Source organism: Capsicum annuum, chromosome 2 (genome assembly GCF_002878395.1).
Source record: "Capsicum annuum cultivar UCD-10X-F1 chromosome 2, UCD10Xv1.1, whole genome shotgun sequence".
NCBI classification, from domain to species: domain Eukaryota; kingdom Viridiplantae; phylum Streptophyta; class Magnoliopsida; order Solanales; family Solanaceae; genus Capsicum; species Capsicum annuum.
Window position 1 is genome coordinate 69,094,397 of NC_061112.1, and position 72,089 is coordinate 69,166,485.

General features: G+C 33.4%; 4 protein-coding genes across 12 annotated transcripts; all 4 read left to right on the forward strand.

Moving 5' to 3' along the window:
• Positions 1-17,161: 17,161 nt before the first annotated feature.
• On the forward strand, positions 17,162-27,003 carry LOC107857546 (serine/arginine-rich splicing factor SR45a). Of its 3 annotated transcripts, XR_001670885.2 has the most exons (4): positions 17,189-17,319; positions 24,078-24,197; positions 26,444-26,506; positions 26,596-27,003. XR_001670885.2 is itself a non-coding variant. In XM_016702342.2 (3 exons), the coding sequence occupies exons 1-3, from the start codon at positions 25,766-25,768 to the stop codon at positions 26,776-26,778; spliced, it is 330 nt and encodes a 109-aa protein (XP_016557828.1). In that variant the 5' UTR covers positions 24,210-25,765; the 3' UTR covers positions 26,779-27,003. The 3 variants fall into 3 exon arrangements, 1 of the variants encoding a protein (XP_016557828.1); XR_001670883.2 differs by lacking the exon at positions 24,078-24,197 and having other exon boundaries at positions 17,162-17,319; XM_016702342.2 differs by lacking the exons at positions 17,189-17,319; positions 24,078-24,197 and adding an exon at positions 24,210-25,849.
• A 3,014-nt stretch (positions 27,004-30,017) lies between these two features.
• LOC107857544 (protein SOSEKI 3) lies at positions 30,018-33,268 on the forward strand. 7 transcript variants are annotated; one of them, XR_001670881.2, is made up of 4 exons: positions 30,018-30,334; positions 30,441-30,472; positions 30,546-31,285; positions 32,846-33,268. XR_001670881.2 is itself a non-coding variant. In XM_047406323.1 (3 exons), the coding sequence occupies exons 2-3, from the start codon at positions 30,882-30,884 to the stop codon at positions 32,859-32,861; spliced, it is 420 nt and encodes a 139-aa protein (XP_047262279.1). In that variant the 5' UTR covers positions 30,018-30,334; positions 30,546-30,881; the 3' UTR covers positions 32,862-33,268. The 7 variants fall into 7 exon arrangements, 6 of the variants coding, with proteins under 6 accessions (XP_047262279.1, XP_047262280.1, XP_047262276.1 ...); XM_047406323.1 differs by lacking the exon at positions 30,441-30,472; XM_047406324.1 differs by lacking the exon at positions 30,441-30,472 and having other exon boundaries at positions 32,855-33,268.
• Positions 33,269-38,792: 5,524 nt separating this feature from the next.
• LOC107857543 (ankyrin repeat domain-containing protein, chloroplastic) lies at positions 38,793-43,951 on the forward strand. Its single transcript, XM_016702337.2, has 7 exons — positions 38,793-39,626; positions 42,007-42,083; positions 42,302-42,400; positions 42,572-42,670; positions 43,018-43,116; positions 43,221-43,319; positions 43,522-43,951. The coding sequence occupies exons 1-7, from the start codon at positions 38,870-38,872 to the stop codon at positions 43,618-43,620; spliced, it is 1,329 nt and encodes a 442-aa protein (XP_016557823.1). The 5' UTR covers positions 38,793-38,869; the 3' UTR covers positions 43,621-43,951.
• Positions 43,952-70,521: 26,570 nt separating this feature from the next.
• Positions 70,522-71,389, forward strand: LOC107860833 (copper transport protein CCH). Its single transcript, XM_016706320.2, has 3 exons — positions 70,522-70,775; positions 70,884-70,959; positions 71,049-71,389. The coding sequence occupies exons 1-3, from the start codon at positions 70,767-70,769 to the stop codon at positions 71,183-71,185; spliced, it is 222 nt and encodes a 73-aa protein (XP_016561806.1). The 5' UTR covers positions 70,522-70,766; the 3' UTR covers positions 71,186-71,389.
• Positions 71,390-72,089: the final 700 nt, after the last annotated feature.

A 72,089-nucleotide genomic window follows, 5' to 3' on the forward strand; every position in this document is an offset into this window, starting at 1 on the left:
TTCCTATTTTTAACTTCAATGAACCTGTTTTGGCCTTGGTCCTCCTTGGACACTGTGCACCTCAACAAGGCAAATTGCCTAAGTTGAGGGTGGCAATTATAGGGGTGTGTAAATAATTGTGGGTATGAAGAAGGGTTGTAAATAGAAAATCAAGTAGGGTTGGGTATGGTAGAAAAGTTAAAAAGAAGAAAAAAAAAAGGATAAAAGACCACACCGAGCCTAAATTAGTAGAAAAAGAATAAAATGGGAGAAATAAGGGTGGATTGAAAGAAAAGGTTCAAAAGTAAGTGGACCCCAAAGTAATTATAGTGCTAAGAAGACTTAGTCGCTAAAAAGTCCCGAATATATCCTACCATCCCCAAGCCTATGTTACAAGCCGAACAAATCCCTATAGTTATCCTAACGCGACTTTCCATAAACTAAGGCAAAGAAAATAAGGGCAAGCCTATGACATTCTGTGCACATGGTAGAACTTTATTGTGAATGAGAACATCTTTGACTATCCCGGGATTATCATGTTTGATCTAGCTAATAGAATGGGACTTCATTGATTGTGAGGGTACATGAGTCGTGCTGTTAGATTACTTATTTGTCTGGGTAGTGTACTTGTATATGATAGTTGTTCATCGCTAATGTAATGTCATCACTTGATTCCTGTCTGTCACATTGTTGTACCTAATTAATACACAGTTGAGTTAGAGGAAGTAAAAAAAAATAGGAGGGGAGCAATATGTTTTGAGAATGAATTTATAAGTCGCCTGTCGAAAGTATCTTAGGAACTTTGATATGGGGTGTATTTATGTATTCTAGTGTTACTATTCTAGCTTAATTAGCCTTGTTTTGAGGATAATTTGTGTGCTTTATGTGTTAATATGATATAAGTAAGAAAACAAGTGTTCAAGGAAGTGATTACAATGTTCAACATGTTTTCCAAACGAGTTTGGACTTAATTGAGTCATTTAGAGTTCACCCCAAAAAACTAGTTTTACTAGCTTGAGCTAGGTGTGTGTCAAGTTGGTTTCATTGGATTCTAATGTGTTTAATGAATTCTATATGGTTTAAAAGTGTATTTGAAAGATGGAACATCATTCGTTAACGATGATACACCATGATATATTAGAGGTCCAGAGACCATGATCATGCAATTAACTCTACGAATCAACAACCAAGATAAGCAAGTTAACGAATGACGTTCAAGGACATAGTATGATTGTTCAAAGTTCTTTAACCCTGGGTTTTTCTCCATTTATTGTCTCAAGTACTCTATTTTACGCACTGTTACTTATACTTTAGTTACAAATCCCAAACTTTATTTGGTTACTTTCGCATCAAGTGAATCTTTATAGTTGAACTAGAATTGAATTGTTGTTGAAACAAATCCCTGTGGGATTGATACTTGGCTTTCATTAGGACACTTTACTACTTGATAATACCATGTACACTTTCCAGTGCACTTGGGCGCTATCATGTTTTTGGCACCGATGCTAGGGACTTGCAATTGGATACTATTTATTTTTAGTTTTACGTTTTAGATTTCTTTGGTGTTTTTACACTTGGTCTTGGTTTTGTATTTGCAGGAAACAGATTTCAAAGTAGTAAGATGGCAAGGGACCAGGACTTAGTTAAACCAAGCATCAAACCTAAGCAACTTTTCCATTAACATAGGAGAGAAGCGAACCTACTCCCCCAAATTCCGCAAATCCAAGAAGACCAAGAGAATCCTACTATCATGGCTAATGAACAAGAAGCCCATAAGACAGCTAGAAAAATAGAAATCCCACTTCCAACTAATTTGACCTCCCTATTTTAGAAGCCGGCAGCTGGAGGCAATTTTGATCTTAAACTGAATATGGTACAGCTTCTGATCAGCAGTGGACAGTTTACAAGGCTTTCATCCGAAGATTCACAGGTCCACTTGTAGAATTTTTGGGAAAATAGTGATACATTCATTCCCATGGGTGTGAATGTAGATTATGTGAGGATGAATTTGTTCCTCTTTTCACTGATTGGGGAAGAAAAAAAGTGATTGAATGCAGAATCGGCAAACTCAATCACCTCATGGGATGACATGGCTAGAAAATTCTTTATTTGGTTTTTCCCATCTAGTAAGACTACAAGAATTTGTAGTGAGATAGTGTGTTTCAAATAGAATCCAAACGAGAATTGATATCATGCTTGGGAGCGGTTCAAGGTTCTTCTTTGGGACTGTCCACACCATCAACAGTCCAACGAGGCACTTGCTCATACTTTTGTTGAGGCTCTTAACCACAAAACAAAAATATTGTTAGATTCAACTGCAGGTGGTCAAGATCTTAAGATGACATATGATGAGATGTACACTTTATTGAACCACATAGCTCAAGGGAACCCAGAATGCATTCAGACTCGAGGAGTGCCACGAAAAGAATTGCAGGTGTATTGGAGGTGGACCAATTCACAGTGTTATAAACTCAGGTTTTTGCATTACAAAATTTGATAATCACTCAGTTCAGCAACATAAAGTTAGGAGTAGCACAACCTATAGCCAAAGTCAATACAATCTAATAAGTTGTAGGTTAGTGTAAAATTTACGGTAATAGCGGCCATGCAACTATTAAGCGTGCTTCAAATCTAAAATCGATAATATATGTGGGCAATGTTCAAAGGCCAAATTATGGTAATGCCTACAACATAAAGTGGTAAAGTCAGCCTTGGAACGCTTAACAACAGCAAATTCAGCAACTATAGCTCAACCAAATCAGTCAACTAGCAACTTGGAAGATATGATGAAGCAGGTTCTATCTAATCAAGCACAGTTGGCTGCAGACATAAAAAATCAGCAGGCAGCCTAGACAACCATAGAATTGCAGTTGTGGCAGTTACAATAAGCATTAAATATCAGGCCTCAAGGTAGTTTGCCCGAAGATACTGAAAATCCAAAACAAGTTATGGCAATTACCTTGAGGAGTGGTAAAGAGCTTTAAGAAGAACCTCTAAAGGTAACAAAGGAGGTAAATGCAGATTTGGCTCCCAAATAGGTAAATGACAAAGTTGCTAAAAAATCGAGGAAGTCTGAGTACTCAAAAGAAAAAGTTGTTGAACAAGTGAAGAAGATGTTGCCACTTCCCTTCCCTTAAAGGCAAATAAAAGCAAAGGAGTATGTTATGTTTAAGAAGTTTTTTGACACGTTCAAAGAGCTTCACATTAACTTATCTTTGTTAGAAGTTTTGTAGGGTATGCCTAAGTATGCGAAGTACTTGAGGGATGAGGTTGCGAATAAGGTAAAATCACAGGATATGGATACGGTAGCACTTACTGAAGAGTGTAGTATTGTAATGATACAAAAGATATCAAAAAAGCTTAAAGATCCTAGGAAGTTTAGTCTCCCTATCCAGATTGGCAATAGCGAGGTGGTTCAGGCAGTTAGTGATTTAGGGGTAAGTATCAACTTGATGCCCCTATTTCTGTTCAATACATTGGGTTTAGGTGAGCCCAAACCATGCATTATGCATCTACAGCTGGCAGACGGGTTCATTGCCTATCCAGAAGAAATCATTGAGGATGTCTTTATAAATTTTGGTAAATTTGTTCTCCTACTGACTTTATTGTTTTAGACTTTCAAGAAGATAAACAGACACCAATCATCTTGGGACGTCTATTTTTAGCAATCGGAGGAGCATTGATTGATGTTAGAGAAGGCACGCTTATAATGAGGTTGGAGGATGAAGAGGTAGTATTTAAAGTTTACAAAGTGCTCAACATAATATCCCAGTATAAAGAATTGTGTATGATCAATGTTTTTGAATGGGACAAGTGTGGGGTGGCTAGTCCACCAAAGGCCTCTTCTGACACCATCATTGAGCAGCCAAAGCCTCCAATACCGCAATTTGACTTGATGCTAATTGATGATCCTTAAAAGGCTAAACTTGAAAAATCGATTACCTTTGAGAGTTCACACCCAAGTAGGATGAAAAAAATAAGAAGATGGAGACCAAGTATGAAAAAAAAGAGGAAAGAGAATGACGGAGTCATTAGTTAGATCGTGTCGCGACACTAAATCGGGCGTTGTTTGGGAGGCAACCAAAGTTAAGTAGGTATGTTTTCTTTTTAGTTTTTAGTTTTTTTTACTTCACGTAGTTTTTATTTTTGATTGAGTCACAAGTTGATGGAAAGCCTGAGTACCGAAAACCTGAGTTAAGGAGCATGGCAAAAACTGAGTGTGGGGTCCTACAAACCCTTTTTATATGCAAAAGATGCTACTAGCTAGGCCTAGAGGCCTTATGAAGTATCTCTAACTCTTACTTTAAAGTTCACTTTGGGTACAAAGTAGTTTTTCCCAATTTTTTACTCAATTTTAAAAAAATTAGGTGACATATTTTAGTTGGTGTTATTTTTTATTGCATGGTGCAAGTGGTTTGATCGTATAAGCATATTGATTGACGTAAAGTACTACTTTAGGGACTCTTAGGCTCATGTTTGTGACTCTTGTACTTGTTGGCTTAAATTCGAATTCATTTTTATTGTTTGGTTGGGAGTCTATGATGATCCTATTGAGTTAAGCATGTTCCATGTGCGTGTAAGATATTTGTATATTCCTTGTTGCATGTGATGTCTAAAACTTACCTGGTTTGTGTGCAAAGCAAAATAAAGAAGAAAAAGGTGAATTTGATGCCCCAAGGTAATAGTTATTGGTGTTGATAATTGATGTGTGGTAGTAGGATGTGATATAAATTGAGCTAGAAATATTACCATGGTTGTGAAAAAGAAAAAGAAAAAAATTAATTCATGTGGTAATAAACAATACTTCCACCATATGTTTGTGAAAATACTTAAAAGAGATGGGGCAAAATAAAAGATATGGGTAGATAAAAATGGTGTAAATTAGTTGTTGGAGATTGGTTCTAAATGTATAATGTAGTGTATTAAAGCGCTTAGAGAGGTTAGTCAGTATTCGAAAATAGTTTCTACCCGTCCCTTAGCCTACATTAAAACCCAAAAAAGTCATAATTGATCTTAAGATCATCATTCTGATATTAGTGGAGCACTACACTAAGGGAAAGCCTATGGTTCATTATGTGTAACTTGTTAACTCCTTGTGAGAGTGAGAGTAATTTGATTCTTGTACCATTATGCTACAAAATGCATTTATGTGAGTGATTATGGGTAACTCTCTTGTTGTAAGGGAACATGTTTGATGAATGTGGGTGATTTGTTTGAAGTCCTTTATTGAGCAATAAGCATGAGTTTTCCAACTAGGTGAGTCCATTCTTGCGGCTAGGATGTTTTGGAGTAGTGTTCATGAGCTATCAATTTTGTAAATAACGTGATTTATATTAAAACTTACATTCCGTGTAGTCATTGTAATATTAGCTTGAGTGTATTTCATGTCATAGAAGTGTGGATTCTCCTCAATTTATGATGCTTAGAGTTGAGAGTTGTTCGAGGACGAACACGGATTTAAGTGTAGGGTGGTGATGTTGGGTGTATTTATTCATGCTAGTGTTACTATTCTAGCTTATTTAGCCTTGTTTTGAGGATAACTCGTGTGCTTTATGTGTTAATATGATATAATCAAGCATCCAAGTTTTCAAGTACGTATTACAATGTTCAACGTGTTTTCCAAACAAGTTTGGACGTAATTGAATCATTTAGAGTTCAATCCGGAAAACTAGTGTTACTAGCTTAAGCTAGGTGTGTGTCTAGTTGGTTTCGTTGGATTCTATTGTGTTTAATCAATTCCATATGTCTTAAAAGTGTATTTATATGTGTAACAACTTGTTGGGAATGTGTAAAGTTCAATGGGATTAAGTCTAGGGTCGGAACAATAAGTGAAGATCATTGCAAATTAGCCTTATCTTAGCTCTTGTTTTAATTTATCGTTGAGAATATTGTATTGTTATGGTCTCTAATATGTAGTTTGTGATATTGTAGGAAGCTTTTTGATCTTAATATAGTGATATATTGATGATATAAAGGCTAAAAATCCATGAGAAATAGACCACGATACAAGGGATGAAAGATGGGACGATAGAGACATAACAAAATTTTGGGCGCAACTTCCAGTGTGTGGACTCGATGAGCGTGCGTTGAACCCTCCAGTTCAGTGCTCCACTACCTTGTAAAATATTAGGAGATGCAATTCTAGTATGTGCGTCCGATGAGCATGCGTCGCACCCTCCATTTCAGTTCATTAATGCATGCGATGCATACTGCATTTCACCGCTTCAATATTGACAAGTTCCACATATACACGGTTTGGAATATACTAAAAATAGAATATATTGTGTTGCTAATGTGGTTAGGTTTATTAGAATATGAGAATATTTTGGATTACGTGCCATTATTTAATCCTAGAAGAATTAGGATAAGGTTAGGTAGTAGGCACTATAAATATATATTACATTACACGGTTTTAGAGAATCTTGTTGTTTACGTCGTGGAGTGTTGTTGTGGAGATGCTGCTACTTGTCGGTTATTTTTTCATTCTTTAGTTAGATTTTAATTACTGTATTCATAACATGTATTTAATTATTTGGATCATGATTATGAATATTATCGGCTAAAAACCCTCGTTCCAGGGTTAAAGCCAAGAATATGACTACTATTGCTTTTGATTAATTTCGTTGGATTTTCTTATCATTATTGGTTGTTTGTTTATCCTTGTTTTAATTATTTTGAGGATTAATCACCCTTAGAATATGTCAATTGTTGACCTTTTGATCTCAAGAGAGGGAATAAGGAGATGGAATGTGGGAATAAACAAAGTATGGTTTGTGTTCTTTTATAAAATAAGGAATTCAAATTAGTGTCTAGGATAGGGATGCATTTATATGCGTTACTTGATTCAAACGTAGGATGATGGAATAATTAACTTAATTAGATTATTACATCCCCGTTCAACAATGTAATTGTAATGTCCATATTAGATAAATGATTGGAGGTCGGGAGACCATGATCATGCAATTAACTTTACGAATCAACAACCAACATAAGCAAGTTAATGAATAACGTTCAATGACATAGTATGATTGCTCAAAGTGCTTTAACCCTGGGTTTTACTCCATTGATTGTCTCAAGTACTCTATTTTACTCATTGTTACTTTTACTTTAGTTACAAATCCCAAACTCTTTTTAGTTACAATCTCATCAAGTGAATTTTAATAGTTGAACTAGAATTGAATCGTTGTTGAAACAAGTCCCCGTGGGATCGATACTTGGCTTTCACTAGGCCACTTTACTACTTGATAAGACCACGTACACTTGCGTGTGCGCTTGAGCACTGTCAATCTTCATGGTTAAGCATGGTTTGTGTTTTTGCCTGAGGACATGCAAATGTTCTAAGTTGAGCGTGTTGATATGCCATGATTTCATGGCACATTCAATGCTTAAAAAGGTGAAATTATGCACTGAATTAGGTCGTTTCTTTGGATATAGTGTGAGTTTTGTATGTATTATAGGTAAATTAGGTCAAAAATGGTGTTTGACTAAAGAAAGGAGAAAAAGTTCAGGCTACGAGTCATCAAGTCACCTTACTTCTCGTATCCAGACTCATGAGGATAACAGTAGTAAGATCTGAGCTAAAGGAGTTAAGTATAAACTAACCTCAACTGGTAAAGAGTGACTATGAGTCGTGATGTGCAATTGTAATATGAACAGAGACCAAAGTTGACTAAAGGAGCTAAGTAAAGACTGACCACGACTCGTATGGAGTGACTACGAGTCGCGGGGTAAAGTCGTACTAAGAACAGTGTGTAAATTCCTGAGGATTGATGCTTCAGTGGTGACGAGTGAAGACCATGAGTTGTACTGACTAACCATGACCCGCGATGAGGAATAGTAGCGATAACAAACTCAAGAGTCCTGAAGATGAAAAGTTATTAAAGTGACTATGATTAGAAGCATACGACTCATAAGGTGTCCCTGTACTTCGTAACCACTGAAGCCAAAAGAGAGTTATGACAGAAGGAAACGAGTCAAAACCAGTCCTAACGACTCATCGCTAGAAGCATAACCACTGCTAACATAGTTTTCCTATTTTTTAAAAATTAGGTTTCCTTTGTTATTTTAAGATACTATAAATACCATTGGCTTATGCTTTTATTATGTTACGTACTTTTGATATATTTTTGCATACTTTGACTTCTTGATACTCAATATTTTTGTTCTTGGGTTTTTGGTTTCGTAATCAATTGAAGATTTTAGATTTTATTCTCATCATTCTTGTGCAATTCATTCTATGTCTTCTTCATTGATTGTGAGGGAATTAACAACGTAGGAGAAGTGGAAGATTCATCCAGATTGCTGCAATTGCATGTATTGTAATCTTCTTTGTATTAATTATCTTCTGAGCTACTGCAGAAGCTTGGGAATTGTATATATTCAGTATCATCCTCACAAAAGAGTTTGATATTGGGAAAAGGGGATTACGATAGTGATTCAATGCTATTAACCCTCATCTAAACAACTTGATATCCATAAGGTGGTAGTTGTACTGAGGTCAAAGACAAAGGATATTAAGGCGACGTCCTGAGACTCAAAAGGTGAAGGGTGAGATTTATCAATGTATACAAAAGAGGGTTAATAATACATAACTTGTCCGACTTTGCATGCTCAGTAGTGGAATAGGTGAATTAAACACGAGAATCTTACGGAGATAAAAGCCATGGAAAACACAGTCCTAGTGTTCATCTTCTATTGTTTACAACTTAAAGCACTCGAGTTCGGTGACATGTTACTATGACTTTCAAATCCTCCATTTACTTTTCCACACTGCCCATGATTTCATCAAGTTCAAGATATAACTCCATGCATTCCTTGTGGCTTCGACCCCAACTTGGTTTGGGTTACTATATTTGACATGGACCGCAGCATACTTCTTTGGATATTAGTTTTGGATGGCATCACACGTTAATCACTAAAATCCACCAATCCACACATCATGATCTACCCTTAAACATTAATCCATACCACACCAGATTTTGACCCAAACTATACAACTCTAAGGTTTTCATTTTGATACTAGGAACAAGTTTAGTAGGGTACTTAACCTCTAATTAATGCTATAGCATCACAACACTATCAACACATCACTACTCATAGTAGTTTATTCGATCCTACAACATACCTCAACCTCTCAAAGGGCAACAACAACCAAGTATTATTATGTACCAATATGAGGGATATGAATATACATAAACACATCTAATAACTTTACTCCCTTAATTGACCCTACAATTAATGATCATCAACCATAGCTAGGCTAACTTATTTCAATACTTTATCAACTCAACTACACCATATTCAAGGGGTAATATCTACCTATAATTATTTATATACACAAAAAGTTTATGCAGTATCAATTCTTAATCAGCAAACTACAAGGTTAGTCTCGTAATCCTTTCTCCTCATTAGGCATATGAATATTTTTTAATTACCACTTTATACACATCCTTAAAACTTAACACATTATATTCATTCATAGTCACCATGGGTCTGTAAAACCTGTCAATTTACATTTAAGACATCAATGTCCTTACCCTCATAAGGTCATTCAAGTTACTTAACCAAATAAGCTACATACTAACTAATTGCCCGACTAAGGTTCGGATTCCCAAAGTTAAGTAAAATCATCATTATCATCTCCCCTTTTATATTATGTAAAACAACCAATTTTATGTCCCTAGTCAATTGACCTTGTATAGTGATATGAATAATGCAACCTACCTCAAGTTCAAGTCACCAAAGTTGTGAAAAGAAACAAAGTTTATCTTAGTTTAACCAACTACTCATAAAGGTCTCACTAGCAAGTTAACTCATTAGCTAGGTTATTCACACAAGAATGATCTGATAACACTTTAGGCGCATATAGTTAGAATCTCTCACTTTTACTCTTAAGAGTCACACTTGTTGGTCTTGGTCATTTAATTTATCCCCGAGAGATACATTTATTGATCGGAGTCTTAATTCACCTTTTCGGTATGCATTTTCTAAGTAGTTGTGATTGGGTTTGACACCCATAAAAGTTTTTTGATGATGAACTGGAGCAAAAATATAATTCATATTTGGAACTTCACTTTAGAACCCTCCTAGAAAATGGGACTTTATTTTTTTTGAAAATGGAATCTTTCTTTATCATAATTTTTGTTTGGGATAGTTTTGTTCTAGTTTTGATTTTGATTTCAGGAGCCCACTCAGAGTGGGGTGATAAAATTGCAAGTCGAGAGCCCTCCCAAAAAATTAGAGTTGTGAAATGGAAAGTCAGGAGCCCGCCTGGAGAACTGGGGTGAAGAAATTGCAAGTTAAGAGCCCATCCAAAAAATAGGGTGATAAAATTGCAAGTTAGGAGCCCGCCCAAAGAATTGGGTGATGAAATTACAAGTCGGGAGTCCACCTGGAGATCAGGGTGATAAAATTGCAAGTCGGGAGCCTGCCCAAAGAATACGGTGATGAAATTAAAAGTCGGGAGCATTCCTGGAGAACAAGGTGAGGAAATTGCAAGTTGGGATCCCTCACGGAGAATAGGGTGATGAAATTGCAAGTTGGGAAGCCCGTTCAGAGAACAAGGTAATGAGATTGTAAGTCGGGAGCCCGCCCGGAAAACAGGGTGATGAAATTGAAAGTCAAGATCCCGCCTGGAGAACAAAGTGGGGAGATAACAAGTCGAAAGCCCGTCTGAATAATAGGGTGATGAAATTGCAAACTAAGAGCCCACCTGGTGAACAGTGTGAGGAAATTACAAATCGGGAGCCCACCCGGAGAACAGAGTGATCAAATTGCAAGTCGAAAAGTCCGCCCGAAGAATAAGGTGATGAGATTGTAAGTAAGGAGCCCATTCGGAGAATAGGGTGATGATATCGAAAGTCAAGAGCCCGCCTGGAGAACAGGGTAAAGAAAGTATAAGTTTGGAGCCCGTCCGGAGAACAGGGTGAAAAAATTATAAGTCGGGCGCCCACCTGGAGAACAGGGTGAAGAAATTAAAAGTTAATAGGGTGAAGAAATTTTAAGTCAAGAGCCCACCTGGAGAGAAGGGTGAAGAAATTAAAAGTCAACAAGGTGAAGAAATTGCATGTCAGGAGAAATAGGGTGAAGATTTTCAAGTTCAAGTTCAAACTCAGAAGTACCATTTGCAGAACATGTTCAATTTTTGAGTTCATCTTCAATACCAAATTTTGCATGAGTAAAGAATTCACTTTCAAGATTCAACCCAAAGAAAAGAATATATTGTATCACTTGAAAAAGCATTGAAGACTCAAGACAAATATCAACAGATGTTGCATAGATAGGACTCTTGTTATTTTATTTATCTTTTTAACTTGTAAATTTTATTTTTGATGTAATGATAGAGCCACAGATCGGTATCTCAATAGGACCTCACTCGACTCTTCAACTCGATATAGTCCCTCTCCTTTTCAACTTGGGAACTATATATGACCTGATTCTCGCATAACCTGGGATAGGTGAGATGCCCAAAAGAAAGATTCGGGTGTACTCTGTTTTTCTTTTTCTTCCTTTTGAATAATGGTTGGGTTAAAAAAATCGTTGTCTACTTCTTTGTCTGCAAACACTTTGTCTTCAAAGACAAAGAGGGGTATGATATAGACCCATAATTTTGCCCCTCCCTAAAAGTCAAATAAGCTCAACTCACTTACCTTATCATGCACCCCACCCATGTGATAATTTCCCCACAAAAAAACAAAAGAAACAACAATAATCACCTCCCCTATCCAAAAATAACAAATTGACAACAAAAAAACTACCTCCCCCATTAAAATTTGATATCTTACCCCTACCCCCACCCCCTATCCACGTGCCCTACCCCTACCGCTTTCTCATTTCCTCTTTTAACAATAAACACTTGCACCTCACATAATATATACACACACCCAGCAACACATTTAAGGACTCCTTCATTTTTTAACATTAACAACACACACTCACAGAATTAGTTAGGAAATAGAGAGATAACAGAAATAGTGAGGGGGACACGGAAGATAATTGAAAGCAAAAAAAGAGATTTGAGAAGAGAGTAACATGAGAGAGAGAGAGAATACGCGAGAAAAAGATCGAGAGTGAGAAAAATAGAGAGAAAGAGTAGATTAAAATTAGGAGAAAAACATGAAGCCCTGATGCCATTACTATTCTGGTGGATTCTTGCCAAAAAACATCGTTAGCAGCCCAAAAATCACCAAAATTCGATCAATTTCCGTCGGAACTCATCAAAAACTCCAAAATCCGATCAAAATCAACACCTCATTTTAGTTTCTGGTTAAATTCATCGAAAATGACTGAAAATCCAACTCCGATCAAATCCCATCGACCATGAAGGGAAATGATGTCGAAAAATAGTACTATCATCATTAAAAGGATCAAAACATCGACTTCTATTTTAGTCGTCGTTGAGCATTAAGTGGTCAGGTTTTAGGTCATCAGATTAGAGTTGAGGTTTTTCAGGTTTGAGGTTATCGGGTTAGAGTCAAGATTTTTCGAATCTGTGAAGCAACTTCAGTCAAACAATTTAACGGATGAAAATAAAATTAATGTCCAATTCTTCAACTCTAATTCTTTTCATTTTAGATTAATGTGGTGTGTTAATGTCATGATTTATGTGGCTTGTATGTGGTTGATGATGTGATTTTGATAAGTTGGTTGAGCAATTCTAATTGGCATGGCTTGTTGTTTGATTTTGTATGAAATTTGATTAATTATGTTGGTTGGGAATGAATTTGGGGGCGAGAATTAAAAATTTAATAAAGGTGAATATTGGTAATTTAATCCATTGATGTTGATTTAATTCGGCATAAACATTGATGTTGTTGAATGTGATAGTATCATGATAGGTCGAAATTGATAGGCAAATCTTAGGTTGTGGGTAGGCAAGCCTCAAGATTCTATGTTATCGAAGCTGAAGCTACGGTCTAACGATCACATTTTCCATCAAATGTATTTATTCATTGGGAGATGCCCCAAGGTCACATGTATATATTCATCGGGGAATGCCCCGCGACACTCTGTATTCAGAAGATCGACCCTGATCAAGGCCTAATGCATCAGGTAAAGCGTTGCGTAGGATAGTTAGAATAGGTTAGGTTTTCGTTTTAGCATTTTTTATTTTGGTCCTTATTAAATTGGACTGGCACTATTTTTGGTTTTGACTATTTGGTTGTTTGTTTTCTTGTTGTGTATTTTATTGGTTTATGCAATTCATAGTCTCATACTAGCTTATATACTCCACGAAGTGATCGTGGTCGAACCACGAGACCGAGGGATGCCTAACACCTTTTCCTAGATCAACAAAATTTCTTATCGAAATTTCCATTCGTGGACCGATTTATAGAGTCAAAAGTCATTTTGAAAAAGAATTTTCAAAGGTGACTTGGCTCACCAGATTTATTTCAAGTGGCGACTCTGAGTTTGATTGTAGAAATCCTTCTCGAAATATCTATATATATATATATGGAGAAAAAATATTCTTCAATTTATTTTGGGGAAAAGGTATCATTTCCACCCCATACTATACAAGAAAAGTGTAAGCTACACCTAAATTATATAAGTGACCTATTACACACCTTAACTATATAAAAGTGATATTATTACTTCCCTGCAACCCTCATTCTAAGGCACGTGTGTTACACTTATTTTATGTGCGTCCAGCCTATTAAATAATAAAAGTAAACGGCTAAAAACATTAAGGGAAAAGGCATCGTTTCCACCCCAAACTATAGTCGAAAAGTCGAATCCACACCTAAACTATATAAGTGACTTATTACACACCTTAACTATAAAAAAGTGATACTTTTTACTAACGTGGTGCTGACGTGGCAGCGCGTGTAAAACACTACACCACATGCAAGTAGTGGTAGCCTGGCAGGGTGTAAATAGTTTCATTTTTTTATAGTTTAGGTGTGTAATAGGTCACTAGTATAGTTTAAGTGTGGTTTCAACTTTTCGAGTATAGTTTAGGGTGAAAATGATATTTTTTCCCATTTATTTTGTCCAATACGTTATTCGTAGTGTCTGTTGCTAATTTTGAGAGTTTTTGCCAAGATTTTTCAATAAGTTGCTTTTATAATATTTTATTTCTGATAGTAGTAAAAGTTTAAATGCAGATTACAATGAAATTTCATGTTTCAATAGTTGTTGGATTTATTGTAATAATTAGAGATCAATATATTATTTGGATTATTCATGTATTAACTAACTAATATTATCCATTTCACTTATTTTCTTCCATTATTAATTAATTAATTATTAAAAAAGTTATTGAAGTCGAAGAAAATGCCACAAGCTGTGGAAGAATGGTACAAGGAGATGCCAACCCCATCAGTTGTTGTCTTGAGGTATGTATCTGACCTCTTTAGGGAAAAATATTAGACTTTCAAGATAGTCTTTTTATTTATTTTTTAGTTCAGTGTGAAGATTTCTTTTGGATAGGAATTAGTTTGTTTAATTTTTTTAAGATATTAATGATAAAAATTGTGACTTATGGGTTGTTTATATGTTTGTTCTTTATTGTAGTGGTGTTATAATTTGAGATCTTGACACTTAAACAGATACAGATGATTTATATAGTTGATCCTAATTAATTTTGAATTCGGGCATAGTTGATTATTACCCTGTTATTGGTCAGGTAAATGTTTCATGCATGCATACATAGTTTTTTAAGGAGTGTGTAAAAAGTATGACAAGTATTTAAGAACGGGTCAAAATCATTTTCCCTCCTCAACTTTGTCTTAAAAATCAAACTTCCCCCTCAACTTTAAATAATAATCATATTTCCCTTTATCCTAATTGACTTTTTAAAATTCTTATTTTACCCTTTATCATTAATTTTTTCATTCTTTTTTTTAACTTCTTTAAAATCATCATATTTTCATTTTAAAAAAAAATTCATATAACAAATTTTTCATAAAAATATAAACATTATTCATATAATAAAATTTTCATAAAAACATAAACATTATCTTCTCGAAAAAAATAAGAAATATATAAGCTAATGATGATCTTTATGAAGTAAATTAACATAAGAAAATTAGTTTTATTAATAATAATCAAAACTATAATATTTATTTTAACAAGTGAAAATAATAAGTACTACTAATTTTATAAACATATTTCAATGCAAAAATACAAACAATAAATGAAAGAGATAGGTCTCTAGTACCACCCCGAACTATGGTCAAAGTTTTTACGACACACTCCAACTTCACAGGGGTCCTACTATCCCCTGAACTCAAATTTAGCGTATTTTTATTATTTTTTTGTGCTAATGTGGCACCTTTATTACGTAAACTGGAGCTCATATCAAAGATGTCACGCCATCTAAAACGATTGACAAAAGGTATCACGTTAGCTAAAATGATTGACAAAAATACACTAAAATTTAATTTAAGGGGTAATAAGATCCCCATGAAGTTGACGTGTGTCGTAACAAATTTGGTCATAGTTCGGGGATACTAGATGTTTTTCTCGTAACAAATAAGGTCAAATTTTAAAGATTATATTTATTTATATAAATTATAAAATATGTAATACTCTATTAATGACAATCACAGTTTATTTACTGATATAGACAATATATAATATCGTTTTTTATCACTTGAGCCTCATGCTAAAAATAAATGTTTTAGTTTATCTGCTCAATTTGTGAAATCAAGAGAATTGTATTATGTTTTTTTTTCTATCATTTAGTGTTAAATAACTATATAAAGTAACAGTATAGACAAATTTAAAGTCTCAAATTATCATTAATAAGGTTAATTTAGCAAAATATACCTCTAAGTTAAATTTTCTTAAGGATTGTGTTATATCAACAAAAAGTTAAGTAATCCGAAACGAATTTAGTAAGAGAGTGATAAAATATGAAAATATATGCACATGCATGTACATACATATGTATATATACACACTTAGGGGTGGGTTGTTTGGAAACAAGGTATTTCGGGATTAGTTATTACAAAATAAATTGTACTAACATGTATGTGTGATAACTTATCTCATCATTGTGGTATAAATGGTGCGACAAATAATTTTGAGACTGCCTAATACATCTAATTAAACGCAGGATAAATAATCATAAACTTTATCTCTGAATTATTATAATTATACCTCACACCAAACGACTCTTTAATACATATAATACTAAAATAACGATCTTAAAAATAACATTGAATTTTGTGATAAATTTATAAAACGTATTAATTTGCGTATAAAATTAATAAACTTGAATAAAATGCTACAAATATCCATGTTAAAAAAATATTCATTACATATAATATAAAAAGATATTACATAAATATAGAATTAAAATTATAAGGACAAAATGGACATTGCATGAGATAAAAGGGAGTATAATTATTATTCAATGTTGAGCGGAGAGTTTGATTTTTTTAATGAAAGTTGGGGTGAAAATGATTTTCACCCATTTAAGAACAGAGGGAGCAATATCTATTGATGTAGTTAGTAAATAAATAATAAATAAAATATAAATGATAATATTAAAGGTATGTTAATTTCAGAATTCCTTATTTATAACTCTATTTTCTAAAATATAATATAAAATTACAATAATGATAAGGAATAAATGTATGTTGCACGTTCTCATAAACTAGAAGTAATAATAAAGCAAAGTACTTTATAGGTTTTAAAATAGTTGAAACTTAGCTCTTTGCTTAAGAAAACATTTATTAGGAGTTTATTTTATCAAATTAGTCTTATTAATTATGTTTTGAAAATATAAATTTGAGTAAATATACTTTGATTAGTCATTTAATGTTGAGGATAGTATTGAAAAATCATAACAAAATACTCTTGATTTTATCAAAAAAGACAATTAAATTGAAACAAATATTTTTAGAAAGAAAATCAACTAAAACGAAACAGGAGAGTAACATATAAAAGTAATACTCCCTCCGTTTAGAAAAGAATGAACTTTTCTTTCTAATCCTTTAAAAAAAATGACCCATTTTGTTTTTTGGCAATACTTTAATTTCAACTTTCCATGTGACATGTTTAGGACCACAAGATTAAATGACATTTTGGTACATTTGACACAACTTTAATTTAAGGCCATAACATTCAAAAGTCTTTTTTATTTTCTTAAATTTTGCGTTTAGTCAAAGTAAATCATTCTTTTTTAAACGGAGGGAGTAATAATTACAAAAAAAAAATAAAAAATTGTAAGGGTTTATATGTAATTTAGCTCGTTTCACAAACTTGTTTTTGTAATTACATGGCAAGGGTGGATCAAAATTAGAACAGCACATAGCTTTTCCCAAAAAGAAGCGGTAGATTTAGGGTTTTCTTGATGTATCCTGCAAAAATGGTTGATTCTCCTCGCAAAAGGTTTGTCTTTGTTTTTATCGCCAATTCTACATTTCATTTTTATGTTTGTTGAAATATCAAATATAAATATTGGTACTTAATGATTGAATGTTAACTTGTTTATGGCTTTTGTGGGAGGTCGATCTCGTTGCTTATGTGCTACAGATAGAGGAGGAATATATGCAGCTAGGACTTGGCTATTTGAATAAGTTTTTTGATGATTTTGCTTTCAATTTTGACTTAAATCTTTACTCTCTTTAAAGAAAAAAATTTGACTATGACAGAGCGAATTGACAGACTAGACTTTACATAAAACAACAATTTACCCAGTGCGATCACACAAGTGGGGTCAAGAGAGGGTGGGTTGTACTACTTTTGGCTCAAGAAATATATCTTACTTATATAATATATATAAGTCCAACAATGTAGGAGTGGATGTTAGGCCTTTGGCCTTTGAATTTCTAATATACTCGCAAGGTGAGTTCTGTAGTGAATGCTGAGATGGATATGCGGTAATATAAGATTAATGGTCAACTAACACATGCAGAAGATGAAATGAGAGACAATTTCTTTAGATGATTTGATAATGTCCTTGCGATTTCAGATGCACCAGTTGATGGTTTATAGCTGTGGAACCAAGGGGACAAGGTAGACCATGAGATCATGCATAAACAAATTTTTGTAGAAGACATTTCTTGTAGTCTAGAAGAAGATGGTACAATGAAAGAACAATGTCTATAAAGGTGATATCAATTAGTTAGGTTTAAGTCTTAGGTCTAATGTTTGCTAGTAGTCTTTTACTTTTGTTTGTTGGAGTTCATACATTAGTAGAAGATGTGGAGAGCTTATAGTGCTAGTGAAACTAATTATTTTTATTATTGGACAGTGAGGGGCTTAAGTGGAGTTACATAGACAACAAGATTCATAGAGTCAGCCCTTATTTGTCTGTATTGAAGTGTATTTGTATATTTGAAATTTAATGTAAGAAACATCAGCCATTAAGTTTGATAATTGGGAATGTTTGTTTCCATCTCATTCGAAAAAAAAATTATGATTTCGAACTTTATTAGCATAGTTCAATTTTTGATAACTGAGTAATCCCCAAAAGCTATTTGGTGCACGGTTCTAAACTTGTGTATAATCCTCTACCCTTCTCCCCTTAAGTTTCACGCTTTTGTTTACGGCAAATTTGAACCACAACTTGTGCTTAACCCACATATCTTGTAGAATCAGGTGCTAAAAGGGCACGTTTTGTAAGCAAATAAATCGAAAGGGCACCTTCGTTCCAGGATTGACCAAAAGGGCCAGTTTGTTTAGGGCCCGTTTGTATAGGCTGAAAAAATTGACTTTTAAAAAATTCTTTAAAAGTGTTTTTGAAAGTGCTGAACTTATTTTAAAAATAAACAGTTACGTGTTTGGGCAAAAGTGCTGAAATTGAAAAAATGTTATTGATGTGTTTGGTAATAAGTGCTTTTAAGCACTTTTTTTTTGGTCAAAATGTCTGAAATTTCCCTATAGCTGTTAATAATATATAGAGTTGATTATTATTAATTTTTATTGCTAAAATGATTCAAATTAAAATTAATATATATTTTAATATATATATTAAAAATATTTTCATGAATGACTATTAATTTGTGCGCTAAAAATCATTCTTTTAAGAGTTTAAGTGTTTAATGTGTTTAAAAAAGATAGTTATATATTAAAAGATTATTTGTTTCTTCATGATTACGTTAAGATTTCGTATCATTAAGGTGTAATTTGTGAGAGGGAACCGCTGGTTAGTTTTGAGAGCAAAATGAATATGCCGGAGAGTAAAAGAAAATTTGGGCTACAAAAGGGTATATTTGGAATAAGGGACAATTACAAGTGATATATATGTCATTTACATGGTCAACTTAAATTGGCTTATAAGCCCCAAAAGAAAAAAAGCTAGGGAAAGCTACTTTTTGTTTTTGGCTTTTTTTAAGCAATTTTGGAAATTACCAAACACTTTCAAAAGCTAAAAATGACTTATCCAAAATTTCCAAAATTGCTTGACCAAAAATTAAGCTTATCCAAAAATTTGTGAGTTACGTTAAAATAAAAATGGATAACTCACAAAAATTGTAAGTTATGTTAAAATAAGAATGGACAACTCACAATTTTTGTGAGTTATGTTAAAAAAAATGCATTGCTCACAAAAATTGTGAGTTGTATTAAAATAAGAATGGATAACTCACAATTTTTGTGAGTTATGTTAAAATAAAATGCATAACTCACAAAAATTGTGAGTTATGTTAAAATAAAAATGGATAACTCACAATTTTTGTGAGTTATGCATTTTCCAAAAAAACTGACGATGTTTGCAGTCGCCGTTAAATATATGACATATTTGGGTACATTCTTTAGTTTGGTGGCATAGTTTGGTTCCGAACTCACAAACTTAAGGGTCTCAGGCAAAACTTTAACATTGCATAATATTAAGCAAAATGGCTGTTTTGGATTTTCTCAAAAAGAAAGTACCTTTTTGGTTTATTTTCTTCAAAAATGTGCTCTTTTGGCTCAAGATTCCATCACGTGCCACACTCTTACCAATGAGAATAAAACCTTGGGGCAACTTGGTTAATGTAGTTCTTGTTGTATATATTACCACTTAAATGCTTTTTCAATTCTTTTTTTCCTTCAAGAAAGTGAATTTTTAAAGTCATAGACCTTGAAAATTTTTTGAATTTCACACTTTTGAATATACTGATTAAAGCTTCAAAAATGTTCACCAAGTAGTCACGCCATTCATCCACGTAAAGAATTACTTTTATAAGTAGCTCATAAGAAAAAGTTTTGCAAATTATGTTCAAACCCAAAATGGGTTTTCATATATATATATATATATATATATATTGATTGATTGATTGACTAGTTGATTTTGACACGTAATACTAGTGTAAGAGGTTGAGTTACCTCAAGCATGCGACATAAGTCTCTACTACTTAATATTTTATGGATAACATAGCTTAGGGACCAACCAGATAAAATGATTACATCAGAGGTGGGTTTGACTCTTTTATCATGACAAGAAAATAGATGTTAGCGCTAACTTGATTGGAAAAGCTAGCTCGTAAAGTGAGGATTGTCCAAAGCCATATAAAAAAGATAAAATCTCATTTTCAATAAATGTGGGGCATTCTTAAATCGTAAGTGTCAAACATCATAGAATAGCTATCCTCCTCCCTCCAAAAAGTTCAAATTTGTAATTGTCCATTCCTTTGGTTTATACTTTGATACTCCACTTTTTATCTAGAATTAAGTGGGGCGGCCTTACGCCGGCGAATGCGAGGGAGATAGGGGAGAAGGTGGCGGGAATTGGGGGGGGGGGGGGGGCAGGGGGGACGTGGATGGTATGTGGGATAGGGTGGCTAGGTGCATCAAGGAGACTGCTAGTAAGGTGTTGGGTATTTCCAGGGGCTGTACCGGCCATCGTCGGGGGGATTGGTGGTGGAATGAAGAAGTTAGGAAGAAAGTGGAGACTAAGAAGGGGGCATATGCTAAGTTGGGTGAGAGTAGGGATGAAGATGAGAAGCGGGCTAATAGGGAGGAGTACAAGATAGCTAGGAAGGAGGCTAAGACGGCAGCGTTCGAGAGCTTGTATGCGGGTTAGAGGAGAAAGAAAGGGAAAAGAGGTTGTTTAGGCTTGCTAAGGCTAGGGAGAGAAAGGGTCGTGACCTCGACTAGGTGAAATGCATTAAGGGGGAGGATGGTAGAGTATTGATAGAGGATGGGCACATAAAGAAGAGATGGCAGTCGTACTTCTATAGGTTATTGAATGAAGAAGGGGATAAAGTTATTGTTTTAGGGGAGCTGGAGCACACAGAGAAGTGTCATGATTTTAGTTATTGTAGACGTTTTAAGGTAGAAGAGGTCAGAGAGGCTGTTTGCAGGATGCGTAGGGGTAGGGCGACGGGGCCTGATGAGGTCCCTGTGGATTTTTGGATTTTTGGAAGTTCTCTGGAGAGGATGGCTTAAGGTGGCTGGCTTAAGGTGGTTGATTGAATTATTTAACGGCCTTTTTAAGTTTGCGAAAATGTCGGAGGCTTGGAGATGGAGTACTATGATCCCTCTTTATAAGAATAAGGGTGACATTCAGAGTTACAATAATTATAGAGGTATTAAGTTATTGAGCCACACTATGAAGATTTGGGAGAGAGTGGTCGAGTTGAGGTTGAGGAGGATAGTGTCTATCTTGGAAAATCAGTTTGGATTTATGTCCGGACGCTCGACGACGGAGGCAATTCACTTGGTGCGGAGACTGGTGGAACAGTATAGGGAAAGGAAAAGAGATCTGCATATGGTGTTTGTCGACTTGGAGAAGGCGTACGACAAAGTCCCTAGGGAGGTGCTTTGGAGATGCTTGGAGGTGAGTGGGGGTACCGGTGGCGTATATTAGAGCAATCAAGGACATGTATAATAGAGCTAAGACTCAGGTGAGGACGGCGGGAGGAGACTCAGAGCATTTCCCTGTCTTGACGGGTTGCATCGGGGTTCCACTCTTAGCCCGTTTTTGTTTGCTTTGGTGATGGATGTGTTGACGTGACGTATTCAAGGAGAAGTGTCTTGGTGTATGCTTTTTGCAGATGATGTAGTTTTGATTGATGAGACGCGAAGGGGTGTGAATGATAAATTAGAGGTGTGGAGACGGACCCTTGAGTCTAAAGGATTCAGGTTGAGCAGGAGCAAGATAGAATATTTGGAATGCAAGTTTAATGACGTGAGGCGGGAATATGGGGTGGTAGTAAGGTTGGATTCCCAGACGGTGTGTAAGAGGGATAGTTTTAAGTATCTGGGGTCCATGATTCAGGGGAATGGTGAGATTGACGAGGATGTCTCCCATCGTATTGGAGCGGGATGGATGAAGTGGAAGCTCGTCTCAGGGGTGTTGTGTGATAGGAAGGTGCCGCCCAAGCTTAAAGGCAAATTCTATAGGGTGGTAGTCCGGACGGTCATGTTATATGGAGCGGAATGTTGGCCAGTCAAGAACTCTCACATTCAAAAATTGAAGGTGGCGGAAACGCGGATGGTGCGTTGGATGTGTGGGCTTAATAGGGGTGATAGAGTTCGAAATGAGACTATTCGGGAAAAGGTTCGAGTGGCTTTGGTGGAGGACAAGATGCAGGAAGTCCGATTGAGATGGTTCGGGCATGTGATGAGGAGGGGCACGGATACCCCGGTTCGTAGGTGTGAGAAGCTTGCTTTGGATGGTTTCAGGCGGGGTAGGGATAGGCCGAAGAAATACTGGAGAGAGGTAATTAGGTGGGACATGGAGCAGTTACAGCTCACTGAGGACATGAGCCTAGATAGAAAGATCTGAAGGGCGCGGATTAGGATAGAAGGCTAGTGCCAGTTTGAGTCTTTGGGGTAGGACATTACTTGGTAGATGTATTATTCTTGCTAGGACACTTTGTTGTATGCTTTATTACGAATGTGTTTATTATTCTTTGTTTATTATTCCTTGTGGGTGGCGTATTTTTGTCTTGACATCCTGTTCCATGCTTTATTAAGTATCTGTTTATTACTAAGTTGCTCGGACTCGGGTGTGGGTGTCCGATATGGGTACGGATCTAGAGGTCGGATCCTTCACAGTCTCAATTTAAAGATTCGGGGATATGGATCTAGAAATGGATATGGGTGCGGGGATTTGGCGAAAAATAATTTAAATATCTAAAAATAGAGTTATAAAACATAAATTTTGAGATATTTTGTGGAAAACTTAAGGACTATTTTTCAAGAAGAAAATCCTGAAATCCTGAAAGGAGATTAAAAGAAAAGCAATAATATAGAAATTTCTATATACAAGGTATTCCATTTTCTTTAATTTCACCTTAGCCTTTATTGTGATTATAGAATTTCATAAATCTGTCCGGACTTTCCCAATCGATTTTGGTCAAAGTACCAAAATCGGTTGACCATATCGGGTACGGATCCCACACCCACACCCACACCCATATCGTGTTGACACGGGTGCGGCATCGAAAGTTAAGAGTCCGAGTAACTTAGGTTTATTATTCCTTGTCTTGAGCCGGGGGTCTATCGAAAATAGCCTTTTTACTTCTCCTGAAGTAGTGGTATGGACTGCGTACATCTTACCCCCCAGATCCCACTATGTGGGAATACACTGGGTTTGTTGTTGTTGTTGCTTAAATATTATAATTTTCAAGATTTGTATTTTGAGTTTCAGAAACTTGAAGTGAACAGTAAAAAATTGTTAGAAGCTTACTCAAATTCTATGTTTGCCACAATTATAATTTATCAGTATGGGATCATCTTAAGAAATTGTTGTGTTAGTTATGGTGAGTGACTGGTTTCATTGGATAGTGAAAGCATAAAGGCGATACACTTCAAGCTGTATTTTTGAGTTTTCTGACCAATATGTAGGCTTAACTGCTGGAACATGATATTTAAATAATTTACATTTCTCTAGTTATACTGTTGTTATTTGGAGTGCCCTTTCCTTATCTAAGTATAACTCTATGATTCATTCTTGAGCACCCTCTGAATTTATTCTAAACATTAAGTTGGTATATAAATTTATGGATTTTTATGTAATAGCCTTTTCTTGCTTTTTGATTTTTACAAAATTTTACCTGCAAAAAGATGACTCCATTAATCTAACCAAAAAAAAAAAAAAGATGACTCCATTATTTGATGGGTCCCTTTGATATATGTTGTTTTACATCAATATATTTTGTCCCATTTATCTTGTTTATTGTTGAAATTGTTTGAGCTTATGTTTGTCGGCTGTCCAGTTATTCACGCTCTCCTCCTTGGGAAGAAAAGTCAAGATCTAGATCTAGATCTCCACCTGGTTCATATTCAAGGCCAAAGGGATGATCCGGGTCCAGATCAAGGTCAAGAAGTCGTGGAAGGTCTATTAGAACTTCAGCTTTACTCTACCTTAGCTTCTTTTTTCTTTTTTTTTTGTGTCTGATGCACCCACTTCATTGATCATTAGGACACATTATTCGGTACAACTTTGCCCTAGTATTTTTTATTATAGTGATACATGCATATCCCCAGAATATGCCCAGGTGGTGTGTTGATGGCTTTTCCGAAGCTGCTTATCTCGTCCTACATGACTTATTTTAGGAAAGAAGTTTCTAATCCGGGAACCACACTTTATATGACTGTTTTGTATATAAAGGTCGCGGAAAGGGACCTGGAGGATCATTTCTCAAAGGAGGGAAAAGTTGGTTATTTTAAGTTTATGTATTAGTAGGTTATTTTCTCATTCCTTCTCCAGTTCCCTCTCCTGCAGTTCTTCCTAGTTGTCCGCAAGGTTTTTGTCCTCCAAAATCATGTGTATCATGTTTTTCTTCTAGTTTATCCATAGTAGAGTCTGGTAAATGTGTAAACTGCAGAGAGATTTCTGGTGGCATCTTGACCAGAATAGCTTCCCATTATCCTGTATTGATTTCCTTAATTTTTTCTGAATTTTCTTTTGTTGGAGTCCCACATCGGTGGGTTAAAGGGGCCTTGGTCTCCTTATATGGTCTTGGGCAATCCTTCCCTCATGAGCTAGCTTTTGAAGTTGAGTTAGGCCCAAGGTCTATTTCTTTGTCATGGTTTCGGAGATAGGCCCACCCAGTTCATTGTTTCCGATGTTGGGTCCCCCGTCTTATATTGTCCATGCTCCAGATGTTCAGCCCAGCCCTGCGTGTGCGGGGCTGTTGGAGTTCCACATTGGTGGGTTAAAGGGTCCTTGGTCTCCTTATATGGTCTTAGGTAATCCTTCCCCTATGAGCTAGCTTGTTTCCGATGCTGGGCCCCCCGTCTTATATTGTCCACGCTCTAGATGTCCAGTCGTGCGCGTGCGGGGGTGTTGGAGTCCCACATCGGTTGGTCTCCTTATATGGTTTTGGGCTCCTCCCCTCATGAGCTAGCTTTTGTGATTGAGTTAGGCCCAAGGTCCATTTCTTTATCATGATATCATAGTTAGGCCCACACAGTTCATTGTTTCCGATGTTGGGCCCCCGTCTTATATTGTGCACACTCCAGATGTCCAGCCCTGAGCATGCGGGGTGATATTGGAGTCCCACATCGGTTGGTCTCCTTATATGGTTTTGGGCAATCCTCTCCTCATGAGCTAGCTTTTGAGGTTGAGTTAGGCTCAAGGTCCATTTCTTTATCATGGTATCAGAGACAGGCCCACCCAGTTCATTATTTCCGATGTTGGGTCCCCCGTATTATATTGTCCACGCTCCAGATGTCCAGCCCTGGGCGTGGGGGGTGTTGGAGTCCCACATCAGTGGGTTAAGGGATCCTTGATCTCCTTATATGGTCTTGGACAATCCTCCCCTCATGAGCTAGCTTTTGAAGTTGAGTTAGGCCCAAGGTCCATTTCCTTATCATCTTTAAATTTTATTGACTAGGTGAAATCAGTTTTTCTTGAAATGGAGCGCGTTCTCGAATTTTTCATGGTTTTGCTTTTATAACAATGGATAGTCTGGAAGATGCTAATCGTTGCATCAAACACCTTAATCAGTTGGTTCTTGAAGGCTGTTACATTACAGTGGAAAAGGTTAGCTTGTGGTCTGAGTGGTGAAACCCATTTGCTTCCTATTTGATTGCATATTTGTCTTCTTAACTTGGAGGTTTTCTGGCTACATTCAGAAAGACATTGGGTCAGCTTTGTTGGCTGCAATCAAAGATGATCAGTTCCTCCTTTGCAGCATTATATTCACTCAGCTTGATTAATCGCCTATTAAATTAGCTTTTCACATGCATCTGATCAACTAAACATGGCAACTATATTGCCCAACAACTATACTACTACACCAAATTCTTTCAAAAGTTAACTAACCAACGGTCATTTTCAACAATCTAATCAAGCTATTATGGTATTGCATACCTGGCATTGGTTTCTATATTCCATCCTTATTCCTATGATAAAACAAGTAAAAATAACTAAGATGCTCTGTAAATTTTCATGTTCTTATGCCACTCATTCCAGAGTATGTAAGGGAAAGTGAATGAATCTGATTGCTTTGCCCATATGTGAGAATGTTGTGTCCATTCTTTATTACAACAGGGATTACATTGTTTGATCTAGATATCCCATTTCTTTTAGGTATAAATGTACATTTTGTTCATATCTACCATGTTGATTTTTCAGTCTCAACGGAAACGCGCAAGGACCATATGCCTGGTTTCTATCTCGAGTTTAATAAAGCAAGGGGTGATGCTTAGTGTTTCTAATATTATACAAGTTTGTATGGCATATTCAGCGTAATTGTGGAAGTTCTTAACTACTGGTTTTCTTCATAGGCTATCGTGGTGACCGTGGTAGGTATAGAGTTCCTGAGGACTATGGGTACCGAAGATCTCCAAGGCATTCACCACAGAGGTGGACGAGATTATTCTCCTAGGCACTCGCTTAATGGGGGAAAGTCAAGAAGGAAATGTTCATGTTCTCCATATGAAAGGAGCTATCCTCGTGGTTTCAGATAGGACTTCATCAAGGCATGTTCTTTAAACAACTGCAATGGAAAAACTGCTAACAAGGATCTTTATAGTATGGTGTGTCTAGGCTAAGGAAGGATTATGGTCTAAATGAATGAATGTTTGGTATGTATGTATATTTTGCTAATCTCTGGATGACTTCCTTCCTAATTGTACCTTTGTTTGCAACAAGGTTTAAGTAGTGAACAAAATGAAATCACAACCCTTGGGATATATAGTTTTACTACTGATTTGATGAAAATCAGGTTGAAATTTTCTGATTCTTGTATCTTATTTTGCTTTGTTTCGAGAGGTAGTCTCTAGTCAGTATATTGAACAGATGATTTGCAGTTTCACTGACCAAAATTAGGGAATTTTTCATGAGTGAGGTTCTTGAACTAGTACGACGCAACTTGTATAATTCGAGGACATTGGCTAGGCCTCTCAATTTTTTTCTCGCATCTTCAGTCTCCAAAATTGACTGCCAAACCTTTGATTGAAGGTATGCATAGTGCACTTACATTTAAAATTTTTACCCCTCGCATAATTTTCAACCTGTCTTGATATTCATCGATGGTTCAATTTTGTGTATTATTAAGTTTTGATTTGTGACATTCTAACTCAATAATCAAATCAATAAGATGTTTGTTAATGATTTTGGTCCTTAACAGTTTGTTTTTGATTTACTGATAAGAAAATGTTCCTTTATTATTATTATTATTTTGCTTTCTCTTATTTTTATTTGTTCATATATATATATATACACAAATTGCAATAAATAAAATTTAAATACGTTATCGGTAAAATAAATTTATATTCTTTCTTATGTATTGTATTAACCTCCAAAAAAAGGATCATCTGTGACACCAAGTTAACAACTATAAAATGCAAAAATAAATACACTCAGTATTTAAGATTTAATTAAAACCTTAAAATTGAAAATCAAACAATAAAAAAAAAAAAAAAATTTAAAAACCATTAATCCAGCCAGTAAAACTTTTTTGATTGGATTTATTGATTACGCTTGTTTTTGCACATTCTAGTAATAATAATAGTAAAACTCGTAAATTTCAATAAGTTTACCCCTAATAACTCTCTGTCTCTTCTTTTAGCAAAATTACGTAAAAAATTTTATTGTAATTTTTCTGATACATAATTTGAAAATCAATACATGCTAATAATAAATTAGTATGCATTAAAAAAAATAACGATTTTTTTAATTTGTGGATTATACTCTTAAAAATTTCAAGAATAATATAATCACTTCAAGTTTTGAAATTTCAAAAAGGGATCCTCATTCTTCTTAAAAACAAGCTTCTCTCTCTTCTCTGTTCTTTGCATCTTGATTTCTTCGCCCTGCATTGAGATACATTATATATAAGAGTAAAGGGTCAAAAGTACCCTTCTACTTTAGTTAATTGACTAACTTTGTCCTTCGTTATATTATGTGGCTATATTTATCCCTTTCATTATACTATGTGGCTATTTTTATCCCTCTCATTAATAAACTTAACAAAAATACCCCTATTTTAACCATGGTCCACCATTACAAGGTGAAAGAAACTTTTGATATAAATTATACACATGTTATCTTCTGATTAGATAATATACATAATTAACTATATTTATTATTATTTCTTAAGTACTATTATTTTTCATTCCAGATTTTTAACTTTTTCCCTTTTCTTTTTCAGTTTTTTCTTCTTCGTCACGTCATTAGACTATGACATTTTATCTTCTTCTCTTAAAATCTCAATCTACAATTTCGACCGTTCACTCCTCATCTTCATCACTTTCCACATATTTATTCTCTCAACTTTCGAAACAACTTCACAAAATCACTTTACATTCGAGAAAACAATCAATTTATTCATACACAAATTTGGAGAAAAAAAAAAGTCAAAAATTAATTTTTGCAAAAACAAGCATTGCAAAGTATGGGCTCATCATGTATTGAAGAGGAACAAGAGTCATGAATAACTTCTTTATAATTTATGTAGTTAAATCTATAACAGAATATGAATTGAAATTCTTCCTTTCCCTATGCTACTGCACAGTTCAGGAATATTTAACTTCAAAATATGATATTCTATTTATATTTTTGTTAAAACGAGCTCATTTGATAACACTATTATTCAAAACAACATCTCATTCTTGAAGCTCATCCATGGCTATAGAGAGAAAACAAAATTATTCCACAAATTTCGATTCAATTTGTGATTTCAAGCAAAAAAGAGGACGGAAGTGGAGAACACATTATAACTGAACTGCAAAATTTGAAACAACATTAATAATACTAATGAAATAGAGGGATGGGGTAGGTGGGTTCTAGTGTATTAAAAATTATAGTTATTTGACAGATTTTAAGTTAATAAGGAATTGATTTATAAAATAATATATGAAAAATCAAAAGAAAAAATAATTTTTAAAAAGAATAGTGAATTTCTAAATAATGAGATTAGATGGTGAGGTGCTACATAGCATCCAGCTCGCTCAAAAATCATGTGAAATTTTAAAGAGTCGTGATAGACAATGGTTTAAAATAAGTGTATATTTGTTAAGTTGATTAATGGTAAGGGTAAAAATAGCCACATAGTATAACAAGAGGGATAAATATAACCACATAGTATAACGAAGGATAAAAATAGCAAATTAATTAAAGTAGAGGGGTATTTTTGATTCTTTTTTCTATATATAAAGGTTAAATTTCTACTTGGTTACTCATCAATTAATGTATCAATTTGTTAATAAATATATTTGTAAATTATAATATTTGAGATACATTACATTTTATAATTTGTTGATTGAGATACATTACTATAACCAAAATAAGATATAGAATATATTTTTAAATGTATTTTACACATAGATCTGACGTAGAATAAAAGAGATACATAATTCATAGATGATCTGAAATATAATCAAAGAGATGAATAACTTGTAGATGTATTTGACACATATATTTGACATATAAATTGTATCTTATAAAATTGTTAATGTATCTTAGAGTATTTTATTTTCTATACAAACAAATATTCCCTATTGTATAAACCAACAAGAGAAGAACCATCACTGCATTATGATATTGTACCAACGGCATTGTATAATGGTATCATTCAAGGACCATCACTGCATTATAGAGTTGTACCAATAACATTGTATGATGGTACCATTCAGCTACAGAAAGTTATTTAAATTATACAAAGGGTAATATAGGGTTTTTCTATTGCCTTTCTTATATACAGGAGTAAGACTAATATTCTCTGTCAAGTTGCTAAATTAGAGTTTATTGTTTGAACATGTGTACATAACTCTCATCAAACATCACTATTTTCATCTCTCTCTTCTCTGTTGTAGCTGTAATCAAGTGAGATTTCTTGATCCTTTCCTGCATTTCTTCAAAATTAATGATCTATAATTTAGCTTCTACGAGCACAAAATCTATTCGGAATTTACAAAATTGCAAATCTATGGTGATTTTTTTATCTCCACTTAGATTTTTTTGGAAAAGTTTTAACTTGCATGTTCAAGGAGGATACTCTCTTTTGGCAGCTGAATCATCACGGTAATGTAGTTTATATATTTGAATTTATAAGTACCTACATTAGCTAAAAAAATTTACTTTTGTTTGTGTTAAATTTTATCTGCTTTCTCTTATGTTAAAAATTCAGGTGTACCATGTAGAAAATATGACAAATTCAGGGTAATTGATACTTCTCTCAATTCTTTTTTGTGAAACCACAAGTATAGTTGTGCCTCAATTCATTCTTTTGCAGGTCGCTCCAGTCCTGTAAAAAATGATAGATTGTCAAATCCAACAGTATTACCAGAACCTCCACCCTTTAGAAGCCAAGAGGATTCCTCTCTTCCGTCTAGCATGAATGAAAGATATGAAAAAAAATTTATGATAGTGAACAATCACTTGCTGTTGAAAATCCAGGTTCATCGTGTAAACGTTTTTTTGGTTTAAGAGTGAGCACGATCAGCAAGACTGACGGCCTGGCTGATGCTTCTGGTCAGAGTCATGACAAGGCAAACAACACTTATACACCATCAAATGATAGGTCGTTAGAGGTTGAAACTACTGAAAAAAACAGGTTGAGGTTACCAGGATGAATGATTCAGCAGCAATATGCGTGGATTTAGATGTACATCCACCATCATCATCTGGTGGTAGAACCGTTACGTTTGTATCTCTCATCAGATCAGATGTTAGCAAGCTCAACACCTTTAAGACACTTGAAAATGAGGAGTGTCGTGTTCCATCAACAAAGCTAAAGCCTCATTATATGTTAATTCAACTAATGTCTTGTGGATCAATTTCAGTAAAGGATCAAAGATTTGGTCTTCTACATACATACAAGTCAAGATTAAGTTTCGGAAAGCTTGATTGCCTGAGAAGGAATAATAGGTTAATGAGTCTGAGTTTTGAAGATGGGGAATATTTCTATACAAGCTGGACGGAGTCTACAATCACCAAGGAAAAGCAGCAGTCATCCTTCTTCACTACTGAGAGGTTGGTGTTTTGATTATATTTAATTGGAGTTTTATCTGTGCAGAATTTTAATCTTTCTTTCAAAATATAACTTATTACGTATTGAAAATCAGGATTATATCTCAATTAAAGTTCCCTAGATAGGTGCTAATGTTTCATACATCAGCTTCCGATTGTGCTACAAATAGATTCTATGTCGAGTAGTTTTGAATGATATCTGCGTAGTAAAGACTCTTCTTTTTTCCTTGATTAATTTTTAATCATGTCTTTCTCCGCTTCTTTTTGATTGTCCGCAATTATTTTAATTTTTCATGGTTGCTTAATCAGAATTTTTGCATTTTTGCTTTCGGATAGTGGTGTCAATTTTGTAATAATCGGTGCTATAACATGTTGCTTTAGCTGCAGTTATGGATCAGTTAATGTGTCGTCTTGAATGTCCCGCTATCTAAAGTACTGAAATGATATTTTGCCTTTAAACATAAAAGGTAAATTGAGTGAGCATATAGACTGGAAAATCAATTTAACGGGGAGCATGGAAAAACTTAACGCAGCTTCTTGTGCATACCAATACTTACCTTGTTATCTCTTATATCTCATGGAAAAAGAAAATTATTGCTCTTTAATTTCTCTTTTACATACAAGTTGTAGGTCTTTTCTATGTATAAGATTTTTGGATGATACTTTTTAGTTGCATTTGAAGTAGAATTACTTCAAACTTCAAAACTATAGTTTGCGAATACATAAAATTAAAAAATCATATGATAATGCTAATTTATCGAGCTCTAGTTAATTATTGAGAGTAACGAGCAACATCTATGAATAATTTTGCTAGCAACAATTGCCTTCAGGTAAGGATAGGACAAATTACATTAGTTTCTTTCTCATATACTATATTCTATCATGCTTGATGTGGTCTCTGCTGAGCCTTAAATCAAATGCGTTGAACTATATTCACTATATAAGCATGCTCCAAATTAATTTGACATCTGGTGGACTCTAACCTCAGCTCAAAGTGTACATGTATTTTGTAACAGGGCATAATAATACTTCATGTTGTGCCAAGTAGTATTCATCCTTGGCATAGACGAATAAATAATATTTTATTCATTTTCCTAATTCAACAATTCAGTTGTATCTATTGATCAGTTATACAGGTCTTAGAAAATCTCCTTTATTTCGAGCTGCTGATCGAAACGGAATAATGAAACTATAAAGTTAGGTGGCCTCAGCGATGATGAAGCGAAAAGCCATTTGCAATTCTCTTTCCATACATGTATCATAGTGTTCTTTTATCAATTCTGTTGATTCACAATTTTTGATATTCACGGTGCTTAATATTTTGACATACAGATGAATGTTGCTGCCTAAATTGCAGAAGTACATTCATCATGTATGATGACTCTCAATCTTTAAATTATCCAAAGATTATTATGTATGTAGGAGTATATTGTAAGATTGAGTATTACATAGTTTCGAGGGACGCATACTATTCACCCAGTGTGGAGCTAAAGTATATTGTGCATGCAACTGCAGCCTATTATGTACACAGTTAGTTTGAAACTTCTCATTTGGTAAATGTAGTGTTTACAGGATTTGACAAAATTGAGCACATTACAACTCAAATAGTTGGGACAACAAGAAAAATTTATTTGGCGAGTGAGGTCATTATATTTGTAGGTCACTCTATCTCTGACTACAAAGGAAGTTCAACTCTTACAATCGTATAGCGATTCAGCTCCTGTGTGAGATATCAAAAGGAAAGATGTAATCATCCGAATGAAAATGGCAATTCCAGACTTTGGAGGGACGTATTTAGTTTTCTGATTTTGAATTTGTGCAGCAATTACAACTAAGGTGATTGTATAAACTTCAAATGTTATACCTCAGTGATATTTATACAAACTGCTCAAAAGGTATTTGTTGTACTTAGCAGGATACTAGCTTTCATTGACAATCGAAAACTTTAACAGTTTTCTTTTAATATTTCTAAATTCAGGTATTTGATAAAGGTGCTATGCTCTCTTTTTACGTGATGTTTTTTGAAGAATAGCCAGATGCTTGAGAGGAGGATATAGTATATATTAGCTTTACAGCATTATATTACTGCTAAATAAAATGTTGGGCCCGTGCCTTGCCCATCTAGTTACCTTTATAATAGATTCTCTTGTTGTTACTTCAACAACTTTTCATTGTATCTTTAGAAATCTGACAAGTGTAATTAGGGCTGAGCATATTTTGGTTCAAACCTAAAAAATCAAAATTTAATTTTGATTTTTGGGTTTTTCGAATTGATTTCAGTTTTAAATTTTAGAAATACGATTAAACGATTTAGTTTTTGATTCTTTTAAAAAAAAAAATTTAGTTAAAATGAAAAACCAAAATTCTATAAATAATATATATTTTTTATTATATATATATAAAATACATATATATATATATATATATATATATTATATTCCGGATAATTGTATAAATATATAATAAGTAATCTATAACTGTAACCTTAAGTATTCAATTCATTTTTCATTACTTTTGAAATAGCAACGCCTCGAGGAGACGACTGACGAGTGTCAAGGTTCACGAATCATGGTTGAACTTCACCCTAAGTATTTATATTTGAGAATGAAAAATAGGTTTGAAAAAAATTATTTTCTAAATAAATCACCAATTTTAAGTGCTCAATGATGACAAAGAAAGACTACTTTAATCTTCAAAATCGAAATAAAAATTCAAAATAATCAAGCCGAATTTGTATGGTTTGATTACAATTTTCATTTTTGTCAATTTATAAAATGAAAAATCGAACCGATATTAAATAATTAAATCGAACAAACCGAATGTCCATCCCTAGGTGTCCCAGGGGTGTCCCTAAGTGTGATGTATCTTCGTCCCTTCTTTAATGTATCTACATGTTTTTCTTACTTTGATACATATTAATAAGATCTTTTTTCAGAGGATTCCGTAATGTATCTTCACTTTTATTGCTTTTTGTATCGGCGGGTCAATTTAGATAAAGGCATAAGTTTGCATATGACGCAAATTAGTGAATAGGGATTTGAGGAATTGAACAGAGATCAAGTTGATCTTCAAAATTTTTCTTTTTTCATGGCGAACAATCCTTTTTGTTATTGTTTCTCTCCGATTCAATTTTTTTGTGAAATAATAATAATAATATATGATGGAGTTAACAAGAAGAAGATGAAGATTTCTGGATCCAATTCATGATTTTTCAGAGAAAGAAATATGAGCTAGGGAGAGAGAGAAAGAGGAGGAAAGAGGGGAGGGGGATTTTGCACTGAGATTTGGAGTTGTAACGATATTGAAAATTGGTACAACAAATACAGGAGTCGTTGCATGCCTCCATTTTTGTCGAGTCTAGCTTCTGGACATTCAAGACTCCGCTCAAATCTTTACATGTATGCATTACAAAGTTTGGTTTTTGAAAAATACTTAAAACGCAGAGAAGGTTACACGTTAATGGTATTAAATTGGTGGAGACCTTATCTTTAGATAAATTTTTTAGGGGACAATTAATACATTTAGGGGTGGTTTGGTTGGGAATAAGTTATATTGAGATTAGTTATTCTGAGATTAGTTATGTTGGAATTAGTCATTCTAGGATTAGTTATCCGGTATTATTTTTTAGTTATTGTTTAGTTTGTGATACTAAAAATAATATGTATTGCTTTCTTTTTGAGAATAGATAATTGATTTACAAAAATATCCTTCATTTTATTTAGTTAATTATTTTTCTTCATATTAAACCATACAAAAAAAAATTGAAAAGTTACTATTTTTTTTAACTTTAGTAATTTCTTTTTCCTAAAAATACATGTTAAGAAATTTATGTTGATATTTTTTAAAGGCTTAAGTCATCGACAGACACTTTAAGTTGTCCCGAAAATTTACTTAGACCCCTCAACTAAACCCTGTACCTATCAAGCCCCCAACTCACCCGAATTTTGATCCAATCAAACCCTTTTTTGTCAATCAGCTAAAAGATGAAGTGTGTACAACACACACGCGATTATGTGGCAAAAATGATGAATTAAAAGGTGACACGTGGTATCAAATCCAAAAATAATTTAAATTTTTTTTTATAACTAATTAAATTATAATTTAAAATTATAATATTTTAAAAAAAAAAAAACTAAACACTCCTGGGATTAGTTATCCTGGTATTATTTTTTAGTGATTGTTTGGTTTGTGATACTAAAAATAATATGTATTGCATTCTTTCTAAGAATAGATAATTTGTTTACAAAAATACACCTCACTTTATTTAGTTAATTATTTTCCTTCATATTTTCTTGCCCTCCCCCGTTCATCTTCTTCTCCAACCATTCTTATTCTTTATTTCCTTTTTTTAAGTTGTCATGTCCGACACTAGCACCCATCCTTTCCTTCCTTATTCTTTTTGTCCTTTTTAACAAAGTTATCATCTTTGCCTCCCCTTTTTTATGTTGCCATGACAACTTAAACAACCATCCTTTCCTTCCTTCTTTAAGTTGTCATGTCCAACATCGTTTTTTAATTTTATGGAACAACCTCAAATTTCAAACTGACCCAGATTAAGCAGACTAAACAAATTAAAATTTTTAATTAAGAAATTGATTTTTGAAAAGGGAATTAACTTAAAGTTGAAAATTGTTCAACTAAGGCCTCATTTGTTTGCACTTAATGGAGGTCTGAATTTGAATGGTTCAGACTTCAAACCATTAAGTGCATTTGTTTTTTATTAAGGTTTTAACTCTTAATATGTCTGAATAGGTCTTAATCAGTCAGATCTAGAACCAAGTCTTAATAGGTCTGAAGGGATATTTTGGTGTTAGATAATATTCATCATTTTATTCATAATCAGCAGTTACCACCACTAACCACCTCTGCCACCGTCATCATTGTCAACCACCATCCACCACCACCACCCATCTCCACCATCACAATCACAATCGACAGAAAATACACCGCTATCAATCGCAATTATCAACCGCTACCACACTTACTACCTCTTTTATTCTAATTATATTCACCACCACCACTGCCGTCAACAACACCACAATCAGCAATCACTAATGGTCAATCCCTACTACAAACCAACTCATCTATCACAATTAGCATCACCACTAACTACCACTAATACATCACAACCTCTACACATTCTTTAGCCGCCGCCACCGTTATCACTAATAATGCCACCTCTACCACTACTTCAACCAGTACCATCGATACAATTTATCTCTACTAACAACTATCTCCACCATCACAACGAATAACATCTTCAACTAGCACCAACACATTGTCAATCATCATGCATTCATGTTTCAGCCAACACTATCAATACCTTAAACAACTAACATCAAGCAACGTCACATCACAATCATCACCACCACCATGAATCGTCACCATCATAACAGTCACTACAATACCAACCATCACAATTATCACCACCAACAATATTAATCACTAACATCAATCATTGTCACCGCAACCACCATTATAAGCCATCTCCACTATCACTAACAAAATAAATATTTTTTTTCGATCAAATACTAATAATTTTATTGTATTAAATTACATACTTTTTTAATATATAATTAATTTTTTATTTTATTATGTATACAAATAAATTTTTTTTACACATTCAGATGTTGAAAAACAAACAGTCTTAATAATTCAATTTTCAAATCTAGAGACAACATTTTAATCATTCAGATATGCATTTAGATTCAGACGTCTGAACCTTAAAAAAAACAAATGAAGCCTAAGAAATTGATTTTTGAAAAGGGAATTAAAGTTCAACTAAGAGATTGGAAGATGACATGGCTTCCACTGCTTTTCTTTTCTTGTTTTTTTAAAATTGAAAATTGTTAATTATATTAATAAGATTGTTAATAATTAAAAAGAAAAAAAATAGAGATGAAGAAAATGGCTGGGGAAGGGTTTTGTTTTTTTTTTTTTTAATTAAAATGTGTTATTATTACAAAATGTATTAAATAAATTGAAATGTGATTTTTTTAACTAAAAAAAAAAAAAACTACTTGAGACTCTATTCACGCGCACAAGGAGAGTGTAACACACTCTCTTGCCAAATCAACATTTTGTGCCTAATAGGTACCAATTTTAGCACTTGATGGGCTTGATAGGTATAAGCCTTAGTTAAAAGGTTCAAGTGAATTTTCAGGACAATTTAAAGTGTCTGTCGATGACTTAAGCCTTTCTTGAATGCGTATGAAGCTTTAATATTTTATGTTAAATTACTTATTTTGTCCTAATTCTATAAAATGTTGATAATTCATTTTTTGTTAAAAAAATTCATCATAAAAAAACGTAATAAAGAATTACTCTCATTTTTTCATTATTTAGTATCATTAATATTTGGAGAGTTAAATTATATTTTTTAAAAATTAAATTTTCAAACATCTTTAGTTATATATAAAAATTAATTTCTTATTTAATAATTAAGCATGTAAAAGTTAGAAAGGGAATGTCAAGATATTTTAATTACTTATTCATGGTAAATTTGATAGGGAAAATGAAAATTTGAACTAAGAGTAATAAACATTTTTACAATTTAGAAAGACAATAAGTCCTTGGATCGATTTTGAATTTGATTGTATAAATAGTTTTTATGGTGTCACTATCGTTTTTCCATTACTCATTACTTTTGTAGAATTTAATAAGCCCATATAATTGTTTAAATTTACCAAATGGATAAAAAGTTTGTAGAGTAATTAAAATTTAAATTAAGGATAAAATTGACAAAAAAAATTGATTTGAGGACTATCAAATTCCCACAGTCGGTGAACCTCACTGAGGTTTGTCGTTTATTGTTTATTGTTTATATACATTAGGTGATCGTTAGGTTTGAGTATTTATTTCCTATTGAATTTTTCTAAGTTTCATTCTAATTCTGTATATTCTTCTGAATTTATCTTTAGAGGTTTCATTAGTCTTATATCTTTATTTCCCATTAAACCTATTACATCATTTGTTTTTAACTTAAATTTGGTGTCACTATTAGTAGCAAGTTTTCCTATGAATCCTACACATATTAGTAAATTATTTCCATCATTCATTTTTTCGTAGCTTTTAGTCTGAATACCTATTTTGATGTATTTTCAAATTCTAAGGAATTTATCATAAAGTCTAGACTACAATAAAAAAGTCCTTCATTACTTGACATATCTACTTCCGTTAATATATATATGTGTGTGTCAAAGGATTTGGATGGTAATTTTATCATTTTATGTTTTTATACCACCCAAAGGATGAAATAACTTATTCCAATACTATTTGTTAGTTTCGAGATAAGTAATCTCAAACTTGACAATCAAACAAGCCACCAAAAATTTTATCCCGAGATTATTATTTTATTTCGGGACTATGTTTATCAATACCTTACACCAAATGATTCTTCAAAGTTTTAGGACATAATTGATATTTAAAAATTTAAAGAGAGAAAATGTAAATTAAAATTTTTAGTAATTAAGGAATTTTAAATAATTTAGATAAGTTAATTGCATTATTAGGTAATTTATTCATAATAATAATATGAAATGAAACAAAAGCAGTAGTATTGTTTAATCGTCGCTCCTCCATCTCACCATGTCACCAACAACAGCTATCCTAAATCCTCGAATCCCAAACTTGTTCACTCCATCTACTCTTTCCTATCCCCCCTCCTGCTCTTCACTATACAAACTCCAATTCTCCACCAACACTTTCCGCTGCCAAATTCTTGGCTCCCATTCTCTCAACTTTTCCCTTCAAAATCATTCACAGCAACCCCTCGAAGAAGAGGAACACGTTGTTGGCGACTGCATAGTATTTGAACAAGGTATTTTCGATGACCCTTTTGTCCAAAACAACAAACAACAAAACAACAACAGCAACAACAACAAATCAACAGAAATACGGGCGGAAAATTTAATTCCTGAAGAATGGGTTCAAGTTCAGAGAGAAATCAACATTACTAAGAAGGAAAGGCGCAAGCTTTCACAACAATTGGAGTTTGGCCAACGTGCGGAAAGGAGGAGGTTAGATTTGATGCCAATTGGTAATAACAACACTAGTAATGGGAGGAGAGGCAGTAACATTGAAGAATATCTGAAAGCCAGGGAAGAAAAGTTGAAGCAGTTGAAACCACTTGTGCTCGAAAACCCGGATTTTGAAAAGTGTAAAAGGGGTAAGACTGATGCTAAATTGAGTGAAAGTGTAGAGGACAGGTCTGTTTTGAGGGTTTCGAGTGAAAGGGTATTGCCAAAAGATCCTAGAAGAGCCGTTTATGGTGGTGGATTGGAAGATATTAAGGAGTTTTTCAGTAGTGGGATTTATGAGGCCAGTGCTGGTAAAAGTTCACAAGGTATGCTTTTATTTATGTTTGGCTGTGTTGAATTTGCGCAATTGATTGCAGGAATCTGTTATGCATAGTTTTACTGTTCTCTCCCTGTGACGGTGTTATAAACCAAACGGGAAAACCAATGTTATAAACCAAACGGGAAAGCCAACCCAAAAGACTAGTCTAATAGGTGGGACGGTGTTATAAACCAAACGGGAGAGCGCAATCCAAAAGACTAGTCTAATAGGTGGGACAACCCATTTGGCTTATAATCCCCTTAGCTTCATAACAATCGCCTCCGCTTAAGAACCAACGACCTCGTTGGTCATGGCTGAGCCATGTTGGTCACGGATGGCACCCCTCTTAGGTCCAGGCCACCACTCCGAGTCGTGGCTCCACGCATGGATCGATCCTCGTTGGTCACGGCTGGCACCCCTCTTGAGTCCAAGCAACCACTACTGGCACACAGACAACCACTCCGAGTCACGGCCCAACGCGCGGCTCCCCACACGTGGATCGATCCTCGTTGGTCACGGCTGGCACCCCTCTTGGGTCCAGGCCACCATTCCTACTGCGCAGGCCACCACTACGAGTCATGGCCCAACGTGTGGGACTCTCAACGAGAGCACCAATGTTATAAACCAAATGGGAGAGCCCAACCCAAAAGTCTATTCTAATAGGTGGGAGAACCCATTTGGCTTATAATCCCCTTAGCATTTCTCTATTTTTCCAATGTGGGACAATTGGTTCATAACAGAGCCAACATTTAGTAAAGTTAAGCTATGTCCATTTTTGAAAATGTTTACACAACGTAGCCCATACGCTGTGTATAAACACACGATTTAACCAATATTTGTGTATAACACTTTTTATACATTATTATACACTTTATACAAGGTTGATACATTATATATAGTGATTCTCCCCCAGGTATAATATTATATAATATTGTATACTGGGCTTCTTGATGCAAATATTTTCAGAAGCTGTATATTTTAGAAAATTTCTTCTTTATGTTTGGGTGGGTTGAATTTGTTGAAGTGATTGGAGGAATCTGTTATGCATAGCTTCAGTACTCAAGTAGATATAGTTTGTTGTGGGATTATGCTGGGTATGTTATCATTCTTGTTGCTGCTGAAGTATATTTAGGTTGTTAAAGGAAACAGTATTTGAATTCTTCAAATATAAAATGGGATGAAGGATTACCAAATTCGGCCTGCTCTCTGTTGAACAAAAGAGTCATTGAGTGGTTAAAAGAACAGTTGAACTCTCCAAATAATAGTATCATATAACAGGATGGAGAAGTATTAAACTCAGGCTATTCCATCAAAAAGAGGGAGGGCTGAGTTAAGATATTTTACCTATCATCTCTTAAAGGCAATTAACCTTTTGGACGAAATGTACATTGTATGGATTACTTATTTTTCTAGACCATGCGAAAAATGACACGTGCAGAAAATGTTATAGTATGTACTTATATTAGATTGTGATAATGTTTATAATAAACAATTCCAGCGTTACGGACTAGCCTAGCAAAACATCTGATTAACTAATCTAAGTTAATTGAGTTTTGACTTTTCTAGATATTGAGTTTGTTGTTGGGTCAAACCCTGTTAATTGAGTGGGGTTGGTTCTTTTTTTTTTTTTTTTTTTTTCTTTTTTGGTAACTGACGGCTCTATTCAATTACCAGATGTATCATTACAAATCAAGCAGCTAATCACAGCATGCTTAGTTCTTGACTGAATCTTCCTGCAAACTAGAGCTCTAACATAATCCTACTGCTCAAAACCGTAGGCTAAGTAAGAAATGCTTGATATCCTGCTGGGCTCTAGCAGTAGAGAATAGAGATGTTGGCTCTCTTTGGCAAGACTATCTATATCTTTACTATTCTTCAAAAAAAAAATCTGTTGTTTCTCTCAGTCCATATTGCATATACAGTCTCTGCAAGGACGAGCTTGAATACCTGAGCCTGCAGAATCTCCTGACTTCTCAATGTTGCAAGCCTGGAGAAGTTTTGAGGGACTCTATTGTTGAAGAAATTTCTCTGTCCACATTGTTTTATTTTTCGAAATTTGAGATACAAATCCTTGTCAAGCTTATATTGCTCAAGGGCTCAAGGCTAGTACTTATTTATTGGTGTCCACCATTTGTCGTGCTAATTGCATTTACTTGGTGCATATAATGTGTTTTTCCTGTCATTAAATTGGAAAAATTCATAGTGGTGTCCGCCTTTTATTTCAAACTATTTTCCACAGGCTGATATGACCTTTTGGTCATATAATTGATATGTTATTTGTTCCTCCAAATTCTTATCTCTTTTTTGATAAAGAAAGTGCTTATTTGTTCTTTGCTTAGGGAATCATTCAGAATTCTTCAACGTCTTTGGTATATTAATCTGTGTAGGTGCTCGCAAGCTGTTTTCTAAAGAGGAAAAAGTCCTGTTGAACAAGCGGATTCCTGATTTGTTGCCTGCTACCTCTGTAAGTTTCTGCTTTCTGTGTCAGCTTATATATTAGTGTTACTGAAATGTAATTATATGTTTTCTCTTATATTGGATATTCTCACTTATGCATTGTGTTGAAGCTGATCATTTTCGTTCCTGTACAAGCTTGTTTCAGTCTTCAATGCACTTTGTTCAAGAAATCCACTTAGTATAGAAAGTTTAGATTGATTCCTGAATTCCACCAAAACCTTGCAGGCAAAATGGCAGCCTCTGCACACTCTAGCTGCCTCAGGAGAGTTTTACCTTCTCATCTCTTTGTTGAAGAACATTGTCAATATTAATGTTCCAGATAAGGTATAAAATGAGTGACAAATACCAGTAGAAAGATCCTTTCTGCTCCGTCATTCTTTTTTGTTTTTATTGATGTATTTTGAAAGTTATTACCCCAATAATATATACCATGAAATTAGTGTCTTCTTTTTCTAGATTCTTCTGCGTTGTGATTTTTCTTTTTTCTTTTTACAGGATGGATTGACAGCTATCCACAAAGCAATTCTTGCCAAGAAGCAGGCTATATTTAACTTTCTTTTAAGAGAATCTGCCAATCCACATATACGTGACAAAGTGAGCACAAGCTTCTACCAATGCTTGAAAATTTACATTCTTGTTGGTTCTTTTCCATCAACATCCATGCAGCTGTTATCCTCGTGTCAATTCAGACCAATGTCCTTTTGTGCTTCTTCTCTTCCCTTGTCCGAGATTGTCTCATATTAAACAACATATCGTGTGTCCTTTTGTTCTCTTCTCCCAGCACTGTTCAGTCTGTCCATATTGAACTACATTTCAGTCTTAACTTTGTTGTCAACCATAAGAAATAGCTATATGATTTTCGTTCTTTAAGAGCTTTGGGATAATTAGTGTTGCAATTTGCTATGAGTTCAATAATATTCTTGACTTGTAACTTGTTACAGGATGGAGCCACCTTGATGCACTATGCTGTTCGAACGGCATCAACTCATATGATAAAAATCCTTCTCTTGTATAATGTTGATATAAACCTCCAAGATCATGTATGGCTGGTTAATTCTTTAATGTTGTCTTGAAATACATATTTTTGGGTGTATTCGTATGTGCTCCAGTATAGGTTTATGAACATGGAATGACTCTCTTTCAGGATGGATGGACACCTTTGCATCTAGCTGTTCAATCCCGTAGAACTGATACAGTGAGGCTTTTGTTAATTAAGGGAGCTGACAAGACTCTAAAGAACAGGGTAGATTCTGTTTAGCTTAATCATTTTGAACTCTATGTTTTAATGCTTTTGCTTCTTTAGATCTCATAGTTTTGGTGCAAATCTAGAATGTATACGTCCTATTTGATGTTTTAGCATGTTGACAAATCAAGATGCTAATATTTCTGGTATGGTTTCAAATCTAGTTTCTTGCTTTTATTTTCAAGACATGATTATGTTGCAGGATGGTCTAACCCCACTCGACATTTGCCTCCATACTGGTAGAGATATAAGGACCTATGAGCTTATCAAATTGTTGAAACAACTTCCCAAGGTTCGTTAGTTGGTCTGACCTATAACTGCAGCTGCGAAGTACGAAATTGGCAGATGTCTTGCAGGTTGGAGGTGCCAGCTTTGAGTTTGGCTGTGTCGCATCTGAGTGTTATTTTGTACAACACTTTGCCCTTGAGTTGACCTGGGAAGCGGATTCAGATTTATGCTTATATCAGTAGGGGAGGAAACTTCTCTTTTTAATTCTCACATTGTACTACACTGCATGATATGCACCATAGTTAGTATAACATCACAGGAAGGAAGTTTGACTATTTTGTAGGGCTGCGAACTGTATATTGTTTACTTAGATATTGGATTAATAGTACATTTTTGGATTCAAATTGTGTGACAAGAAAATTGTTTGTGCGATCAACAAGAATAGCCTAGGTTTTTCTATCGAGTACATGAAGAGTTTTTTAGGTTGATCTGTTTTTAGGGGCTCGATTGCTTGAACATATACCCCGTGTGTTCAAGGGCGATTTTGGGTGTGGGTGTGGTCTACCCGGATCTCACGTGCCTACCCTACGACTGAACATAAAAATTAGAGATCAAATGACATGCATTTGGCTAATTTCGTACTCCTACTTCAAGTTCCATTTTCCTGTAAGAATTTGTCTAACAACAGGACCTAATGCACAGTATATCAGTAGTAATATAGGTGACCTAACATAGGTTAACCAGTTTCTAGCCTTCTGATGTACATTGGGTTCGTTTCTCCATCCTTTTTCACTTAGGGATCGTTTGGTTGGAAAACAAGTTGATACAGATTAGTAATCCCGGGATTAGATATCCTATCCTCAAGGAGGGATAAGAAAAACACTACAATTCCGGAATAACTAATCTCGGAAAGAGTTATCCCATGCATTTTGTCTCAATCAAACATGGGATAAGCTCCTCTTCCAAATTAATTTTGGAATTAGTTATCTTTATCCCTCCTACCAAAGCCCCCTTAGATTTTACTTATTAGGCTTTTGTCTATGACTAAGTTCGAAATCATGATGACACCTCGAAATCATGATGACACCTCACATACACCGGGGTTTGGGTTGTGTGTGGGGGGTGGGGGGGGGGGGGGGGGCGGGATCTGTCGAATCATGGAAATTCAGGAGGAACAAATACAACATTGTCCCACTTTGATGTCCAAGTATACAACATTGCACATTGCATTGATTACATTACGGCCAATAAGCATCTAACATGCGAGATGAACATAAATAAGAGGCTGCAGAGACGTAGTGCAAAATTTCCAGATATCATTTGTTGGATCAAGAACTTGACAATGGCATGGAAACGTCTAGTGGAGGATTTTATGACCATAATCTATTAATCTAATGGTACAAAACAAAATATTGCGTGGAAATAGCCCTTGCAGAAATGTAAACTGAGGCTTTTCTACAAATTCCATACATAGTGAAAGTTTCAATGCACCAGACTTATTTTTTTTTTTTTTAAGTTATGGTGTTCAAATCAACATGAACACAACTCTAACTATTTATTGGGTACCAATAATTTCTCATCTATACGTGTATCGAATAACTTTACCTTCTGAAACTTAGACAAATGTGAGTGTAGCTTCGTTGGCTTTGCTGGGTGACATTCGAACACTTCTGTGATATCCACTCCAATTTCATCCGCGAGTACTAAAATGTATCACCCATGTAACGATTTTCTTGGTGCTTTTTGTAAAATATTAATTTTTATGTGATTTGACCATTTTAACCCCTTACTTGTGGTTGCTTTGTGGTATTTCTGGGGCATGAGGATGATTGACATGGTTTTCGATGTATTTTGGCTTGATTTACGCCAGCAAATTTGAAACATCGATTTTAGGTTGGTAACATGGTTGGTGTGATTTATTGCTTTTAAATTTCATTTTGACCCTCAATCCGGAAAGTTGTGAAATTGGATTTCGGAGGTCAACTTTGTGAATTGAAAATTCAATATCTCCATTGAGTCTGGAGCGTTGAATTTGATAGGGTAGCATATTTCGTTTGCGTTCATGGAATTTCGAATGGATTTCAAGGGGTCCGCAGAGACTTGGACCCTATATACCCATGTTTCACCCTTTTTCCCTATTTTTGAGACTTGGAGCTTAAGCTTTCACACTTTTGAGAAATTTCTTCCATTTCTAAGCTTGGATAAGCTTCTAAACACCTATTTCAACAATTTTACTCCAATTTTATCATCTAATTCTTGTTTTAACGCGGATTAAAAAGTGAAAAATTAAGAATTTTTGCCCGGAAGACCTAAAAATGTATTTCTTCGATTCAAATTCCGTTTTCACTTGGGTAAGTTTCTAATATTATAAATATCAGTTTTCTTTCATTTTTATTTTTAAAACAACTTCAGATTCTTGATTTCAAAAGGATTTTTGGGAATTTTGCCGGTAAAGCTTAAATCTGATTTTCCTTTAATTTGGACCTCGTTTACTCTTGGATTTTTAGCTGTAAACTCCTAAAAAAAATGGGGAACATACTTTAAAAATAAAATAATGATTTTGCCTTTTTTTTTGAAAATTCATTTTGGAGGTTCGTTTTGATCCCGACTTGAAAATAGACGATATGGGTATCGTTGACTTTATTTTTATGCATAAATTTTATATTTTCATGTTTTAATTGATTTCACATTCATTCAGAGAGTGAAGGCTTGGGGTCGAGTTTTGACATTCGAGGTAGGTTATGACTCAACTTTCTTCAGACTGGGTTGGGAAGTTAATATTGATGCAAAAGCATGTTAAGGATGTGAGGACTAATCATGAAAATGGATAAATTATTGTGTTGTGCCCGTATGGGGGCTTATATTGATGTACTTGGTGAATTTGGAATATTATTTATTGTGTGACTATGTGGGTCTTATATGCTATTATTGGCATGATGTATCTGAAATTAGTTGTATCTTGTTTAATAAAAAAGTCTAATGTGGTACCAATGGTATATTTGATGTATTTCACTCTATTGACATATGATTTATGTTGGATTTCATAGATTGTTGAAAATATTGAGTGGATTATTGACTCACTTGTTTGGTATATTGGTTGGATATGGAAACACTCATTCTAGTTGATTGTGAGCATTACATCCTCATATCACATACATTCACGAAACATTGATACCATTGCGGAAATACTGAAAATATTGAAAACGTTGACTTTTTCTGACAAAAAACGTGACATCTTAAAAATCCTCTATCAAAGGATGTGTCGGAGAGGAGATATGAATATAATATAAAATATGGATTGTATATGGATTGACGACCCCCACATAGGTGCTACGTCGGGAAGCTTAAGCTCTGTAGGTGTATACGGAGGTTGTGCGATAACCTCGTGCATATCATCATCATCATCATCATCATCATCATCATCATCATTTTCATTGCATTTACATTGTTGTGCTTATGTTGTGATTGTATTTCTATCTTAACCTGTTACGTACCCTTTGTTCTACTTTCCTTTACTTGTGTTGATGTTCGTATATATGTATTTGTCCTTCTTTTCTCTACTTATATTTGTTATATGTGTGGATATTAGAACTATTAGTGGAGACGGCGTGGGCTATCATTATGAGACATTTTCTGATTGTAGGTGACGTGACCTTAGTGTGTATTTTGCATGTTTTATTTTCTACTTTGCTAATTCGGCCTATGCTTCCTACTGAGTACAAGTGAACTGTACTCACCCCTACTGTACCATTTCAGTGCACATCCTGGTTCAAGTGTGCCTTATGGTGGTTGACTTTGGGCGATACTTTGGAGCTATTCTAGGTAATAGTTGGATTCTTGCTTTCGGAGTTGGCTACTACCTTTCTTTACTTAGACTATGTCTTTATTTGTATTTCAGAGACAGAGTTATTTCTGTTTTCGATATCTTATGTATTTTGATCTTGAGTTGTACTAGTGATGTTCTTACACCGTGACACCAGATTTTGAGATTATGATCTTTATTGATTATATCTTTCCATTTTACTATATTGTGTGCTTCGACTTTATTTTAGAAGCCTTACTTGGGTTATTGTTATTATTTTATCTTTTTCAATTAGTTTGTGAGATAGGCTTACTTGTCAAGAATTTCTGCGACAAGTGCCATCCTGACCTGATTTTTGGATCGTGACACCCAAGTAACTTCATTAGCCAGTATTCGCCACAAATCTGGAGATTGAATACACGAATTTATGATTTAATTTTTATAGATTTAATATTAGATTTTTAATCATTGAATACATTATATTTTTACATTGTTTCATATCTACTATATTTTTTAATTTCCTTCGATTCAAAATAAGTGTATTTTAGGAGTTAAGAAAGTTAATTCAAAGGATAATTTATCAATATTGCCTTTTGTTTCTTCTTAATCTATTCTTAAAACTACATATAACTAAAAAATATCATTAAAAAGAAGGATAATTTTGAAGAAAAAAAAGTAAATAATATATCGAAAAATTTATTTATTTTAGGCTATAAAAAATTATCAGAAATTCATTTATTTTGGATCGAAGAGAGAACAATTTTTACACATAAATTTATGCACCACGCTAAAAGTACTAGATTCAGGTAAACTCAATTTCAAAGGGCTACATCTGTCTCTGATTGTTTGATATAATTTAGACTGAACTCATTAAGAGACATCTAAAGTTAAATTCATCTTCACTAGACATCCTATTTAAGACTTGTACCATTTAAACATCTTTAGTAGGTTCGACTTTGTCATTTTAATACTGTTTTCAGACTCAGCCAAATATATAAAGAGTGTAATATAATACACTCAACCATTTGGAGGGGGGTGCGCGGATTTAATAGGTATAATAGATTTAGTAGGTTTCTAGTGAATCTATTTTTATTAGTGCGTGGATATTTTTTAAATTTTGTTTCAATATCTTTTAATAATTTACTTTTTTCATAAGATATATTCATTAATTATTTTATCCTGTAGTAATTGCAGAGTTACAAATTTCTGTATAATAATTTATCCTATCTGTGCTATAATGTATATCTAATTCTAGATTTTCAATGTTATTTATTATCTTGTGTTGTTCTTCTCGTAGTGAGTTTTTTAAACTATATAGACTATCACATGTACTTTTATCTAAATTTTCTAAGGTTTTTTCTATCCATATTAATTTTTCTTTTAGGTCTTCCATTATTTTCTTAATTCGGTTTCTATAATTAATTTCATTATTTAGATTTTCTTGATTTTCTCTAGTTTGTCTAATATATTCTAACATTTTTTAATCTGAATAATATCCTTCTGGGTAAATTTCTTCGTATAACTGTTCTAGACAATTTATAGTTTCAATTTCGTAGTCTATTACTTTTTCTAATATTAGTTTCTTAATATCTATAATTTCTATGTTTTTAAGTATATATAATATTAAAACTTTAAGATAATCTAAATGATCTATTTTTAAAATTGGTTTTATTATAATATTTTGTAGTTGTTTGTTTTAGCCTTAGTAGTTTTTGCATATTTTTATTAAGAAATTTTATATCTTTGTTTTCCATGTATTTATCTATATTTATTTTTATCTGTTTTTCTAGTAACTGCATATTTTTTATATCTTTTTCTAAAAATTTTATGTAACTTATCATCGTAAGTATTTATAAGAGTAGTTAGGTAGTTGTGGTATATAATTTATTCTAGTCATGTAATATTTACCAAAAGCTTTTTCTAATATTATTTTTCTTATATCTGCTACTTTTATATTTCTAAGTGCATACAAAATAAGTATCTTGAATTTATCTACCATCACATCAGATATATTAATATTATCATTCATTTTCATAAATTTGCTTTTTTCAAAATATTCCCTTCAACCATGTACATAAAATATAGTCATCTTAGCTTACTATATACTAGATTATTCTTAAATAATATGTTCTTCTGTCACTATTAACATGGTAATCCGGATACTTTTTCCCTTAAACAGCGCCTCTACTCTGGTTACTCCCCGCCACGGCTTCTTGCCTCATTGGTTTCACCTTTAGGATGGCATAGTCCTTAGGGATATTTCTCCGTTTCCTCTTTGTTAATAAACTTCTTAACATATTATTCTTCGAATAATTCTACTATAAAGTAACTAATATGAATTTATTTTATCATATCATGATTGTCGGGGATTATGAAATTAGCTATTCATAACCATAAATAGATATACCTGTCCGGGTAGCTTTGATATTTCTGAGTTTTGTTGCTCCATAGCTTTTTCCATTGAAATATGTTTATCTAATTAACTGAGTAAAATATTTTTTGTGGATTGGAGAGAGCAGGGGTGCTTCAACGCATGAAGGCTTGCTTTTGCAATGCTTTCTGCCTTTGATATATATAGAATGAGAATTTACAAGTTTTTACATTCACGTGTTTTTAATTCTTAAAACTAAGAAACAAAAGTCAACAAAAGTGGCCATTAATGGCCTAACCTACTCTACCCTAAGGAAAAGTCCTAAATGTGTAAGAAAGTAAATAATTGCTTTACATTATCTTGTCGTAAGAAAATAGGTCCAAATATCTTCCGTTGATTTGTTGTCGTATCTGCTCCATTATTGCTCTTTTATCTGCTCCATTATTGCTCTGCATCTGCTCCATTATTGTTCTTTTATCTTATCTTTCCAGCTGGCATTTTGTTTTCTTTATTCTAGATGTACCTCTGGAATAATATTATCTTCTCCATTGCACCTCGAACATTGGTGGTCTGGATATTTATGTTCAATTATTTTACAGTATCTTGTTAGTAGTCCTTCTGAAATAAATCCCTTTTTTATTGCTCTCGCGGTAGATTGTTTTTCTGGGTTAAGTAGCGTCATTATCCATTGTCTTACGTCTTCCATATCTGCTTGTCGTAGCTCTTTTGAATTTGAATATATCATTTGATGATCTCTTGAATAGTAGCTCCATATTGGGTTTCCGTTAGCATAGTTATTTGCTAGTTCTTGAATGATCGTAGCTAGTTCAATAAGTCTTTTATTTGCATAAAAATCTGGTATCTCGATTCTAGGTGTCTCCGGTTGTTGCGAAATATCTTCTGGTATAATCATATCTCTTGTTAATCCTATCTTTACAACTTGTATAACTGGTTTTATTTCATCATATAATATCTCTGCTGGTGCAGTATAACATTTTATATAGAATAAATTTCCTTTTGTTATTCTTTTATAGGTAGTGAATATCTTGTATAATTCCTCCATAGCTATTAGCTCTTCTCCGTCTTGGGTATATATGGTATTTAGTAGTCCGTAGTCAAAACAGGTTTTAACTAGGCTTGGGTTAGTTTTAGGTAGTGCGATTAATTTATTGTATCCTTGTAGTTTTTGGGTTATATAATTGGTATTTGGTTCTTTGATGTCTGTAGCTCTGGGGTTATGGTTTAGAAAGGTTTGTACTCTGTATATATTTTCTATGTATTTCTGGGCGGTGTAGTTGTATATTTTTTTGTCTTGGTTTAGGCTATCTCGGTATGTGTTAACTTGTGGCGGTATGAATAAATGGTCTTTTTGTGTTTTTGGGGTAAATGGTTTTTCAAATATTTTGTTCATATTTGCATTCTGGTATCTTGGCCTATTAACTCCTTTGCTTGTACCTGCAGAAGTAGATTGATAAATGTTATGGGTTTTATGGAGTGTCCCAACGTCTCCTTCTAGCTCTGGATTTTTAATGTCTTCCGATCGACATAGCTCTGCACACTGCTGAGTTAGCTGATTTGTAGCTATAGACTTCAGTTTATCTTCATTAGTCTTTAGCTTTTCTATCTCATTACCCATACTGTCCACTTTCATTGAAAGCGTAGTTAGGGTATTAAGTATTTTTTCTAGAGTATCTTCCTCTACTATTTCAGTCTGTGTAGCTTTGTCTTGATATGTAATCTGCAATAACATTTTTGTTAGTACTGATCACTTCAATTGTAAATGTGAAATTTAATATATTTAAAACTAGTCTTCGAATCTCTTTTGTTGTAACTGAATTTTGTATTTTCTTTGTTAGCCACCAGCGTACCTGTGTATTATCTGTTCGTACAATAAATTTGTTATATACAATATATGGCTCAAATGCTAATAAACATTTATATAATGAACATAATTCTTTCCTATTTATTTCCCATTTTATTTCTGTCTCGTTGAACGTACCTGAGTAGTATCTACAATGGTGTTCTATTTTTTCTGCTTCATATCGATATTTAAGTACTCCTCCGTAACTATATTCACTTGCATCTGCTTCTACTATATATATAAATTTTCTATTTTCATCTGGAAATTGCAATTTTGGTAATTCTCTACAAAGTAATTTTATTTTTTGAACTTGTTTTTTATCTTTTTCATCATAATTATATTCTATATCCTTTTTTAATTTTTTCTGTAGTGGTTTTAAGGTTTCTGCTAATTTTGGAATATATTCTCTTACTTGGTTTACTAATCCTAAAAATGATTGTAATTTCTTTTTTGTATCTAATTCTTCTTTCGAATTTATTATTTTTTGTACTATATGTTGTTGCATTTTTACTCCACTTTTATCTATTTGTATTCCTAAAAATTCTATCTGGTTTTTCATAATTTCAGCTTTCTTTTTGCTTAGACTTATTCCTGATTTTTCTATTATATCTGTGAACTGTTCTAATAATTTTAAATGTTCTTCTTTAGTTTTTGTATATAATAATATATCATCTATGTATACTATGCAATTAGATAATTGTTTAAAATAATTATCCATGAAATGTTGATATCTACCTGGTACATTTTTATATCCAAATGGTAACACGTTCCATTCATAAAATCCTTGTGGTACCGTAAATGCGGTTAATTCTCTAGATTCTTCTTCTAGCTTTAGGTGGTAAAATCCTGATTTACAGTCAAATTTGCTAAAATAATTATATCCTTGGATTTGTCTTATTTTTAATATCTTATTTGGTATCGGATAATTATATGTTATAGCTTTTGCATTTAAATTTCTATAGTCAATAACCATCCTACTTTTTCCTCTTTTTTGTTCACTATGTTTATTTACTATAAATGCTGGACTATTATGTTTACTATTACTTTTTTGTATATATTGGTTTTCTAATAATTCATCTATGTGCATTTTAAATTCTTTTAAATCATCAAAATTATATGTTAATGGTTTTTGTGTTATTATGCTATTCTTATCTATTAATTCAATTTTTATAGTAGTTTTGTGTTTTTCCCATCCTTTTAATGGATCTTCACTATATAATTGTTCTAATTTTTTCTGAATTATTTCTATTTTATTTATTGAAAATATAGTTATTTCTGTTTTATTTATCGAAAATACTACTAGTTCTATTGTATCTTCAGTATTGTTTATATTTTCTAACTTTTGTGTAATTTTTTCACTTCCTTTTATCCAATCAGTTTTCTTTCTTATTTTATTATTAACTCTTTTTGCTCTTACTTTTTGTTTGCATGGTGTTGTAAACCACCAGTCTGTTTTGGTTATTATATGTGGGTATAATTTATCTAAAAATGGCATTCCTAAAAGTATATCTTTTGATGTTAATTCATAGTTATAAATTTCTTCTATTGTTAATATCTTATCCCATACTTGTATTTTTACATTTTTAGCTTTATAAGTAACTAAGCTTCCTTCATTATTAAATCCTTTAACTATTATTGGTGTTTTTAGTTTATCCCATTTGCTTTCTGGTAAGCAATTATATCTACATAAATTAGCTTCTGCTCCTGTATCTATCATAGGCGTATAATATCTACTGTAATATCCTTCTACTACTATCTTCATTAATACATATATCTTCATTTCATGTTAAGGCTCTTTTTAAGAATATCTTTTCTTTGTTATATGTTAAGGTTAGTTGTGTATGTTCTATATTATATGGTTTTACTTGTTCTAACCATTTTATTCCTAATATTATATCTGCTTTTTGCATTTCTTCCTTTACTTCGAATTCTATTTTTATTTTTCTAACTCCTAACATTATTTCTTTTTCTGCTATATTTTTATTATTTATTAAACTTCTTGGTAGATCTGGGCATATATCATTGTCAGTTTTTATTTCTTCATTTTTTACTAGATACTTTGCTATATGATTTTCTTCTTGTCCTGTATTCAAAAGTATTAAATATTCTTTTTCATTTATTTTTCCCGTTATGTAATATTGGTTTAAATTACTTATTGAATTTGTTTCATAACTTGTTCTTTTTGATGAGCTTGATGATTCTGGCTTTTCATTAGCTATTCTTTTCGTTGTACTTATTCTATCATTTACTATTTCTAAATTTTCTTCTGTATCTATGTCTCTATAGGTATAATCATTATAATGTATTGTTTTTACTATTTGTTCGAATGGGCTTTCTATTTGTATTTTGTTAATCTTATTTTTTCCTGTTATTTTATGTTTTGTTGTTAATACATATAGATTTTTACATCTTGCTGTAAATATTTTACTTCCTGGGGTTAATTCTATTCCTGATATTTTCCAATATAATACTAGTGATTTATCTATATTCCTATCTGTTACTGCTACTGAATAATTTGCACTTATTATAAATTAAAATTTTTGGTATATTAGATTTCCTTTTACGGCAGTTATTATGCTTTTTTCTATAGGTTTTATAATTCTATCGTCTGCTAAATATAATTCTATTGGTGTATCTATTCCTTCTCTAAAACATGCTTTTATTAATATTTCTGTACCTCTAAGGTGTACATATTTTATTGGATCTCCTTTACTTTTTATATCATTTATTTCTTTATTAATTATTCTTTTTGTTACCAGTGGTATACTAGCTTTTCCTTTTGCATATCTGCAGTCTATTACATGTTCTTTTTGACATACTACATAATATTCATCTTTTTTCCTAGTAAAAATATTTTTTATTGTTGGTATTTTAAATATTTTTTCTACACTTAAATCTAATTCTTTTCCTTTTATTTCATCAAATATATTACTGTCAAATATTATTTTTTGTTCTGTTCCTTCATCATTTAAATATTCTTCCTTTGTTATTATTTTTATATCTTCTTCAGTCATTTGATTCATCTATTTCGCTATCTATTTCATTATCTGTTTCGTTTTCTGAAATTTCATATATACTATCTTCACTTTCTAATTAATAATCTATATAATCTATCTGCATATATTCGGTATTATCTATTTTTATTTCTGATATTTGTTTATTTTTTGGGTTTTTAGGTAATTTACAATCTCTAGCTAAATGTCCTAACTTTCCACAATTATAACAAGTACATTCTTTTATAGATTTCTTCTTTCTATATGGTCTTTTATGTTTATAATTTTTTACATAATATCTTTTTCTTGGTTTCTTATATTTATATTTTGATTTTTTATATTTCTTATATTTCTTATGTCTTTTTCTTTTCTTATAATATCTTTCTTCGCATCCAAATTGGGGTGCTATTTTATTTTTGCAACAAGCTAAATTTCTTATTAATGTTTTTTCCATTTTTAATTCTTCTCTATATTTTTCACATAAGTTTCTATACCATTGTTGTAAATATTTTATTCTTGCTCCTAACGTATCTACTATTTTTGCTTCTTCCCAACTTTTTATTATTTTCGAACTAAATGGCTCGGGTAATTTATTAAAATATAATTTTCTTATTTCTTTACTTTCTTCTATACTATATGCTCCTTTGTAATAATATTCTTTAAATGCGCAAGTATATTCATCTATATAACACATATTACATATTGCTAATTTTAACATTAAATTTCTATTTGTATCTTTTTCTTCATTTTGTTCTTCTTCGATTGTTGTCGTACTACCAAATTCATCTTTTATAGCTGTTTCATATTTTTTTAATAATTCTATAGGTGTTAGTTTAGTTGTTGTCGATGATGTTCCTTCTATAGGTTTATTAGTTCTTAATACTTTTTTGCTATTTTCGGTTAGATTTGCAAACCATAGTTTTACTGATCCTATTAGTGTTTTTTCTATATATTCCGGTGCATCTGTTATATTTATATTATTATCTAATAATTGTTTTGTCATATATCCTATCCATAATTGTATTGTTTTTTCTGTATCTATTACACAGTCTAGATCTAAAAAGTTATAATTTTTATTCACTATTTGTTTTGGTATCCATTTATCATATTCATTATATTTTTTAAACTTATTCTTATAATATATAGGTTTTCTTATTTCTGTTGTTTTAGGGATTATATTTTCATTTTCTTTTTTATCAAGAGTATTTATTTCTGTTTGGGTATTTTCTAAGTTTTCCTCATTAATTTTTTGTTCTTCATTGATTTCTAAATTTTTTGTATTTGTTAATATTTCTGTGTATGTTTCACTATCTTCGGACTCATAATTATCTGTCTCTTCAATATCTATATTATTTATTTCTAGTTCTTCATTTTTTATTTCTAATTTTTCCTTAAATTGATTTATCTCATTTAGTAATTTCTGTTCTCTATCTTTTTCTTCTTTTTCTTTTTGTCTTTGTTCATACAGTTCTTTTAACATTTGTAATTCTTTTTCTAATTCAGCAATTCTACTATTTTTGGTTTCTTCTATTTTTCGTATTTCTTCCGTAGTTTGTTGTTTTATTTTTTCTATTTCTTTTTTCCTATCTATCTCTTCATTTTCTTTTTCTATTCTTACCATTGCTGTTAATTTATCTTCTAATTTTAATTCTTCTTTTTCTAACATTAGATATAAGTGTTCACCTATTTTCTTATATCTTCGTCCTAGATTAGAAAATACTATTTTTATTTTTGATCCTTCGTAGTTTTCATATATTTTTTCATCTATTATAAATTCTTCTTTATTCATTTTATTGTGAATAGGTCATGTTGATATACATATTCTAAACTATCTATTTGTGATTCTAATTTTGATATTTCATCTTTTTGTGTATCTATTGAATTTTTACTAACTCCGGCAAATATATTATAATGTAGTCTTTCTATTCTTATTTTTAATTCTTTTCGTTTTTCAGAGATAATTTGTTTTAATTCTTTATATCGTTGTATTTTATTCATTTTAAATTATATTTATAATATCTCGGTGGATATCTAAATCTAATTTTATCATAATTAGGTGGTATATGTTTCATTCTTCTAGATTTTAAATGTGTTATTAATTTCGATTCAATACTAGATATTAATGTAATTAAGTAGGCTAGTTTTTGTGGATTTTCTTTTGTTTTATTTAGATTTACATATTCTGAATAATTACTAATTAAGGATTTTTTAATTTTTCTAAAAGCTTCTCTATTTTTAAATGGTCTTCGCATAATTAATTCAATATTTTTGTAGGTAAATTTTTTAACTCTAAATCGAATTTTAATTCTAACATGTATATTCTAACTCTAGTATATATCTCTTCCATGTATATTCTAACTCTAGTATATATCTCTTCCGTACTGTTTAAATTGCTGTGCTCTGATACCATTTGGATATAAAATCAAAGTGGCTTATTTAATGATGATGCGAGATAGTTAGATCCAAAATAATATTTAAAAATAAATTATGAACAAAATATTTTTCAACATAAACTAAAAGTACAAAAATTATTTTCTAGATCCCAACCCTCCTACGGTCTTGCTCGGTCCCACCTTCCCTCTTCCAATTTATTAGCACCTTTTATTCCAATTTATGTGGTACAATGAAATTTAATAAGCCAAATCAATTTTTTTTATATGATTTTAAAATATTTTAAGTTATTAATTGTTGATTTATAGTAATTTTACATAATGTTTAGATATTATATGTTACTCTTTTGTCCAAATTTATGTGGGACTGATGGAATATTTGAGAAAGTCAATCAATTTTATTATATAGTTTTAGATATTTTAAGTTATTAATTATTATGATTTATTCGACTTTCTACATAATTTTCATGCTATATGTATTACTCCCACTATCTCAATTTTTATGACAATGGTAGAACTTCAAAAGGCAAATAATTTTTTAATACAATTTTTAATAGTTTAATTTGTTAAATTGGTATGTTACTTTTCACGAAATCTTTCAAATAATATATCTCAATTTATGTTACACTAATAGAATTTTGAGTCAACCAAATTTTTTTATGTGTCTTCAAATAATTTAAAGTATTAATTATTGTAATTTATAATACTTTTACGCTAAAACATACTATAGATAAAAATAAAAATAAAATAATTAAAATAAAATTATGAAATTATAAAAATTTCCCCGACCAGAAGTATACATGACAACTGCCAACTGTTTGCTTCAGTTGATGCTCACTCATGATTCTATACAGTAGTAACTAGATGGAAAATTTTCGTGCAAGGCACGAGCCCAACAATATGAAATCAGATAGTAGAATATATTTTTTTTAAAAGTAAAATGTTAATTTCATTGTTAATAGTATGTATAGATGAAAATAATATTTTCTTCATTCTAAGTTATGTGACACCTTTCAAATTTATAATTAAATCAAGTTTTTATTTTATCATAATTTTTATATATATATTTTAATATTTAAATTATCAATTATTGTGACTTATCGTATTTTCATGTGATTTTCAATTATATCAATGTTATTTCAAAATTTAAAGATCTAATGTTTAAATTTTAAGCGAAAATTAAATTATTTGACTTTTGAAATTCAAACTATCTTTAAGTTAAAATTAAATTGTCAGACTCTCAAAATTTAAATTGTACCACATAAGTTTATACAAAGGAATTACAATAAAATAGAAAGAGTGATATTGAGAAATAAGGAGTTGCACGTGTACTACAAGATGGGGTTGCAGTTGTGGGTAGAAACCCGTGAAACAACAAAAATACCCCTTGGTTAGCAAGTAAATTTTGAGGAAGCACACATGTTGACGGTTTATGAAAAACCCAGGCCTTGAACCATTAGAAAATTCCCTCATTTGAAGTCTCTAGACTAGGTACGACTTTGGGTACAAGTTGTACCCTTGGGATACGACTTAGTGGCCCCCCTTTCATACCTTAAGCAGTGTGGTGGGGGTTACTCATTGTACGAGTTAGCCTCCCCATGGTCGTACCTTTGGGTACGGGTCGTACACTACTTGATCGTATAAAGGGTTGTCTTGGTCTATAGTGGACTGCTGTGGGTATGGTTTGTGGGTACAGTTTAGGGTACCAATCGTACCCTTTGGATACGAGTCTAGGATGTATGGTTGTATCTTAGGCAGTGTATGAGTACTAGGTGAGGCCTAGGGTAAGAGTTAGGGTACCACTCGTACCCTAGGGTACGATTGACTTAACCGAGTCGTACCCTACCTCGGGTTTATTTTCTAACTTTGAAGTCAAGGGCCCTATAGTCATTTCCCACCCCAAAACCCTAAAGTCCCTACACTATATAAGTGTGTGAGGCCTCCTAAAACACATTTTGAATGGATCGAACATCCTAAATACTCTTTCAAACACATTCTTGAAGGATTGGAGGTTAGGATTCCAAAGGGTGATCAACTAGGAGCAAAGTAAAGTCAACTTCTTCCTTGAATCAAGTTGTAAAAGGCATGTGACTCTTTCTCTTGTATTTAACTCAAATACCATATGTTTTAGACATGGATTATGACTTATAAATGAATGTTTTGAAATCAAATATTAAGGGTTTTGATGCCTAGTGATGAGTAATGTGTGCTCTTGCTTAGAATTGAGTTTATACAGTTTGTGATTTAACATGTGAGTCTTGAGTAACCCTAATATTGATGATTTCTACTTGAAAATTGGCCTTGATAAAGACATACACACAAGGTGTTTGTAAAAATATCTTGTCACATGTTGATGATGTTTTGAACTAGGAAAATGGACCAATAAGTATGAGTTATTGGTAAATGGTATTGTAAAGGTATTGTTAGCCATGTAATTAGTTAAATTATGACCTTGTTGGTTTAATGGCTAATAAGGGATCAAAGTCCCTAGACATGAAATTGAATTATGTTTAAACTAAAGTGTGGCATAAGATTGCTAATAAAAAATGAATGGTTTGTAAGGGTCTTGATGATCATACATTGAATTGAACGACAAATTGAATTAAGGCATTGGCCTATTAAAGTGTTTGAGTGACAAATGCTTCCATGAAGAACTTTTGGTCATATATGGTGTTGAATTGGTTAAAATAGGTTAAAGTCCTTAAGTGTGAATTGAATGAATGATAATGTATGGACAAAGGTTTAGAGTCTCAATATCGACTAATGATAGTCGCGATGGCTTGAGGTTAGAGTCCCTTGCCTAATAAAATGGCTTGAGGTTAAATTTCCTGGCCTAATGAAATTGCTTGAGGTTAAATTCCCTTGCTTAAAGAGATCTCTTGAGGTTAAAGTCCCTTGTCGAATAAAATGGCATATGTTTAGATTCCCTTATCTAATACGGCTTGAGGTTAGAGTCCCTTGCCTAATAAAAGTGCATGAGGTTATAGTCCCTTGCCAAATAAATGTGTATGTGGTTAGAGTCCTTAGTCTAATAAAAAGTGAATGTAGGAATCGTTGAATCTATACATGTGGAAGGTCAGAGTCCTCCACTTTATGTCTCATGATTGAGTGTCTCATGAATGTTGTTAAGACTTATTCCCTTGTTTGGCATGTGATATACCTATATGTATCCCTATGTATATAAATATAGTTGAATATAACTTGATAACTTGATATTGAATGATGATGATATTTTATCTTTATCCTTGAGTTCATGTCAGCACTCCAACCGCTAACCGTCTCTGAACGCTATGTCCCCACGTGACATAGTGGCTGAAGTTTCGTTTTTTCTTTCTCTGCAGTGACAGGTGTTTGAGCGATTCTTATGCTTGACATTGAAGTGGTGAATTTCATACTTCGGAAGTCATATATTTCATAGTCCTTGGTTTATGTTATAGACTTGTATTAGATTTGGCTTTGGCTATTGTCGGGGGCATGTCCTAATATATATAGATATTTATATAGACTTAGGATTTGTGTAGAGGTATTGTGGATGACTGTAGACTTGGGTATGTTGGACTAGTATGTTGATATAAATGAGATATTAGACATTGTCTAAGTTATAACTATTAGATGTATTTCTGCTATTTTGATTATATAGTCGGAGTTCATCCGACACTTATGTATTGGTGTGATGGCTAGGTTGGATTAACGGGGTGATATCCAGTGCAAGTTGGGCTTGAGATTCCCATACGAGAAGTCTCGATTTTAGGTTTTGTCAAGTTGGTATCAAAGCCTATGTTCATGATCAGTTGGGTGTCCACAATGTCGTGTCAAGTAGAGTCTCTTTTATCGGTATGAAGTGCACCACAGTTATATGTGAGGGGATACAAGATATTTTAGGAATATTTTTCTTTTTTTTTTGTTTCATTCTCGAGCTGTAGAGTCTAAGGTCTTAGATTCCTCTGGTTTCTGTTTGCTATCTTTCAGATCATGCCTCCAAGGAGATTTAATACTCAGACAAATATTTCTGTCCAGACCGTGGACAATGTAGAAAAAGTTTGTCAAACTTCTAGGGTTCAAACTCGAGCTAGAGGTGTGATATTTGACCATCCTCATGGGGTTTCACCTATCCCCACCAACCTTGACTATGAGAGTGACACTCATCCTCAATCACCTCGAAGGGATTCTTCTAATGTTGACTTTTGTTGCTCTATTAACTTTTTGACTCAATTAGTAGCTTCTCAATTGGGGCGTGGTGCTCCGGCTACTCTATTTTCTAAGGCCACAAGAGTTGGCCAATTTATGAGGTTGAACCCTCCTATGTTCATGGGTATGGAGGTTGAGGAGAATCCCCAAGAATTCATTGATCAAATAGAGAAGATCTTTTGGGTTATTTATGCTACGAAAGTTGAGGGCGTTGATGTTGCTTCCTACTAATTGAAGAATATAGTGTACGAGTGGTATGAAGAATGGGAAGTGTCAAGGGGTATGGATGTTAGTGCTGCTGTATGAGAGGATTTCTCTAGTGCCTTCGTTGACCGCTTCTTTCCTCAAGAATTGAGGAAAGAAAAACGAAAGAGTTTGTGAATTTGAAATAAGAAAGGATGATTCTCAAGGAGAATGCCTTGAGATTCCATCAGTTGTCCAAGTATGCTCCTTAGATGGTTTTTAGCATGAGGGCTAGAATGTGTAAGTTTGTTTCAAAATTATCCCGTGAGTTGGTGATGGAGAGTAGAGCCACTTTTTTGATCAAACGGATGGACATCTTTAGGTTGGTTATGTATATACAATAAGTAAAAGAAGAGAAAAAAAAACAAGTTGAGTTTGGTGAAAGAAAAGAAAGAAATTTAGGCCTTCTGAGTGAAGTGGGAGAGATGGTGGCAAGAGGCCAAGAAAGAAGTGGGGAAATTTGGATTCTTTCTTCTTGAGTAGTTCTCCTTACCTAAAGCCTTCAGGTGATCATTGATCTTGGTTTTGAGCATCGGGTGCCCAATCTCAGATTGGTGAGGCTCAGTTGGCTCCATTCTATCCACCTTGTAGATTCTGTAGCCAGTCTCATTATGGCCAGTGTAAGAAGGGGTGGAACAAATGTTTTAGATATGGTTAGATTGGTCATTTGCAGCGAGAGTGCCGCTCTTTGGCAGCTTCTTGGGCCAACAGGGCCTCTATTGCTACTCCATCTACCCCTGCACCAAAAAGTGTTTTTTTTTCTATTTTGGGTACAACGCTGGCTGGAATCATTTGTATGCACTTGCTACTTGGCAGGATTCTGAGGTATGTCCCGATGTTGTCACGGGTATGTTAAAACTTTTCTCCTGTGATGTGTATTATTTGCTTGATCTAGGGTCTACTCTTTCTTATGTGACCCTGTATGTGGTTGTACCTCTTAGTTTTAATCTTGAGCATATATCAGTTCTCTTTTCTTTTTCTACCCTCGTAGGAGACTCTGTGGTTGTTAAAAGAGTCTATAGAAGGTGTGTGGTATATGTTAGTGGTAGAGAAATTCTTGTAGACTTGATAGAATTGGACATAGTTGATTTTGATGTCATTCTGGGGATGGATTGGTTTCACTCGTGCTATGCTTCCTTAGATTTTCGGACTCGTAGGGTCACTTTTAAATTCCCTAATGAGCTGATCATTGTATGGGAAGGTGGTTCTTTAGCTCCTAAAGGAAGATTCATTTCGTATCTTAAAGCCCAAAGGTTGATCTCAAAGGGATGTTTGTATTATTTGGTCCTATTAAAGATTCTAACTCGGAAGATCCTTCTCTAGGGAAATTGATTTTGGGTTTGATCTTATTTCGGACACTTGCCCGATTTCTATTCCCCTTTATAGAATGGCTTCGTCTGAGTTGAATGAGCTTAAGGAGAAATTGAAAGAACTCTTAGATAATGGTTTTATCCATCCTAGTGTGTCTTTTTGGGGTGCTCCCGTGTTGTTTGTGCGCAAGAAGGATGGTTCCCTTTAAATGTGCATTGATTATCGTCAGTTGAACAAAGTGACCATAAAAAATAGATATCCTCTTCCTAGAATCGTTGATTTATTTGATCAACTTCAAGGTGCAAAGTATTTCTCTAAGATTGAACTTAGGTTGAGTTATCATCGACTTAATATTAGGGATGCGGATATCTCTAAGACTGCCTTTAGAACCCTATTTAGTCACTATAAGTTCCTAGTATGTCTTTTGGGTTAACCAATGCCCTTACGACATTCATGGATTTGATGAATAGGGTATTCCATCCGTTCTTGGACTTGTTTATCATTGTCTTCATTGATGATATCTTAGTCTATTCTAAGAGTGGGGAGGATTATGTCGATCAACTTCGTGCCGTGTTGTAAACTTTGAAAGATCATCGTTTGTATACTAAGTTCTCCAAGTGTGAGTTTTGGTTGAAAGTCGTAGCTTTTCTTGGTCATGTTATCTCTAGTGAAGGGATCATGGTAGATCCTCAAAAGGTTGCAGTGGTTAAGAAGTGGCCTAGACCTGCGACTCCAACCGACATTCGGAGCTTTTTGGGTTGAGCCAGTTACTATGTTATATTTGTGGAGATTTTTTTGACTATAGCTTCCCTATTGACCAAGTTGACCCAAAAGAAGGTCAAGTTCTTATGGTCAGATGCGTGCGAGGGTAGTTTTGAGAAGTTAAAAGATAAATTAACTTTGACTCCGATTTTGATCTTGCCCGAGGGTAATGATGGTTTTGTGGTTTATTGTGATGATTCTCATATTGGTATTGGTTGTGTATTGATGCAACATGGTATGGTGGTAGCCTAAGCTTCTAAACAATTGAAAGTTCATGAGAAGAACTACCCTACTCATGACTTAGTATTGTTAGCCATGATTTTTACATTAAAGATATGGTGACATTATCTCTATGGGGCCTATGTTGATATCTTTCGATCAGAAGAGTCTTCAGTATGTTTTTACTCAGATGGATTTGAATCTCGGGCAAAGGAGATGTCTTGAGTTGTTGAAAGACTACGATATGAGTCTTCATTACCATCCAGGTAAAGCTAATGTAGACGTCGATGCTTTTAGCCATTTGTCCATGGGGATTTTAGTGCATGTGTATGAGGACAAGTGGGAATTAGTGAAAGACATTCACCGTTTGGCTAATCTTAGGGTTTGTCTTACGAACTCGAAAGATGGTAGTGTATTTATGCATCAAGTATCACAGTCATCTCTTATTGTGGAGATAAAGAAAAAGCAAATGTTGGATCTCGATTTGATGAAGATTAAAAGTAATATGGGTCAACAAAAGAATGTTGACTTTGTGATTGGCGGTGATGGTATCTTGAGATGCCAAGGTAGACTATGTATTCCCGACGTCAATGGATTAAAGGAAAAGATCACGGCCGAGGCTTATGGTTACCGTTATGCTATTCATCCCAGCTCCACAAATATGTGTCGTGATCTTAAAAAGTTTTATTAGTGGAATAATATAAAGCGTAATGTGGCTAATTATGTGACTATGGTTTGTCAAAAGTAAAAGTTGAGCACATGAGGCTCGGAGGCTTGTACCAAGAGATTGTATTGTCCAAATATAAGTGGGAGACAAATAATATAGATTTCATTACCTGTCTTCTCGATCTCGGAATCAATGTGATTCTATTTGGGTCATTATGGATAGAATAACCAAGTCCGCTTACTTTTTACCTGTGAGGACTAGTTACTCGGTGGAGGATTATACTAAGTTGTATCTTATAGAGATACTGAAGTTGCATGGCGCTCCGGTTTCTATCATTTCGCATTGTGGTACTTTATTTTCATCTCACTTTTAGAAGTTGTTCCAAAAAGGTTCGGGTACTAATGTGTGCCTTTGTACTGCTTTCCACCCTTAGAAGGACAGAAAAGCGGAGAGGACCATCCAAACATTGGAAGATATGTTGCGGGTTTATGTGATTGATTATGGTGGTAGTTGGTATGACCATTTGCCTTTTATTAAATTTGCCTACAGTAATAATTACCACTCTAGCATTGGTATGACCCCTTTTGAGGTGTTATATGGTAGGAGATGTCGTTCTCCTATTGGGTGGTTGGCGAGGGTAAGTTGCTTGATCCCGACTTGGTTCACCAATCTTTCGAGAAGGTGAAGGTGATTCGTGATATAAAAATAACTCAAAGTCACCAAAAATTCTATGCAGATGTGAGGCATAGGGACTTAGAGTTTAGTATTGGCGATTGGGTATTCTTGAAGGTGTCTCCCATGAAGAGAGTGATACGATTTAGTAAGAAAGGAAAACTTAGTCCTCGATATGTTGGTCCCTACTTGATTTTGAAGAGGGTTCGCAATATTACCTATAAGTTAGAGTGGCCTTCTAGTTTGAACTCCATTCACCTGGTTTTCCATGTCTCTTTATTACGAAAATATGTGGGTGATCCTTCGTTGGTCGTTCCCTTGGAAGATATTGGTATTTTGGACTCTTTGTCCTATGAAGAGGTCCTAGTGGGGATCTTGGATCGGCAAGTTTGCCCGTTGTGAACGAAAGAGGTGGCTTCGATGAAGGTTCTATAGAGGAACCAAAAGTCTGAGGAAACTACTTGGGAGGCGGAAGAGGATAAAAGTCCAAGTATCCGCATTTATTATCTATTTTGAAAACTTATGATAGAGGTATGTGTTAATCTTCTTACCTTGATTAGGTCTTTGATAGACAATGGGTTCAAGTCCCCAATATTTTGAATTGATTTGTGCTTTTGTTAGACGATGGGTTCAAGTCCCCAAGCTTTGAATTGGTTTATGTGTTTGATAGAATATAGGGGTTAAGTCCCTAATCTTTGAATTGAGCAAGCATCTTTGATAGACGATGGGTTCAAGTCCCTACACTTTGAATTTAACAAGTGTCCTTGGTAAAGGATGGGTTTGAGTCCCAAAGTCAATGGAATGAATGGTTGATTGATAATGATCATGATATATGTTGTATCCTTGTTGCATGCTTGTTTTCTAACTCATTAAAGGGTTGGTTTGATGTGTAATAATGTGTTAACTTGTGTTTATGCTTATTTTATCCATCATTCGAGGAAGAATGATCCAAGTAAGGGAGAATTAAAACACCTAGGCTTTGAACCATTAGAAAATTCCCTCATTTGAAGTCTCTAGACTAGGTACGACTTAAGGTACTAGTCGTACCCTTGAGATACGACTTAATGACCTCCCTCTTATACCCTAGGCAGTGTGGTAGGGGTTACCACTATCCTAGGTGCGAGTTAGCCTCCTCATGGTTGTGCTTTTGGGTACGAGTCATACATTACTTGATCGTATGAAGGGTTGTCTTAGTCTAGAGTGGATTGTTGTGGGTACAATTTAGGGTACCAATCGTACTCTTTGGATACGAGTATAAGTTGTGTGGTAGTACCTTGGATAGTGTATGAGTCTTAGGTGACGCCTAGGGTACGAGTTAGGGTACCACTCGTACTCTAGGGTACGGTTGACTTAAGTGAGTTGTACTCTACCTTGGGTTCATTTTCTAACTTATAAGTCAAGGGCTCTATGGTCATTTCCCACCCCAAAACCCCAAAGTACCCTCACTATATAAGTGTGTGTGGCCTCCTAAAACATATTTTGAGTGGATCAAACATCCTAAATATTCTCTCAAACATATTCTTGAAAGATTAGAAGCTAGGGTTCCAAGGGGTGATTGTCTAGAAGCAAAGTGAACTCAAGTTCTTCCTTGAATCAAGTTGTATAATAAATGTGACTCTTTCCCTTGTTTATAACTCAAATACCATGTGTTTTATACATGGATTATGGCTTATAAATAAATGTTTTGAGATCAAATGTTAAGGGTTTTAATGCCTAGTGATGAGTAATGTGTGCTTTTTCTTAGACTTGTGTTTATACATGATATTGGTGATGATTTGCACATGTGAGTGCTTGTTGCTTGTGGTTTAACATGTGGGTCTTGAGTAACCCTAATATTGATGATTTTTACTTGAAAATTGGCCTTGATAAATACATGCACACAAGGTGTTTGTGAAAATGTTTAAGTAAAATGTCTAGTCACATGTTGATGATGTTTTGAACTAGGGCAATGGCCCAATAAGTATGAGTTATTGGTAAATGGTATTGTAAAGGTATTGTTAGCCATGTAATTAGTTAAATTATGACCTTGTTGGTTTGATGGCTAATAAGGGGTCAAAGTCCCTAGACATGAAATTGAATTATGTTTGAACTAAAGTATGGCATAAGATTGCTAATAAAAAATGAATGGTTTATAAGGGTCTTGATGCCCATACATTGAATTGAATTAAGGCATTGGTCTATTAAAGTTCTTGAGTGACAAATGCTTCCATGAAGACCCTGTGTTCATATATGGTGTTGAATTAGTTAAAATAGTTTAAAGTTCTTACGTGTGAATTGAATGGATAATAATGTATGGATAAAAGGCTTGAGTCCCAATATCGACTAATGATAGTCGCAACGACTTGAGGTTGAAGTCCCTTGCCTAATGAAATGGCTCGAGGTTAAAGTCCCTTGCCTAATGAAATTGCTTGAGGTTAAATTCATTTGCTTAAAAAGATCTCTTAAGGTTAAAGTTCCTCGCCGAATGAAATATCATGTGGTTAGAATCCCTTGCCTAATGAGGTTAGAGTCCCTTGCCAAATGAATGTGTATGTGGTTAGAGTCCCAAGTCTAATAAAAAGTAAATGTGGTTAAAATCCTTTGCCTAATAAGAAATGGTTGAATCTATACGTGTGGAAGGTCGGAGTCCTCCACTCCATGTCTCATGATTGAGTGCCTCGTGAACGTTATTAAGCCTTGTTCCCTTGTTTGGCATGTGATATACCTATATGTATGCCTATGTATATAAATGTGGTTGAATATGAAGTGATAACTTGATATTGAATAATGATGATATTTTATTCTTATCTTTGAGTTCATGCTAGCGCTCCAACCGCTAACCATCTCCAAACACTATATTTCTACGTGACATATGGGTCAGAGTTTTTTCTTCTCTTCTTGCGTAGTGATAGGTGTTCAAGCGATTCGTGTGATTGAAATTGAAGTGGTGAGATTCCATGCTTCGAAAGTTATACATTTCATAGTCCTTGGTTTATGTTATAGACCTGTCTTAGATTTGGCTTTGGCTATTGTCGAGAGCATGTTTCGACATATATAGATATTTATATAGACTTTGAATTTGTGTAGAGGTATTGTAGATGACTGTGGACTTGGGTACTTTGGACTAGTATGTTGATATAAATGAGATGTTAGACATATGTTGATATAAATGAGATGTTAGACATTGTGTAAGTTATAACTATTAGATATGTTTCCGCTATTTTGATTATATAGTCGGAGTTCATCCGACACTTGTGTATTGGTGTGATGTCTAGGTTGGATTAACAGGGTGATCTTTGGTTCAAGTTGGGCTTGAGATGCCCATACAACAAGGCCCGATTTCGGGTCGTGTCAGTCTGGCATGTGCTTCTCTTTCCCCTTTCTATCTTATTAGATAGTCTAGTTGGAAACGCCGTCCAAGGCACAAACCCAACAATATGAAATCAGATAATAGACTCTTTTAAAGTATACTGTTAATTTAATTGTTGATAGTATTTGTAACGAAAATAATATTTTCTTCATTTCCATTTATGTGACATCTTTCAAATTTTGTGATTAGTCAACTTTTTCTTTTATCATAATTTTTGTATATATCTTTTAAATATTTTGCAATATCAATTATTGTGACTTATTGTAAACATTTTGAATTGACAATTATTGTGACTTATTGTATCTTTTAAATATTTTCAATTATTATTTATAAAAATTACGAACAAATACAACTTCAATTTCAAAATCTTTAAATAAATTTTAAATATATTTGTAATAGTATGTAATAACTCGTTTATGAGATCTAATCTATTAGATTATGTGATTATATATTTTGAGATATTATTTGTTTGAGCAGATTTAATTGTATATTTTGAATAGATTAGTTAAACAGAATAATTTTCATAATTTTTAAAAAATTAAGGATATACATAATTTTTTAAAAAGTACATTTAAACTCCAACTATAATAAATAATGAAGTGAAATATGTTTAATTTATTCCAATAGAAAAAAAGATGTGCTCCCTCCGTCCCATTTTACTCGTTTCAAATTGGGATGACACAGCTATTAAGAAAAATAATAAATAACATGGCTAGTTTACCATAATACCCCTATTAAATGATGTTTAAATTTTAATTTAAAGAAAAAGTAATTAATGCAAAGGGTAAAATAAGGAAAAAAAATTGTCTTTGTCTTGATAAGTAAAAAAGAACAAGTAAAATGGGACACTGTATTAGGAAATTTAGGACGGGTAAAATGGGACGGAGGGAGTATATATGAAGGATAAAATTAAAAGGGATGGGCAGTTCCCTACCGCAAAATGCGCTGATCGAGGAACGAAGGATAAAATTAAAAGGGATGGGCAGTTCCCTACCACAAAATGCGCTAATCGAGGAATGAAGGATTAATCTCACGACTGCCTGCTGTAGGAATACCTTGAGAAACAAAATAAAAAAAATTAAAAGGAATAAAAGCAGGAAAATCAAATAAAACTCAACTTATGTGGGGCCCGATTTTCTTGCTATGGACAAAATTACCCAAGCAACCGTGTTTGATGGGCACAAAAATATAGTGTTGCCATAGGAGATCAAACTAGACCTTCCACATGACAAGCAAAGCTTCAACCACCAGACCAATTGCCCCACACATTTGTGAAGCACATAGGTGAAACATACATGTTCTGTTTATTTTCCCTCTTGTTAGCAAGTAAATAAAACAAACCTTCCATACTTTGGATCGAAAAATAAATACCTATTGTCGATTTTTTTTTCCTTAAAGTTCCAGATTGGCTTACATCACAACATTACTAGAATGTTTTGTTGAAATACTTACTTCGTCGATTTTTATTTATCCAATATAATAAAAATAATTATTTAATTTTGTTTGTTCAATTTATAAAGTCAAGAAAAAAATTATCATTTTGTGTCTAGTCACTACTAAAAAATAATTAGTTTTTCATTAAAATTTATTTTTACATATATTTTGATTGAATTGGTGGGAGAAGGAAAATACTCTCTTCGTAAGGAAAATATTCTCTTCGTCCCTTTTTAAGTGCTCTTTTCGAGTTATGATTTTTTTCCTAAATAAATACTTCCTCCGTCTCATTTTATGTGTCATTATTTTCTTTTTGATTCGTCCCAAAAAAAAATCATTTTTCCTTATTTGGTAAATATTTAAAGACACAATTCCACTTTTACCCTTATTGATCTCATTTAATTAAAAACAAGTAGCACATTTTTTGATAAAGGGCAATTTGATAAACATTACCAAGTCTTCCCTTATTTCTTAAACTTCGTGCCCGGTCAAATGACAACACATAAAATAGAACGGAGGGAGTATATATTTAAGCAGTCAAGAATATATTGGTCATAATCTTTCTAATATTTCCTTAAATTTAAATATATAATCAATGTCATTTTTTTTTAAAAATAATATTTAAATAAAATAAATTAATAAAGTTACCTTTAATTTTACAGAATTGAGTTGTTATTATAGGCGTATCCAAGCAAAAACAAACTTTTACGGACCTGAATGAATGAGCAGAGACTAATGGGCTACGCGTCGAGGAAAAATGGGTTTAAAGCAGCTTTTGACAAAGTGATATAACCCCCAATCACCTAAAGAAAAGAATCCTATACCCCCACCACTTTCTTTATTCAACCTCAAATGATTTAACCATTCATCATTTCTTTGTTCTTCTCTAAGTAGCACTAGTTAAGAAGATTGGTTTGCATCTGCCTATTAAGAAGCTTTGATAACTTAGCAACTGCAATGGCCAATGTTAGTAATACAAAACCATTTGTGTAGTTGGTTTTCTTTTTTAGACTAAACTTCCGATTTTTCTATTGTAACAGTTTGCTTGAAATTTACTTTTCATCTGTGCATTAGGTTGTTGAGCTTAAAGTCGGTTTGCACTGTGACGAATGCATCAAAAAAATCTTGAAGGCAATCAAGAAAATTGAAGGTAGGACAAGTATTTTTTTATCCCCCAGAAAATGATCCACGTGATTTTGATTTTTTTAAGTTTTATTTGTTCAATTGGATGTGTGACAGATATTGAAACATATGATGTGGATACACAACTTAACAAGGTAATAGTAACTGGAAATGTGACTACTGAAAAGGTCATCAAAGTTCTTCACAAGATAGGGAAACAAGCAAGCAACTGGGATCACCAATCAAGTTACTAATCAATAAGACACTGCGACCTTTGCTATTTTATCTTATTCAGTATCATCCTATTAATATATAGTTGATCTTTCTGTATCTCATATTGCTCCAATCGTGAAGATTTCTGAAGTAGTTATACATTCTAAATCTCGATAGATGAACCAAAATCCAATGTACTAATCACATTATGTGTTCTATAATTAACATTTGCTTCATTCCGTAAATTTTTGTGTTCTGCTCTGGCATTCATTGGAAAAACAAGTTACAAACAAACAAGTGAATGGGGCAGCCAAATTAATTGTTCAATGAAGTTGGATCGAGCACTATGATGTTTCAGGTTTAATTTCCAACACATACAAATACTAGGTGAATTCTTTCCAATTTAGAGGCGGAACCAGAATTTCCACTAAGGGGGTTCAAAATTTGAAGAAAGACTAATCGAATGGGGTTCAAATCTATTATATATACATAAAAAATAATTGTAGACATGTATACGTAGTGTAGTTTTCTGCCCATGCGGGTTTGGATGAACCCTCGTGCCAAAGGCCGGCACCACCCCTGCTTTTCATCTGTTATAGCCTTGGTAAACAGAGTTATCTAGTACCTAGTGTTGGTGGGAGAAGAAAGATATCCTGTGAAATTAATCGAGGTACATACAAGCTAATCCGAATACCATAATTATTTAAAATGGAATAAGTGAATGGTAAAGGTAATTGGATATTTTGAGTATGCTCCACCGATATATTATGCTTGCTTTGTAGGTTGTGTGCATTGGGATGACGCATTAATTATATTTCTTGATTAATCTACTTATTCTATCATAAAAAGGTTGAGATAATTTTCGCGTAAATTTTATCAATTTTAGAAGTTAAGCATAAGATTTATGTAAATTCTAGTATCTTTTTATGTTGAGATAAGGTATTA

What these genes read in the sequence shown, in the direction of transcription:
- LOC107857546 (XM_016702342.2), top strand. Translation starts at nt 25,766, where the DNA reads ATGGATAGTCTGGAAGATGCTAATCGTTGCATCAAACACCTTAATCAG. An exon ending in GTTACATTACAGTGGAAAAG is followed by an intron (nt 25,850 to 26,443) that starts GTTAGCTTGTGG and finishes TTGATTTTTCAG; the next exon opens with TCTCAACGGAAACGCGCAAG. An exon ending in CGAGTTTAATAAAGCAAGGG is followed by an intron (nt 26,507 to 26,595) that starts GTGATGCTTAGT and finishes TTTTCTTCATAG; the next exon opens with GCTATCGTGGTGACCGTGGT.
- LOC107857544 (XM_047406320.1), top strand. Translation starts at nt 30,882, where the DNA reads ATGAATGATTCAGCAGCAATATGCGTGGATTTAGATGTACATCCACCA. An exon ending in TCCTTCTTCACTACTGAGAG is followed by an intron (nt 31,286 to 32,410) that starts GTTGGTGTTTTG and finishes TCTATTGATCAG; the next exon opens with TTATACAGGTCTTAGAAAAT.
- LOC107857543 (XM_016702337.2), top strand. Translation starts at nt 38,870, where the DNA reads ATGTCACCAACAACAGCTATCCTAAATCCTCGAATCCCAAACTTGTTC. An exon ending in ATCCACATATACGTGACAAA is followed by an intron (nt 42,671 to 43,017) that starts GTGAGCACAAGC and finishes AACTTGTTACAG; the next exon opens with GATGGAGCCACCTTGATGCA. An exon ending in ACAAGACTCTAAAGAACAGG is followed by an intron (nt 43,320 to 43,521) that starts GTAGATTCTGTT and finishes ATTATGTTGCAG; the next exon opens with GATGGTCTAACCCCACTCGA.
- LOC107860833 (XM_016706320.2), top strand. An exon ending in GGCAATCAAGAAAATTGAAG is followed by an intron (nt 70,960 to 71,048) that starts GTAGGACAAGTA and finishes GATGTGTGACAG; the next exon opens with ATATTGAAACATATGATGTG.